This window comes from Schistocerca nitens, chromosome 8 (assembly GCF_023898315.1).
Source record: "Schistocerca nitens isolate TAMUIC-IGC-003100 chromosome 8, iqSchNite1.1, whole genome shotgun sequence".
NCBI lineage: Eukaryota > Metazoa > Arthropoda > Insecta > Orthoptera > Acrididae > Schistocerca > Schistocerca nitens.
The window spans coordinates 182,812,250-182,884,338 of NC_064621.1; the positions used below are offsets into that span (position 1 = coordinate 182,812,250).

The 72,089-nt window shown below is 43.4% G+C and overlaps 4 non-coding genes across 4 annotated transcripts; all 4 read left to right on the plus strand.

The window, feature by feature from the left end:
- Window positions 1-28,597: 28,597 nt before the first annotated feature.
- Trnas-cga (transfer RNA serine (anticodon CGA)) lies at window positions 28,598-28,672 on the plus strand. The gene has a single exon. It is a non-coding gene; the product is annotated as a tRNA-Ser (tRNA).
- Window positions 28,673-35,510: 6,838 nt separating this feature from the next.
- Trnas-cga (transfer RNA serine (anticodon CGA)) lies at window positions 35,511-35,585 on the plus strand. Its single transcript has one exon. It is a non-coding gene; the product is annotated as a tRNA-Ser (tRNA).
- A 1,740-nt stretch (window positions 35,586-37,325) lies between these two features.
- On the plus strand, window positions 37,326-37,400 carry Trnas-cga (transfer RNA serine (anticodon CGA)). Its single transcript has one exon. It is a non-coding gene; the product is annotated as a tRNA-Ser (tRNA).
- Window positions 37,401-39,131: 1,731 nt separating this feature from the next.
- Trnal-caa (transfer RNA leucine (anticodon CAA)) lies at window positions 39,132-39,206 on the plus strand. The gene has a single exon. It is a non-coding gene; the product is annotated as a tRNA-Leu (tRNA).
- Window positions 39,207-72,089: the final 32,883 nt, after the last annotated feature.

The following is a 72,089-nucleotide window of genomic DNA, read 5'->3' on the forward strand; positions in this document are numbered from 1 at the left end:
TGGAACTATGAAAAAATAAACAAAATATACAAACTGAGTAGTCCAAGTGTAACATATCCAACATCTAGGACTATGTAACACGAAGAGCGCCGTGGTCCCGTGGTTAGAGTGAGCAACTGCGGAACGAGAGGTCCTTGGTTCAAGTCCTCCCTCGAGCAAAATTTTTACTTACTTTATTTTCGCAAAGTTACGATTTGACCGTTCATTCATTGACGTCTCTGTTCACTGTAATAAGTTTAGTGTCTGTGTTTTGCGACCGCACCACAAAACCGTGCGATTAGTAGACGAAAGGACGTGCCTCTCCAATAGGAACCGAAAACATTTGATCGCAAATTCATAGGTCAACCGATTCCTCCACAGGAAAACACGTCTGAAATACTCTATACGACACTGGTGACGGCATGTGCGTCACATTACAGGAATATGTTGTATCCATAATGCACACTTGGCGAATGGGTAAAAAGATTCTTCTACCTTGCCCGATTTAGGTTTTCTTGTGGATGTGATAATCACTCCCAAAAAAGTGATGAAAACATTGAGTTTGTCGCATAAACGGCAACAAATGAATGCAACAGTTTCACAGTCGCGCAGTTTTCCCTGTGCTCTGTCAAAACAAACGTTTTTAACGTTTTCAAGTTTTTCCGTGTGTAGACCGTCAAATCCTGCATGTGTCCAAGCAAATCTGAACATGTCCTGGAATTTGGGAGAGCAAAGTTGATCATGTCTGAGTGCATGAACTTTGATAATTGTCTGAAAATAAAAAATTAAAACTCTTCACTCGAGGGAGGGTTGAACCAGGGACCTTCCGTTCCGTAGCTGCTCACGGTAACCACGGGACCACGGTGCTCCTGAGAGAAGAGGTACCTTAATGTGACATATCGTGCACACGGACTACTCAGTTTGTATATTTTGCTTATTTTTTTTCATAGTTCCATACAACTTCTTCCTGTTTTCTCGAATGATCGGTGTTCAGTTTTTCATGGCCTATCCCTGTGCCAACTTATAACTAAATCTGAGGGGGGTGCGATGGGGAGGTTTCCTTGTTAGTGTCGCTTATCGTAGAAACGTACCTACTGTGCATCGTACCTTATCAACTAACTAAAGACCATTTTCTCCCCTTTTTTAATGAATTATTAGTAATGTTTATCTTTAAGCGATAACGCCATTCTCTTGCGCTTTCGTGTATTTAAGAACTAACGCGACACGGCGCCGCAATTGCCAACTGTCTAATCAAACAATAATCAAAAGCATGGGAGAGGGGTCGCACGAATCTCAGACGGGTAGTACCAGCGCGACATGTCCGTTACAATTCGGATAATCACGAATACCTGTCACTGAGGTCCGTATAATGCAGTCTCCACCGTATATTCGAATTTTTAAAATAGTGATGGGACTATTTCTAACAAATAACACGGATCGTAACAAAACGTGCATGTATTTTGTTGCAGGCTTGGCGTTGCAGAAGAGGTGGAAGAATCTCCGAGGCTCTTTTGCGCGTGAGCTACAACGCAGGAAATCTAAGTCAGGATCGGGTGCCACAAGGAAGAGCCAATACATTTACTTTAACCAGACGGTTGTCACCATAAAGGAATCTGAACAAGCTGAGGATCCGCACGAAAATGAAGAAGAAGAGCTGCATCTCGTGCAGTCGCGGTTCCGTTAAGAAGAAATAGAAATAGGAGGAAAGAAGATGACGAAGACCAACTGATTAAGCTACTTAATGCGAGTATTCAGCAAAGAGAATTACGGGAGTGGCAAGCAGAAGAGGATGAAGACAGAATGTTTTTGCTGTCTCTGTTAAACCCCTCTTCGTGGTATTCCCAAGGAAAGAAAAATTGAGACGAAAATAAAAATAATGTGTGTGATAAATGAAGCTCAGTACGGACCACGCTATTTACAGAGTAATGTTCATTGAGGACCCTGGCCAATAGGAAATTATCGTCCTACAGTTTCCTGTCACCCTGTACCTCATGCTCCACTGCAGTGGCAAACTACAAACACAGTAAATTACTATCCGCAACATGCACGTCCAGAACAAAATTACAGTTACGTCTCCAGCTGCAGCAAGTGATGTTAATGGGTCAGAGTCGTCAGACGTTGTTGATTTGTTTTAAGCTTTTTTTTGTAATATTGCTTTGTCTCATTTGTAGTATTGCTTTAAGTTTAATTGTAATATTGTTTCAAGTTTTATTTGTAATATTGAATTTTATTTTGTAATTAAGTACTTTTCGGATTAGAACTGATAAAACGCTTCTATTTATATGTTACAGTTACAACTCAAATTGCAAGTATCACTGCATAAAACAAATAATTAGCTACTGAGTAGACAGGTAGTTAGCTACCTTAATGTCACGAAAATCTTTTCTTCTGGTGAGATGGCTTTCCTTAAAACAGTGTCCTTTTTCTTCAGTTCATCTCGGCTGATCTCCACTAATTCGTCGAATGAACGTACTGACATTCTCACGTAATTAAAAATTTCTTAAATCATTGTATAGTGTATGAAGTAATCCGTTTATATCACGATCAGGAATGAAGGGGTGTACCCAGAAATTCTTCTTTCTCTGCATTCTCTTTCTCTGTCGACGACGCACACAAATAACAGCTACTAGCTCCCCTACGTCCATTTCGACACTGAGCGCAGACTGAGGGAGTCCCCCCTGTGGCGTCCCTGCTGGCAGCCGCACCGGCAGATCGCGTGCTGCCAGCAGAGATGCCGTGGCATCCCTGTGCGGCATGGCCCTAAGTTAACTACGACCTGCTCGCTCGAGGCGCAAGACGACACTATCTTTAGGCGTCAGGCGTCATTTGTCAGGCGTTAGCCGTTAAGCGGTAGGCTTTAGGCCTTCGTGTACTGTGCTTAACTTGAAAACTGAGGGCCGTTTGGGGCTGCACAAAGTGAAAATGCACCTGCTCGGCTGCAGCCTTAGAGTAAGCAGTAGGCTCGTTGCTATCGCAAAACACCGTCACATAGTCCACCGATAAATATTTTCCTTTCAGGGAACTTTGTTTACCCACGTCCTATTTTCTACCTCTAATTCTATTTAACATACATCATCTGTGCTCCTCTTGTGCTCCTCCTGAAGGAAAGATGAAATAATTTTGGAGACATGTTCAATACGACTATCACAGTACCAGCAATCGATTGCTACATGCATTCAGGATCCCCTGCGAGCTCCTCTGTGCATGACAAAATGCCAATCGTCCAGCACGTCAACAGATGTACACAGAAGATCCGGAAAGTGAACTTGCTTCCTGGTGTTCATCTCTCCAGCACACGCAGCGAAGGTGTGGGTGTTATCCAAGAGACCCGTTTGTCTTCTGATTGATCCAGGAAATCCCAATAGGCACGATGCCAACTAGGTTCTCATGTTCTCGGCTTTCGCTGATACCAAGCAGGACCTGCGCACCTGATCTATCTCGCAGGTGGCACCAGCTGGTCGCAGCAGGCATGGCATTGCCATGCTGATTCGTCCGTTCTCCGAATTTATTGCAGCTGTGCATGGTACGGAGGTGCTGCGCTGTGATTGTACTTCGCGACAGTTGCGAAACAAAGGACGCCATAACCACTGATCAGAAGGAAAAAACACATCTCTTTTAGTGAATGAATAGCGTTTTGCACAACATTACGATCACCAGCCATTTCTGGTTCCGTAAACTGCCTTTCTTTGGATTATAAAAATCTGGATTATAAACTTATTTACAGAGTATCTCCTTTTGTCAGACCAATAACTGGAGGTGAACATCTCTCAAACTCCACACAGTTACTACACATGCACTTCATCTGCCTACAATGCGGCTTCTCTATAAACGGATTTTGTGGTGCAGGAGGCTAGATTAGCATCATTAAATGGGTGGTCTCTTGTAACTAATCAGCATCAGATGAGCGAAGTGGAATGGCGTACTTTTACACCGGTAATGGCAGCGAAACAACATATACAGGGTGGTCCATTGATATTGACCGGGCCAAATATCTCACGAAATAAGCATCAAACGAAAAAACTACAAAAAACGAAACTCGTCTAGCTTGAAGGGGGAAACCAGATCGCGCTATGGTTGGCCCGCTAGATGGCGCTGCCATAGGTCAAACGGATATCAACTGCGTTTTTTTAAATAGGAACCCCCATTTTTTTACATATTCGTGTAGTACGCAAAGAAATATGAATCTTTTAGTTGAACCACTTTTTTCGCTTTGTGGCAGATGGCACTGTAATAGTTACAAACGTATATGTACGTGGTATCACGTAACATTCCGCCAGTGCGGACGGTATTTGCTTCGTGATGCATTACCCGCGTTAAAATGGACTGTTTACCAAATGCGGAAAAGGTCGATATCATGTTGATGTATGGCTATTGTGATCAAAATGCCCAACGGGCGTGTGTTATGTATGCTGCTCCGTATCCTGGACGATATCATCCAAGTGTCCGGACCGTTCGCCGGATAGTTACGTTATTTAAGGAAACAGGAAGCGTTCAGCCACATGTGAAACGTCGACCACGACCTGCAACAAATGATAATGCCCAAGTAGGTGTTTAGCTGCTGTCGCGGCTAATCCGCACATCAGTAGCAGAGAAATTGCCCGAGAATCAGGAATCTCAAAAACGTCGGTGCTGAGAATACTACAACAACATCGATTGCACCCGTACCATATTTCTATGCACCAGGAATTGCATGGCGACGACTTTGAGCGTAGTGTACAGTTCTGACACTGCACACAAGAGAAATTGCGGGACAATGACAGATTTTTTGCACACGTTCTATTTAGCGACGAAGCGTCATTCACCAACAGCGGTAACGTAAACCGACATAATATGCACTATTGGGCAACGGAAAATCCACGATGGCTGCGACAAGTGGAACATCAGGGACTTTGTCGGGTTAATGTATGGTGCGGCATTATGGGAGGAAGGATAATTGGCCCCCATTTTATCGATGGCAGTCTAAATGGTGCAATGTATGCTGATTTCCTACGTAATGTTCTACCCATGTTACTACAAGATGTTTCACTGCATGACAGAATGGCGTGCGGTTGAAGCGGTATAGAATAGCATATTTCATGACAGGTGGATTGGTCGTCGAAACACCGTACCATGGCCCGCACGTTTACCGGATCTGACGTCCCCGGAATTCTTTCTGTGGGGAAAGTTTAAGTATATTTCCTATCATGACCCACCGACAACGCTTAACAATATGCGTCAGCGCACTGTCAATGCATTTGCGAACATTACGGAAGGTGAAATACTCGCTGTTGAGAGGAATGTCGTATCACGTATTGCCAAATGCATTGCGGTTGACGGACATCATTTTGAGCATTTATTGCATTAATGTGGTATTTACTGGTAATCACGCTGTAACAGCATGCGTTCACTGAAATGATAAGATCATAAAGATACATGTATCACATTGGAACAACCGAAATAAAATGTTCAAACGTACCTACGTTCTGTATTTTAATTAGAAAACCTACCTGTTACCAACTGTGCGTCTAAAATTGTGAGACGTGTGTTTGTGACTATTACAGCGCCATCCAACACAAAGCGAAAAAAGTGGTCCAACTGAAACATTCATATTTCTTTACGTACTGCACGAATATGCAATAATAATTGGGGGTTCCTATTTAAAAAAACACAGTTGATATCCGCTTGACCTATGGCAGCACCATCTAGCGGGCCAACCATAGCGCCATCTGGTTTCCCCCTTCAAGCTAGACAAGTTTCGTTCCTTGTAGTTTTTTCGTTTGACGCTTATTTCGTGAGATATTGGACCCGGTCATGATCAATGGACCACCCTTTATGTTTACGTGAATGTATATACGTCATTACTAATTGCACAATTGCCTAAGCGTTAATCCAATTGCCGCCATTATCGTTAATAGCTTGGCACCTGAGCCCTGTCTCTGGTACATTATCCAACCTCTAAATATCGTTTGACCTACCTCGCCACGAATGTCTTTGACTTTCTAAGAATTTTAGCAGCAGCTCTATATGAAAGCTTTGGTCCTTTTTGGATGATTTACAGGGAACACTACCGCTTGATATTTCAGATAATTTGCACTCATTTTAAACTGCAACTGCAACTGACAAAACAAAACAGTCAACTGTCGCACTGTTTATCTACACACTGTGCAAAAGAACATTGATTTCAGGTTCGACACCACTACCAGAGATGTCGCTCCGAACGTCGCATATAAAATAATGGTATTTTCCTGTGGCACTTTCCTGTGTGTGTATATGTATGTGTGTGTGTGTCCCATTTATCTTCCTCACCATAAGTAACTGTCCAGTTTCAAATTACAAAATGTTTCAAGCAAATATTCTTTAGGCGTCAGGGTTAATCAATCACCATTATTGCTTTCGTTGCAGCTTTGCTTTTTACGAAGATATGAATAGTAGTATGACTTTTTTAAGTGGCATCCTGTATTTTTTATTCGGTAATTCATTTCCTCTCTTATAGACCTATTCAAAAATGTATCACAGTGTACCATTCACTGAAACACGACGTTATTAATTACATAACACAACATTGAATTAGAGCCAGGGATCAGAAACTCGTCACTTGCTGGAGTTTTCAGAAAAAAAATTAAGACCTAGTAAAAATGTAACACAAAATTGACTGACTCTCCTGGACCATTGCCCAGGAGTAGAACATTAAAAGGTGCTGAAAGTGTTAACCCTATGTACCGATACAATGGTTGACTCGTTGAGTGAAATAATTATTTACTGCTTCCAGTGTCGGCTGCTGAAGAGAATTACAAGCAAGCACGATAAGTTCTTGTATGTCCTCTGGAGTTGTTGGAATATCGAGATAGAAAATGTCTTTAATGCATTCCCAAAGAAAAACGTCCAGAGGATTTAAATCAGGAGACCTAGCAGGCCAAGTAACTGTTCCTCCCAAACCAATCCATTTGGCAGGATACCTTCGGTTCAGAACACGACGTGCACGCAAGGCATTATGTGCTGCAAATCCATCGTGTTGATACAACAGAAGCATTCTGGTTGTTAGTGGTACTTCATCCAGAAGAATAGGAGGTATTCGTCTGCGGAAGCTGGCATACGCTGTACGGTTTAGACTACCATTGATGAAATAAGGGCCAATAATTGTACAACCAAGCATCCTAAATGGTTCAAATGGCTCTGAGCACTATGGGACTTAACATCTTAGGTCATCAGTCCCTTAGAACTTAGAACTACTTAAACCTAACCAACCGAAGGACATCACACACATCCATGCCCGAGGCAGGATTCGAACCTGCGACCGTGGCAGTCCCGCGCTTCCTGACTGCAGCGCCTAGAACCGCACGGCCACCTCGGCCGGCCAAGCATCCCACACCAGACGTTAACTCTCCATTGACGCTGATGTTCCACTTGTCTCAACCATCATGGGTTGACCCTGCACCAATAACGCATGATCCTGGTATTTAACTGTCTTTTGTTTGAGAAAGAAAATTCATCGGTAAATAGGAATTCCTATCTCGTGTTCAAGCTGTCTTGTGGTCACATGTGGATTCACAGCAACGGAGGCGAGAACAGTAACTTCGGCAGCTTCGTCTGTGCTAGTCCTACGACGACTGCGTTCTTGTGGGTTGAAACTTCCCGTTTCCTGCAGCGTCGCAACAAGACGAGAAAACATCCGCCGGGAAGATGGGTTCTTGTCAGGATACCGCTCTCTGTACAGTTCCGCTGCCTGCGTAGCATTTCGCCTACCTTCAACAACAACAATAAAAGAAACTTCATGTCGATGCAGTTTGTAGGAAGGACAGTCTTTACTGTATGCCTACTTTACACAATAGTATTTGAAAGGACTAAACTACTGTATTAAATGTACCCGTACATACGAAAACAGTATTGCATTTACTGTTCCGGTAACTTACATTCCCTATAGATGAGTAGCATTTCTACCTTCTCTTCTTTGGTGTATGTTCCACTCACACAAATCTTCAGCTGACGATGGTTGACGGAATGACGGGTGTGCATTCTACTTACGTTTATATTTGTCCTGTGACAACGTCTGCACGTGGATGTGTTCAATTACCCTGAGTACCTGCACTAAGCGCTGGGGGCGTCATCGTCAGTGTTGTGTTACGTAATTAATAACGTTCTGTTTCAGTGAATGGTACAGTGCTTTTGCTTGAAAGATTTTGTAATTTGCATGTGGACCAACAGTTATTTAGGATGGTCAAGATAAATGGGATATATATATATATATATATATATATATATATATATAAGTGGGTGTGGGTGTGGGTGTGGGTGGGTGTGGGTGTGTAACTCCACCGCCTATCAATGCCCAGTTATTATTCTCTCCTTTTCTGTATATGATATTTACAATTTCAAGTAATGAATAATTTTACATGATTTACGTTTCAGTGAGAATGCAAGTTAGTACTCGAGCTTAACCCATACATTGCACTTTATCTCTTAATACGTATTTTATGAATTTGCAATTTCGTTTTCAAGTTGCAGAAATATTAACATTCATAATATTTTGAAATAAGTGCTACTATCCGGCGTCTAACCATTATGTGGGACTGATTCATAGGTCTGTTATGCGTATGAGTTTTGTCTTTCTGCCTTTCTCCTTCCTCTGCCAAGTCTGGAGTATTCAAGAACTCGATTTTTAATGACGTGGTTAAGACCGTCAGATTGCAGTATTCCGTTCCGCTGATTCATGTTGTGTTTTCATATCGGTGTGCTACTGAGGTCAGCCACAATCCAATTAATTTTTGAAACCGAGCTCCCACCTATCCGTCAATTTACTTTATAGCCGTAACATTGAAGTAATCCTGTTTTAATTTCCTCTTCTGGAGAAGGGTAGCTTATGTTTATAATTGTCAGCAGGACCAGTTTCCTGTGATATCCACCCACTGATACATATTGGACACATTGTGATTTCCTTCTCCATGAGTTCTACCAACGCTAGATCCAGGACTCCATTGTTAGAGATGGCCCATCCTTAACTTTGTACTATGATTCCACTGTCTGGTATATTGTCACCTCGTGTGTACCCATGCTACAGGACTAGCGTCTGCCATCAGTAATCAAAACGTCATCGGTCCCGTGTTAGAATGCCGCCAGCGCTTAAATTTTGAATTAAAATCATCATAATTGGCGGACAAAGACTTCTGGCATAAGAAGTCACCCTTATTCGGCTAATGTCCTTGTCAAAGAGGGTGGAAAGCCGACAGAAGTTCAGGCCACTCTCATGTCCTTGGGGTGGGAAACAGCCCCTAAAAGGTGAAAGAATCAGCTATAATCAACGCCATTAGGATGTAGAGGGCAATCGAAAACACCGCCTTAAAGACACAGAATGTGTAACCACAGAACATGTGGCCTGTATTTCAAAAAGTGTCATGATGATCTCTCCATTGTCAAAAGATTCCGAAAGGCCCCATTCGGACTTCGTAGAGTGAACTGCGAAGTGATAGGTGACTATGAGGAAAAGACGTATCACGGGTAGGGGTGTGAATTGTCGGTCGTTGAAAGTGGTAAGGGGAACTAGAAAACTTGAAATAGGAAGTGCAGGCGCTCAGTGTAGACAAGTGGGTTAAGTAAAGTGAAACAGAAAGAATGCAAGGATTCCTGGTCAGATGGGTACACTATAATATCAACAGCACCGGAAAATTGTATAACGGCAGTAGGATTCGTTATGAATACCAAGGTGGAACGAAGGGTGTGTTACCGTGAACAATTCAGACATAGTATTCTTTTCATCAGAAGCTACAGCAACTAACACCAATAACGACAGTTCACGTATACTCGCTATCGTTGCAAACTGAAGATGAAGAGATAGAGGAAGTATACGAGGATATTGAACGGATAATTCTGTACGCAAAGTGAGATGAAAGTCTAAAAGTCATGGGGGACGGGAATGTGGTTAAAGAGGAAGTAGTGGCAGAAAGGGTTACTGGAGAATATGGATTTGGTAGTAAGAATGAGAGTGGAGAAACTAACTGATTTCGGCAATAAATTTCCGCTAGTAATAGCCAATACTCTAACAAAGTACCTCAAGAGGACGAGGTATACTAGGAAAAGGCCAAGAGGTGCAGGAAAATTTCAGTTACATTATGGCGTGTTGAAGAGATTCCGATGTCAGACACTGCGTTGTAAGGCGTACCTAGGAGCGGACATAGACTCGGATCACAATTTAGTAAAGAGCAGTCTGAAGCTTAAGAGACTAGACAGAAAGAATGAATAGGTAAAGAAGTGGTATATGGAAGTACTAAGGAATAAAGACGTATGTTTGAAGTTGTCTAACGATACAGATATTGCGATAAGGAATAGCTCGGTAGGCTGTTAAGCTGAAGGGGAATGAACATATCTAAAAAGAGTAATGATAGATGTTGGAAACAAAAACAAAAGTACAAGTAAGGTAACTGTGAAGAAACCATGAGTAACAGAAGAAATACTTCACTTGATCGATGAAAGACGGAAGTACAAAAATCTTCAGTGAATTTCAGTATTTCAGAACTACAAGTCATTTATGAGTGAAATAAATAGGAAGTGCAGGGAAGCTAAGGCGAAATGGCTGCATGAAAAACGTGAAGAAATCGAAAAGGAAGTGACTGTTGAAAGATCTGGCTCAGCATATAGATAAGTCAAACTAGCCGTCGGTGAAATTAAAAGGAACAATGGTAACATTAAAAAGTGCAATGAGGACTGCACTGTTAAATTCAGACAGCGAATAGGTGCAAAAAGTACATTGAAGTCTTGGGTAAGACTTGTTTTATGTGACAGAAGAAGACACGTGATTTGATTTGGAGGATAAAGGGGATACAGTATTACAAACAGAATTTAGAAGAGCTTTGTTAGATTTTAGGTCAATTAAGGCAGAAGGGATAGATAACATTTCATCACAACTTTTAAAGTCATTGGGGTAAGTGGGAACGAAACAACTACTCACGTTGGTGTTGAGAATGAATGAGTCTAGCGATATACCATCCGACTTTCGGATATATATCATCCACAAAATTCCGAAGACAACAGCAGGCGGCAAGTGCGAGAATTATCGCTCAGTCATTTAAAGAGCTCATACGTCCAAGCTGCTGAAAGAGTAATATACAGAAGAATGGAAAAGAAAACTGAGAATGTGATAGATGATGATCGGTTTGGATTTAGGAAAGAGGAGGCACCCCTACTCATGTTAGTCACTGCAATGTTCGGTTTAGGTTGACATTCAGATACTAATATTTGCATTATCCCTTTTTCTTCCCGAAAGGCCTTCCACGTATTACACGTGAAAGCACTGCTTATGTCTGAAACAACTGATTCATGCAATCCAAACCTAGCTCCGTAATCATTTTGAACATTTATAACGACCAGTTTCCTAGCATCAGTACACGCTGCTCATAGTCATAAATGCTTAGGAAAATTATCAAATGTCACTACTGTTCTACCTTTAGGTACTGGTCGACAGATGTTAATAGCTACTAACTTTAATGTTTTTGTACGTTGGATAGGATGTAGCTCACTCTTCTTCCATACATTCTTTCTGGCACTACAGACAAGTCTGCAAGTGCTCCTATCCTGTATTTTAAGTTATTGGATTAATAGTACAGGGTGATTCAAAAAGAACACCACAACTTTAGGAATTTAAAACTCTGCAACGACAAAAGGCAGAGCTAAGCACTATCTGTCGGCGAATTAAGGGAGCTATAAAGTTTCATTTAGTTGTACATTTGTTCTCTTGAGGCGCTGTTGACTAGGCGTCAGCGTCAGTTGATGCTAAGATGGCGACCGCTCAACAGAAATCTTTTTGTGTTATTGAGTACGGCAGAAGGGAATCGACGACAGTTGTTCAGCGTGCATTTCGAACGAAGTATGGTGTTAAACCTCCTGATAGGTGGTGTATTAAACGTTGGTATAAACAGTTTACAGAGAATGGGTGTTTGTGCAAAGGGAAAAGTTCTGGACGGCCGAGAACGAGTGATGAAAATGTAGCACGCATCCAGCAAGCATTTGTTCGCAGCCCAGGAAAATCGACTCGCAGAGCTAGCAGAGAGCTGCAAATTCCAAAATCAACTGTATGGAGAGTCCTACGAAAAAGGTTAGTTATGAAACCTTATCGTCTGAAATTGGTTCAAGCACTGTCTGCAGCTGATAAGATTAAAAGAATCGATTTCTGTGATTTTATCCTTGCTCAAATGGAAACAGATGAATCTTTCGTTTCAAAGATTGTGTTTAGTGATGAAGCAACTTTCCACACTAACGGGAAAGTCAACCGTCACAATGTCTGTATATGGGGCACTGAGAATCCGCGGGAAACAACTCAGTATGAACGTGACTCGCCTAAGGTGAACGTTTTCTGTGCCATTTCAGCCAATAAAGTTTTTGGTCCCTTTTTCTTCGAAGGTGCTACTGTAACTGGACCACAGTATCTGGAGATGTTAGAGAATTGGCTGTTCCCTCAGCTCGAACAAGAAGCACAACAATTCATATTTCAGCAGGATGGAGCGCCACCACATTGGCACTTAACTGTCCGTAACTACCTGAACGTCAACTACCCGAGGCGATGGATCGGAAGCCAGGCAGCCCGTGACAGAGCACTTCATCACTGGCCTCCAAGAAGCCCTGATCTTACCCCCTGCGATTTTTTCTTATGGGGGTATGTTAAGGATATGGTGTTTCGGCCACCTCTCCCAGCCACCATTGATGATTTGAAACGAGAAATAACATCAGCTATCCAAACTGTTACGCCTGATATGCTACAGAGAGTGTGGAACGAGTTGGAGTATCGGGTTGATAGTGCTCGTGTGTCTGGAGGGGGCCATATTGAACATCTCTGAACTTGTTTTTGAGTGAAAAAAACCTTTTTAAATACTCTTTGTAATGATGTATAACAGAAGGTTATATTATGTTTCTTTCATTAAATACACATTTTTAAAGTTGTGGTATTCTTTTTGAATCACCCTGTATTAAGCAAGAGTTTTTGCATACTTAACTGCTACAAAGTGGTCCCATGCAATGGAGACGAGTTTATTTCTGACTCAGCAGGTACACAGACACACCAAGTATCAGATTAAGGATATGAAGAATAACACTACATTATGGTTTTTACAGCAAATGCTTCATTTGTGTCATTCTACAGTTCTTCTTTCACTTCTAGTCAAGTGAAATTACGATCAGGCATATGTCCCATATTTTTGCAAATAGTCAAGAAGTACTTCCTGTCAGTCGCACCCTTCATAAAAAACACATGAATGTCACGTATCTGATAGTTAAAATGTGTTTCATTTTGCAGTCCTTCACGTAGTCTCTATAAGTCATCTGCCAATACAATATATTGCCACTGACAAGTACAATCTTGGAATCTGCAAAGATAATGACCAAGTTTACTAGACTTGCATGGAATATTTTCCAACGCAGTAGGGAAATTAAGGCGCTGGTGATCACAATACACATTGGTATGGTGACCATGTAGGTAACGGTTGGATCTCTTCAAGGCCTATACTGCAGCTAATGTGTCAGGTGCAGTTGTGGACTACAATCTCTCATAATTTTTGCGAACACTGATAGCACAACATATAGTACAAACTATCAATTTGGCCGCATCTGAAACAGCCATGCCCTCAGAGAAATATCGGATACATCCTTCATGAGCAAAATCCTGATTTATTTTTTGTTGATACATTACTTTTGCAATATTAAAAGCTTGTTTGATCTTTTCAAAATCTCGTTAGCTTTCCCTGGACCAGCAGAATTCTGCATGCTACTGATGCAGTTGCCAAAGGCTTCATTTTTTAGTATTGATTTGGAATATACCTGTTATAGAAGGGTACAAGCGGAAGAAAATCTTTCAGTAGCTTCCCAGATACAGGAACAAGAAAATTTGTGACATCACTTAATGTTGTCAGGATAATTACACATGGCGTTCTGATTTGTCCAAGATAAGCTGCCTCATTGTATCCCAATTTAGATTTATTTAAGTCAGTTGTGACCCAAGTTTCATCAAAATTTTGTAGGTCTTTCCAGTATATCAAGATGCTGTGTCCAAGTACGTGTAGATATCAATAACTTGTCATCCAATAAAGTGATTTTTGCGTCCACATCTGGTACAAACATACCGTCTGTAAATTAAATGTTAATGGAACACTGTAAAAATACCAATATTGTATCCAGAAAGACCAAGTCCACAGCAGGATTGGTACACTTAAAGCAACTACGAGTGATAGGTATTTACCTATGGCGGGACTATTTATGACTGAGCCATCTCAGCTCACTGAGACCATGTGACAGGCCTTCTGCACCTCTGGTTGTGTACCTAACTCCTGAGCTTCATGGTTCCAAGCTGCTGTCCATATCATCTGCTGGCAGGGTTATTACTTTCATTGGCATGTTGGGCCAAAAATTCCCTTGTCCATGGCAGTGTTAAGGGTGGGAGCGATCAGAGCAACATAATCCTCTGCCAGCGGATGTGCCACCATCTGCACATTGTCTACCCCACAAGGATACACAGGCAAGGGCTGTAGAGGTGGAGGAGGCAGCAGTGCACCCTTGGCAGAGGACTGCCCGCACACCTCCAGGCAGAGGGAAGGCTGTGTTTGCGGGAATGATTCTGTTTCCATGGACATGCAAACCGTGAAACCCTCATGCATGCAGGAGCATTGGAGATAAGGTTCGACTGAGTGGCAGGAGGCACATGGAAAGGGCAAGAGACCTAGCTGGTGGAGAGCCTGGTGTCCAGTGTGGGGGTTGGTGACAGTGATGAGAGTGGCAGCACCATTTGAACTGTGGGCACGGACAGAACTTGGTGCCATGGCGGTTGACGCAGATGTTCCTGACCATGATTACCAACATTTTACATTTTCGCTAGGCTACGACAATCCCTAGTATCCACTGTGGACGTTAGCCACTCATGCATGCCGTGACAAAGGTTTGCAGTACACAGAGGTGCCTATTTAGACAATTAGCACACTACATGTGACACAGGAGGCATAATGGGGTACAACGTCAGCATCCACACAACGGTTCACCCTGTTCATGTTGATAGGTAGAGAGGTGTGACGCATATATCATGAGAAAATTGTTCAAGGCATCCTGAATCAATGACATCTGCAAGGCTTTCCGCATGTGGGTCCTGAAGATGTGAATGCTCACCTCAGCCTCCATGTTGACGGTGGGTTGAGAAGGGACGTTGTTCATATGGTCAATGCCATTGCGGTGATAGAAAGCCTGGAACCGGCTCGATGTAACTTACAGCCTTATTGTTCAACACTAGGGCCGAGATTGGTCCCTCAATACGAAAACTCTCTAAGGATCAAGGACAGTAGCAGGTGTCATGGTGGACCTCATGTTCACCATGAATGGGAAGCTTGAGTGCCGTTCACCATCAGCCTGAAATACCCCAACACAATCGACATGGACATTTCACCATAGGTGGTTAGGACAAGGCCACGAGAAAATCGTGGTTCTATGCACAGGTACGGTATGTACAGCACATCATTTTAAGATCAGCATTAATATTTGGCCAGTAGATACGCTGCCTAGCCAATGCCGCTTCATCCCCGAATGAATGAGCTGGAGGATGCAGTACCTGGCCAGGACCATAATGACAATCAATCACAGTTCCTCTTGGCCAATGTCAAGACACTGAGTATGGCGTTGTGTTGATAGTGCAAGGTCAAGTACTTCTGAAAAGCTGGGATTGCTGTATAAAACATCTGCTGGTCTCCATATATGGACTATTAATAAAGCCGTCGTCATAATAGGGATCACGCCAAGGCTACTTACGGTGGCGTCAGTGGGATTTCGTCCATGGTTGTTTCTAGTTGCTGACCCAACGTAAAACAAACTGTTCCGTAGCAAACAAATTTCACATATGGACCGAGAGGTAGGTGCGACAGTGCCTCTGGGTTGATGTGTTGAGAGGTGGGGTGAAAGTGGATTTCGTAGTGGTACCCTCTTAAGAACAATTCCCAGCAGTGCAGATGTTGCACTATGTTATGCAGTAGGTTAAAACGATGCCCAAACAATGAGATAAGTGGTCCGTCAATAGGCAGAGTTGGCTGCCATCGACATACACATCAAATTTATTCAGCCCAAAAATGATTTCTGTTTGAGAGTAGTCGAGCTGCACAATATTTAAAGTTTCGGAGGCGAAGGCAATTTAGCGCTGTAGACCGTCTGGTAACCTATGGGACAAAACCGCGTGCAACGCCTAACTGGACAGCACCTGTGGCCAGAATCAATGGCTGGCCTGGCGTTCATAGCATCTGATACGGGGACATGTAAAGCCGGACGTTAAGGTGCTAAAAAGACGATTGACAGGCCCCGACCACGATAGTTTGACGTCTCTCTTGCGCAGCTGTTGTATAGTGTGAGCGAACCGCGCCACATGGGAATTACTACAAGTGTTTACAGTTACAAAGGACTTTAAGGGGTTGACACGTCAGCCAAAATTAATAAGGGCCATCATGTTTATGATCATTTCGACTTTTCTGCGTGGAGGCGTAATGCGTTTGTGACAGAATACGCAGCATGTGTCTTACGCTGGGGCACGGAGATTGTATTTTTCCAACTGCGGTGTGAACCATTTTCCAGAAAACGTTTAAAAAGATAATCAATATTCTCGCAAGCTTGAACCATTTCCCTGCAACGTCTATACAGGTAATCCCTATTCTCCAGTGTTCCGTGTACAACGATGTAAGGTGTCAGGCAAATCCAACATCTTCCATGAAAACCCTGACATGATAAGCAAATCCAGCAGTATGTCACACAGCTCCGAATAAATCATGACATTTAATTAACCAAAGTAATACGATTAACGAGTGAGCAAATGGAATACCACAGACTAACACAAGAACGCCTAAATGCATGTCATACCTTCCCACCGTGAAACAGACGCAGTTCCGAGGGGAGAAACGAGAACAGAAGCCGAGAGCAGAATCGTGTTAAGTTACAAGGCCCTACGATAAGGGACGGACACTCACGTCGCCAGACAACCGCCAGGACCATCCCCCAGCCCATTTTAAAAGATAGAGCCTTCCAGAAGAACAGTATAGATCTTACGATAACACTAAAAGGGCCACACCAGCTGCAAGTTTTAGCGTGAGACTTTTTCGCGTCTCTGTTACGTTGCAAACGTTAAAAACATTGCCAAACCACGAAAAGTATAACGTTTCCATTTGATAGACAGAATTTTTGTAGGCGGAGCTTAACATTGAGACCCTGATTGGTCAGATGAAAACACAGCCAGATAGTTTTTTTTAAACCAACTTCGGTAAATTGTAGTAAGGAGAAGTTAGGGAAGAGTTGCTTCCAAGACGGCGAGCTGTATGGAGCTGCGCCGCCCGCTGCCCCCTGCCGCTGTCTAACCAACGACAAGGTAATGAACGCACGCGATGCCGCATAACAGCGCATAAAGCTTTACTCAGAACTGCAGAAGTCTCATCTGTTACACCCCCGTTTTGCGTAATACTAGTGTCGATCGTCAATTAAAGCTCATGGTATTCACATTTACTACGTGAAGTAAAAATCTGAAACGCGATGATTTTTCTGTTGTATAAATATTGAGAAGCCACAGCAGCCACTGTTATTTACGAGATAGATAAGTAATTAAAGATAATTGAGGGTCACTGTAGACCATTTTGATAGTTTTCTCTTTTATGGAACTTAATTTAAACCTAGATTATAGATGTGATATGCCATAGGTCATCCTTCGATCCATTGTAGAACTTGCAAACCCATTCAGGGAATATTCGTTCAAATTTTTGTTGAACGCAGTTGGTTTTTATCATCCTGTATTAAAACATTTCCTTTTATCAATGGTGCAATTTATAAACAATGTTTTGTGAGTAGAAAAAAATAGGAAAGCCTTAAACCCCTTCCACTAAATTTAGTTAGTGTTAAGATTCTTTTACAGGGAGTGCAGTGGAGCTGACTTTGAAATCATTAAGTATTTGGTTATATCATAGCTAGTCTCACTGAACTCTTCTGACCTGTACATGTCATGTGTGGTCTGGCGTCTCCTTACCAGCAACAGGTCACAGGTTCAAACTTGTCAATTCCCTAAAAAACACGCTCAGAGCGTCGTTGCGCGAAAGTGGTAGGGAGACACGACTTAGAACCAACCGACACCACGCAGAATGTTAGAACGACCTTGTAACGGTAATAGTATACAAGTAATTAACACAGTGAGGAATGACTTCAATGATTTGTTCTAAATACTTTTGGAAATTGGCGGTTACACTGTTGTTGTTGTTGTGGTCCTCAGTCCTGAGACTGGTTTGATGCAGCTCTCCATGCTACTCTATCCAGTGCAAACCTCTTCATCTCCCAGTACCTACCGCAACCTACATCCTTCTTAATCTGCTGAGTATATTCAGCTCTTGGTCTCCCTCTACGATTTTTACCCTCCACGCTGCCCTCCAAAACTAAATTGGTGATCCCTTGATGCCTAAACACATGTCCTACCAACCGATCCCTTCTTCTAGTCAAGTAGTGCCGCCAACTTCTCATCTCCCCAATCCTGTTCAATACTTCCTCATTAGTTATGTAATCTACCCATCTAATCTTCAGCATTCTTCTGTAGCACCGCATTTCAAAAGCTCCTATTCTCTTCTTGTCCAAACTATTTATCGTGCATGTTTCACTTCCATACATGGCTACGCTCCATACAAATACTTTCAGAAATGACTTCCTGACACTTAAATCTATACTCGATGTTAACAAATTTCTCTTCCTCAGAAACGCTTCCCTTGCCATTGCCAGTCTACATTTTATATCCTCTCTACTGCGGCCATCATCAGTTATTTTGCTCCCCAAATAGCAAAACTCCTTATCTACTTTAAGTGTCTCATTTCCTGATCTGATTCCCTCAGCATCACCCGACTTAATTCGACTACATTCCATTTTCCTCGAGCTGCTTTTGTTGATGTTCATCTTATACCCTCCTTCCAAGGCACTATCCATTCCGTTCAACTGCTCTTCCAAGTCCTTTGCTGTCTGTGACAGAATTACAATGTCGTCAGCGAACCTCAAAGTTTTTATTTCTTCTCCATGGACTTTAGTACCTACTCCGAAATTTTCTTTTGTTTCCTTCACTGCTTGCTCAATATAAAGATTGAATAACATCTGGGTGAGACTAAAACCCTGTCTCACTCCCTTCCCAACCACTGCTTCCCTTTCATACCCCTCGAGTCTTATAACTGCCATCTGGTTTCTGTACAAATTGTAAATAGCTTTCGCTCCCTGTATTTTACCCTTGCCACCTTCTGATCTTCCCCGAGGTCCGCTTCTACTAGTTTTTCCATTCGTCTGTAAAGAATTCGCGTTAGTATTTTGCAGCCGTGACTTATTAAACTGATAGCTAGGTAATTTTCACATATGTCAACACCTGCTTTCTTTCGGTTACACTAACAATCTGAAAATTCGAGCAACTGTACCTGTATGAGTGAAATGGCTCATTTAAAACTAGCAACTGTCATACGGATAATCGAGGGGTGGTTGGCAATACGCATCCTATAAATCTATCTTTCACTAACAGCGCCCTGCAGCAACTTTAGTCAATAACTCCTCAGTGTAAGACCCCGGTTAGTGTCCGCTGTTGCCGGCCGAAGTGGCCGTGCGGTTAAAGGCGCTGCAGTCTGGAACCGCAGGACCGCTACGGTCGCAGGTTCGAATCTTGCCTCGGGCATGGATGTTTGTGATGTCCTTAGGTTAGTTAGGTTTAACTAGTTCTAAGTTCTAGGGGACTAATGACCTCAGCAGTTGAGTCCCATAGTGCTCAGAGCCATTTTTTTAGTGTCCGCTGTTACACTGGGAATTGATTGTGGACTTAAAATCACCACAAATATATAATGATCAGTTAGATTTCTTGATGACCACCATTGGCATCCTCCATTGATTGATGGGAACCCGGGATACAAAGCCTTGGTCCTGCCTCTGTACGAGTTTCGCCTGAACAGCCTCACGAACCGAGAGCGGAAGTGGCCGCGCTCAGCAAAATTTAAGCACTGCAGAAGGCTTCAGAGAAATGTGAGCCACAAAGTCACAGACACACCCAAAAATGGTTCAAATACCTCTTTGTAAGAAGTGCACATGTGTCAAAATTGAGAACAAGGCACAGTGTCTGACAATAAATCGACCTCACCTTTTAATTCGAACGCAAAAATGGTAAAGGCATGTAATCCAAAAATGTTAGTTGTCGTAAGGGAGTGCACAATAGTTAGGATGCGTTCTATGATGTTTTCCGTAGCCGCTAGCAACGTTACTACAACGGGCAGAATGGCCTGCAGCAGAAAAATCGAACAAGGTCCCAGCCGGACGCAGTGGAAGCAGACCGACCCACCTGTATGTGTCCATTTTGAGTACTGACTTCGTAGCTCAAGTTTCGAGCTGGAATATCACTGACTGGCCGAACGACAAGTCCTAAGGGAGCTATTGTGGCAGTAGGGAAACCACATGCTCCGCAGCCTTAGCTGTTTGGACCAGTTAGTTCTCAATCTACAGCTGATGTTGCGACCAGAGTGGCTCTTGTTGACGCACGATGTCCAGGTGTCCACTTGTGCCACAGGCCAAACTATCGGCCAAACGATGGAGGCAACGCCTTCTGGTAGCCTGATACCGCAATCTGCGTAAGACTGTAATTTTTTTGACATTGCTGAACACCGAAGAGGGAGGGTATTTTTTACGTGCCCGAAATATAGCAGAAAAAAGTCATTGAAACAGAGGACGCAGCAGGATAACTGACAAACTTAAATCTCTGAGAAGACGCTAATGATTTGGATACCCATCAAACTGGGTCAGATTTAGCGGCTGAATTACAAGATGATTCTTCAGAATAATCAGATGGCAGTTGCTTGTGATTACGAGAAGGAACTTGTGAAACTTGAATTTCAGTTGTAAAAGCATGCCAGCTTCTAAAACAGCATCGAAGGACTTAGCATTTATAAAGGACTGGTTAAAGATTTAACCTATTTCAGGCACACAGACACCTACATTTCGAATCAATGAATCTGCATACGTATATTTACAGTTACAAAACGTGATGTTGCACTTATCTGCGAGTCTCTAAAAGGTAACAGCCCAAGCAGTGTGTGGCTGTCATTGTTGTTTGTGACACTGATTAATCTGGATCATGGACGCAGCTGCCCTCATTAGACAACGTGCAAGCCACTCAGACAGGAAACACAACATGTTCTCTCAAGAGTATACAGATACAGTAAGGCTGATGGTGAGATATTCGAACATTTATTGTGAACTGTGCAACAGCTGTAACGTGACGTGTACGATAATGCCTAAAGGTGAATGTATTACAAATACATATATTTCAATTGTTACTTCGTAAAAGCATGTTGCAGGGTTGACTAACAGATGTACATCTGCAAACCTGGTACCGTAGTCAATAATGCAGAGAATGAATAATAATGTACATTTCATGTGCTCTACCCTGGAAACCATTTGGAATATATAGCAGGACGGTATGAAGTTTAAGCGTCCATTGGTGGTTCCAGTCACACAGCCGAAGATTGACCATTCCTCCAGGGACATCTTGTATGTCTTAGCCGTTAAAATTTGTTTTAAATATCTACAAATTAGTTTAATTTTTGTGATAGGCTTCCATCATTTGTCAATAGTCCACATTTATTCCACGATTATGTTTATTTTGTTAAAATATGTTAGTAACAGATTTACCTATTTGGAAAGGACAGCCGCTGTGTGTACGCGTATGATCCTAGTTGTTTTTGCGCCCTCAGAGAAAACAAAAAAAGAAACTACTGTGTAGTGGATGTTCAAAAATGGTAGTGAATTAGGGATATTAGTGAAATACAGAGAGATGGCTCATAATGAATTATTAACCATTCATCATTGAATAACATGTTGAATGCTACTCACTGCGAAAATAGTTCGGTAACAAACAGGACGCACGTCGATAAATTTTCCTGTTGCTCCCATCATCACCGTATACTAGCATGATAGTGGAAAAAACTAACTTCGCTACTTTCAAAATAGTTGCTTTTGTATTAAGCTTAGTTTAATGGTTGGATGAATTTCATCTCTCAAGTCTAATTTCCGGTAAGACTGTAAGAAATGGAGGCTGTATTTAGAAGCTAGAGCACAATTTAGCGAGGTGGTTACGTAATTATAGTTTACTACTATCTACGTCCCGACATCAATACAGATATTGACATGCAGGGCCCACAGTGTGGTATAGGACAGAAAGTTGTAGCATAGGATTGGAGTGTAGTGGGATTCGGGCTGCGTGGTCTTACTTTGACCAACAGTTATGATTAAACCCCAAGTAACTTCCTTGACAGTTACAAAATAGCAATATAACTGAATTTAATGTGTCGCACACTCGTAGTTCCTGGAGGCTTAATATAAGAACAGTAAATTAACTAAAAATTTTTTCTGTGCAATGATAAAATAACTTGAAATGAACACTACCGCAGTAAATCCAAAACTAGGAGTCACAATGAAAACACAAACAGTTCAGAATATACAGCACCCTCGTGGAAAATTCAGTAATCACCAAATTAAAAGAGCCTCCAGGCAGTGCAACATAATACAAACAATAATTCAGGTCAGTATCCTACAATGTTGACTTTCCGTTCGCTTGCAAGTACGCCAAATACGAGATCTACTAACTGCAATTGCAGTCCTCTCTCGAGCAGAATGTACAGTTCTGGTTATACTCACAGTACAGTCATAACAGGTCAGATTAACATAGCTGTCGCTTCGAGAAATCAGCTGCGCGCCCACAGTGCAGTCAAACACTGTATCATCGACACACCACACTTCGCAAACAGTTTCGATACGAAATAACACTGACAACAAGTTACACTCTGTGCGCACCGCTTGCGCCCATTCGCTGCATACTAAACACGGCTCTTATCAGTTCAAGCAAAGAATTTCTACTGGTTATCACTAGAGAACAATGTGCTCCTCTTGTAATACGTACCTTCTGTGAGTGAGTGTCTGCGTATCTGCTGGAATCGCTATCCGGGAAAGGCACCAACCGTGCTCCAGGCCCTTTAGTGTCCACACTTCGCGGAACACCAGATCAGCAGTACGCTTCGTCTTTTTGTCTGTCTACATACTGACTGCCGATCCTACCACGCATCTCCCACTGCGGCCACGGCGATATCTTCGGCCTTCTACGCCGTTCCAGAGGAGGCCGACGCCTTAATTGTAGTACGATGCCGCTCCTCCGTTTGTCAGTCGCTCACCCACAACTGGAGAATGGTTCAAGTGGCTCTGAGCACTATGGGACTCAACTTCTGAGGTCATTAGTAGCCTAGAACTTAGAACTAGTTAAACCTAACTAACCTAAGGACATCACACACATCCATGCCCGAGGCAGGATTCGAACCTGCGACCGTAGCGGTCTCGCGGTTCCAGACTGCAGCGCCTAGAACCGCACGGCCACTTCGGCCGGCACAACTGGAGACAGAGGCTTTCCTTGACGTCACCGCATCTCCAGTTCCTCTGTTCCCACTTCCAAGCAAAGACTGCAGCCATCATACACACCACCACCCATCGCAGCCACGTCCCGCGACTGCTTTTGGCGACGCCCCGTAGGTTTCCCAACCACTGCACGCGGTCACGCAGCTGGCTTCCGGGAGATGTTACCCCGTTGCGAGCCGAGCAGCAGGTGAGTGGTTGAGTGACTCTCGATCATCTCGCTTCGCATCAGCTTGACTCGCCACAGCCGACTATGAGGGCAGAGAGTACAACGTGCAGCAAATTTAAAATTCACGGCGAACAGAAAACCCTTAAAAGCACAATAGCGGTTCTACTTTCTATCCTGCTCCAAATGTCACACTCCGCTAACAAAGTCACTATTAACCCACAATTGGTGAAATGCCATATAAAAAACAAATGATATTCACACTCAGGTATAATGGCAATTAATCAAGTTATTTTCCTAGGAAAGCTTCAAGATTTCAAGACTCGCGCTGTAAGGTCTCGTATTGTTTGTTACTTTTGTGTTTGTGTGGTTGCCTAATGTTGTCAGAGTGGCATTTCCATGCCTACAAACGATTAAGATGACCCTGCCATAGGTAACATACTCTTAGTTCCCTCCATAAACGAAGTATCCTTTGTTCTCTGCCTCGTGATGATTGGGTGTTGTGTGATGTCCTTAGGTTAGTTAGGTTTAAGCAGTTCTAAGTTCTAGGGGACTGATGACCATGGATTTTAAGTCCCATAGTGCTCAGAGCCATTGAACCATTTGAAGTATCCTTTTACTTCGTTTTAGAACATCAACCAACCATTCCCTTCAGGATGTTCCTAGAACGAATCACAGCGTGGGTATCTCAAATTGTTTATTTTAAAACAACACATAGATTGCAGAAGAACGTACAAATATTAAATACACAATATCATATTCTATATTACATGTAATGTTGAGAATGGCAGACTGCATGTTAGACTTTCTTTAGAAGACAAACAGTCCCTTATTAGATGGACTAAAGTTTGCCGATATTGATAGGCGGTGAGGAACAGATTTTCCAAACCATTATTGGCAATTTCAGAAACCGTTCAACGGACAAGCAAAATGAACTCAAGATATTTACTGTGAGTTATTCCCTACCCGCCTAACCGGACTGTGGATACCAGCAACTAAAGTACGGGCTGTAGTTGTTCTGCAGCGATGATGTGCACGTTGGGGCATTGGCCGCCGTTCAGAAGAGGTACGTGGTGTGCCCGCAATCCTCTCCCTACGCGGTGGAAGCAATATGCGTCCGCAAACTCCTACGGGGGAAATTACACCAGTACAAGACAGAACATGTCAAGCTTTCTGTTTGCTGAGTTAGATTCATGTATTCTCCCGTAAAGAAGCTACGGCATAGTCACTCAGGTAAACGGGATAACAATTATGTCAATCAGATACGACTTCACACGATCCCTATGTCGAAAGCAGCACTTCGCAAAATCTAACCTCCAGATTTTCCACTGTGGCTCTCGCCAGAGACTGGGAAGTTCCCTTGATCGATTCCCCAGACGGAAGTGCGTTTCTCAGCGGAGTACCTCGCCCTGTCCTGAACACGCGGCGTCGATGTTTACACCCAGGCGATGAATCCCAGTGGCCATTACAAGAGAATTACCTCCTGCTACATGGGTCATAATCTGCCAGCCAGCCACGTGAAGCGCAGGCTCCTATCAGAAGATTTTCCAGAAGTATACGTATCCACTTGTGCATCCTTATCATTCCGACAACCAAATACCCATCTCTGGTTTCCGCTAGCAGTTTCCATAAGAAGATTCGTCCGAGGTCAGCTCACGACCGTCATTTGTGACAACGCAAATTCTTCGAAACACAACTCTCCCCATACTCTCTTTAATGGATAGCAGCATCTGAGGAATGCGTGGTGCATTCGCTCTTTCTGTCACTGTTCAGCTCTGATTAACTCCCAGATATGTAGGACTACAGAAACTGTTAGTAAGTGGAGCCAGTCAGTATCAGCCAATGAATATAAGTCTTAAAGAATATTTAATGTGTAAAATCGTAACTTATTTGTCATTCGCTTTAATAAATCGGAGTACAATTTTTTTATTGTTTTCACAGCGGTCCAGTCAATGCTGATCACCTTTTCCGTTTTTTCTATTGGTTATCAATTCATTCGTAAACTGTGACTTCCATCTTGCAGGAAACTTCCCGTTTGTCACGATCGAAACTTTTAATATACTGTATGTTCTCTTCCCTACACTGTTGGTGTCTGGTCGGTTCCCTCACACATCTTTATCAGTGGTGAAACAATGCTACAGGGTGTTTCAAAAATGACCGGTATATTTGAAACGGCAATAAAAACTAAACGAGCAGCGATAGAAATACACCGTTTGTTGCAATATGCTTGGGACAACAGTGCATTTTCAGGCAGACAAACTTTCGAAATTACAGTAGTTACAATTTTCAACAACAGATGGCGCTGCGGTCTGGGAAACTCTATACTACGATATTTTCCACATATCCCCCATGCGTAGCAATAATATGGCGTAGTCTCTGAATGAAATTACCCGAAACCTTTGACAACGTGTCTGGCGGAATGGCTTCACATGCAGATGAGATGTACTGCTTCAGCTGTTCAATTGTTTCTGGATTCTGGCGGTACACCTGGTCTTTCAAGTGTCCCCACAGAAAGAAGTCACAGGGGTTCATGTCTGGCGAATAGGGAGGCCAATCCACGCCGCCTCCTGTATGTTTCGGATAGCCCAAAGCAATCATACGATCATCGAAATATTCATTCAGGAAATTAAAGACGTCGGCCGTGCGATGTGGCCGGGCACCATCTTGCATAAACCACGAGGTGTTTGCAGTGTCGTCTAAGGCAGTTTGTACCGCCACAAATTCACGAAGAATGTCCAGATAGCGTGATGCAGTAATCGTTTCGGATCTGAAAAATGGCCAATGATTCCTTTGGAAGACATGGCGGCCCAGACCAGTACTTTTTGAGGATGCAGGGACGATGGGACTGCAACATGGGGCTTTTCGGTTCCCCATATGCGCCAGTTCTGTTTATTGACGAAGCCGTCCAGGTAAAAATAAGCTTCGTCAGTAAACCAAATGCTGCCCACATGCATATCGCCGTCATCAATCCTGTGCACTATATCGTTAGCGAATGTCTCTCGTGCAGCAATGGTAGCGGCGCTGACGGGTTGCCGCGTTTGAATTTTGTATGGATAGAGGTGTAAACTCTGGCGCATGAGACGATACGTGGACGTTGGCGTCATTTGGACCGCAGCTGCAACACGGCGAACGGAAACCCGAGGCCGCTGTTGGATCACCTGCTGCACTAGCTGCGCGTTGCCCTCTGTGGTTGCCGTACGCAGTCGCCCTACCTTTCCAGCACGTTCATCCGTCACGTTCCCAGTCCGTTGAAATTTTGCAAACAGATCCTTTATTGTATCGCTTTTCGGTCCTTTGGTTACATTAAACCTCCGTTGAAAACTTCGTCTTGTTGCAACAACACTGTGTTCTAGGCGGTGGAATTCCAACACCAGAAAAATCCTCTGTTCTAAGGAATAAACCATGTTGTCTACAGCACACTTGCACGTTGTGAACAGCACACGCTTACAGCAGAAAGACGACGTACAGAATGGCGCACCCACAGACTGCGTTGTCTTCTATATCTTTCACATCACTTGCAGCGCCATCTGTTGTTGAAAATTGTAACTACTGTAATTTCGAAAGTTTGTCCGCCTGAAAATGTACTGTTGTCCCAAGCATATTGCAACAAACGGTGTATTTCTATCGCTGCTCGTTTAGTTTTTATTGCCGTTTCAAATATACCGGTCATTTTTGAAACACCCTGTATATTCCGCATGTTCTAAATTTTTCATCACTACCTGCGGTTTTTAGAATGCCGTTAACGTCAGTCACCTTTGAAGTAAGTACGAATGCGTCTGAAGACTGTTGTCTAAATGTTTAATACGACGGACATAATTCACAAATCATCAAAATCTGATGCACCCCCATGGCCTGTAAATGGTCTGAACGAAAATACCGCATTTTTACTCAAAATTCTTATAGGTCAACCAGAAAGTAGGTTTGACACGAGTGTTTTGATTCCACTTTGGCCACTATTTATAGTAGTCTATGTTATCGGGATGTGCGCGACACGGAAGACAAAACCACGAGATTAATTGTTGCCACCCAATGAAGAGCAATAAGAATGTGACAGAACTTAATCGACGAAGTATATAATATTTGGTGAGTTTACTTATTAACAGTTCGTACTGTCGGCACCTTAGGAGCGGTGGCTTACAGTGTAGTGCACCAGACTCCGGGCGCACATGGGTTGCCCTCCCAAGGCCTGTTAGTGATTCTCCAGCAGAAGGAGGTTCATACTCATTGGTCTGAAGACGACCACAGTAGTGGTCGAAACTGGTCACCGTAATAAACAAGTTGTGATCAAGATTGTTTTCGATAGTAAATATTTATAACACATTGCTCACTGTCACTCCATAATGTATTCAAAACTAAACTCTAATGTTCACTCATGACGTCTTTCTTCTATAACTTTGCCTGTACGAATACTGCCTGTACGAATACAGAATCTACACTATGATAGGTCTGGTGAAGAATTATATGAAATGTTCAAATTTTCCAACTGAGGCCAACATACTGAGAACTTCTGTTAATTCAGTTTGTTCATGTTTGTGTTTTACGTATCTGCCAAATGAAGCTTTATTACATAAATTGGCCAAGAGCGGTTCTAGGCGCTTCAGTCTGGAACCGCGCGACCGCTACGGTCGCAGGTTCGAATCCTGCCTCCGGCATGGATGTGTGTGATGTCCTTAGGTTAGTTAGATGTAAGTAGTTCGCCTTTCTAGCGGACTGATGACCTCAGATGTTGTCCCATAGTGCCCAGAGCCATTTGAACCATTTGGGCGTTAATACGTACTTTCAAACTCTTCATCATTTTTTCATTCAGTGCATTCATATGTTGCTAGCAAGATGTTTGCCTCTTGCGAGAGAAATTAAACTTCGAGAATGAGCAGCAAAGCAAAACTATTTCGTTTTTGAGCACAGAAAATGTGCATCACGGAAGATGCTTTCAGCTCTCCTGCGAATCTTGCAGAACTAGAGCTTCTGTGAAGTTTGGAAGGTAGGAGACGAGATACATTCAGAAGTAAAGCTGTGAGGACCGGGCGTGAGTCGTGCTTCGGTAGCTCAGTTGGTAGAGCACTTGCCCCCGAAAGGCAAAGGTCCCGAGTTCGAGTCTCGGTCGGGCACACAGTTTCAATCTGCCAGGAAGTTTCATATCAGCGCACACTCCGCTGCAGAGTGAAAATCTCATTCTGGAAACATCCCCCAGGCTGTGGCTACTGTGGCTAAGCCGTGTCTCCGCAATATCCTTTCTTTCAGGAGTGCTAGTTCTGCAAGATTCGCAGGAGAGCTTCTGTAAAGTTTGGAAGGTAGGAGACGAGATACTGGCAGAAGTAAAGCTGTGAGGACCGGGCGTGAGTCGTGCTTCGGTAGCTCAGTTGGTAGAGCACTGGCCCGCGAAAGGCAAAGGTCCCGAGTTCGAGTCTCGGTCGGGCACACAGTTTTAATCTGCCAGGAAGTTTCATATCAGCGCACACTCCGCTGCAGAGTGAAAATCTCATTCTGGAAACATCCCCCAGGCTGTGGCTAAGCCGTGTCTCCGCAATATCCTATCCTTCAGGAGTGCTAGTTCTGCAAGATTCGCAGGAGAGCTTCTGTAAAGTTTGGAAGGTAAAGTTGGCCTTTGGCTGTGCTGCGGTGAGGACGCGCTGTTTGTGTTCCTGCCGCGGAGCGAGCGCTTGTGTTGTTTACATCGTACTCGGCCGTTTCGCGCGTGCCGTACTCAGCATATAGATCAGCATGGCGCACCAATACAGAAAATCGACGCTCAAATTTACGTTCCGCAACGAATTTGCACGGCCCAAAGCACTCGAAGTCGAACGATTTCTACGAGAAGAAGTTAAAATCCCGGCGACCGACATTCTCGGCATTCACTTGTCCATTGTGAGTAGTATCGTATATGTCAAGATCATCAACGACGCAACATGTGAACGGATCCTTCGGGACACGAAACAGAGCCTCCGTTTCTGCCATGCTGATGGCAATGTGGGGACTGTACACGTCGATTATTCTGGCATGGGACTTCGCACGATCAGAATTTTCGAACTTCCTTTCGAATTACCGGCGGAGGACGTCGTGACAGCGCTGCGCCCCTACGGCACGGTCCATGATCATATTGCGGAAAAATGGACGCAATTCCAGACATATCCTGTGCTGAATGGAGTCCGCCAGGTCCGAATAGAACTTAAAAGACATGTAACTTCATATCTGACTATCGGTGGCTGCCGTGCCATCGTCATCTACGATGGGCAACCAAAGACCTGCTCTGGTTGTGGGAAGGAGGGACACCTTAGATCAGAATGTCTCCAACGTCGAATCACGCAACTGCCGCCGGCTGACGCAGACCCGCCATCGCAGCCGACGCTGCTTCCCGTGACTTATGCAGCAGCCCTCACGACAGCTACCACTTCACCACGACAGCCGACATCCACTGTTGGGTCGCGGCTCCATCCTCCAATACAGGGCGATGACGACACACCCGTTCCACAAGCTCCGGATTCAATTCCGATGCCGCCGCCCCCGTCGACGGATAACAACACACATGACGATAGCATGGCCGTAGACTCGCTTATTGTGCCTACAGCTGCCTTTGTGCCGGAACGTCGGGAATCTTTGCCGTCGTCTGACACAGAAGGACACTCCAGGAAGCAACGTTCCCCGAAGCGGCGGAAGCGGAGGCGTAGAGCAACTTCCGAACGGGATGCGACGCAGCCTCCAGAGGACGAAGACTCCACCTTCAATGACGACGCTACCACAGAGGCAGCCGCCATTTGCTGCAGTGTGGCACCACCGAACGGAACTGAGGACAAACCACTTATACCTACAGTGGCAACATGCCGATATGCAGGACAGATGCTGCCCACCACCTTCTGGAGTGCAAGCACCCATGCCGAGTCCTGTGGACGCTAGGGAAGCAGATCTTGCATTGAGTTCCCCGACGTGGGCGGATGACCGCGACGACGACGAAACCATGCAAGTTACGCCAACAGGGCCCACGCCATTGGCGCCGGCTCTCTAGAAAGGACGGCAGGTGAGGTTTGTGGGGATGCGGAGGTGTCAATAGAGTCAGAAGCGCCATAGGCAATTCCAGTCTTCATGGATAACTTAACACCTGCGGTTCGGCAACAAGCATATCGTATCGCCACGCTTAACCTCAACACGATACGAACGGCAGTGAAGATCCAGTTGTTGCGTGAGATGCTTCGTTCTTCGGATGTTGACATTGCCCTGTTGCAAGAAGTGTATATAGCGGCCCTCCCCGTTTTCTACGGTTACGTGACACATATGTCACCGGCGGACCGGAATGGCAGCGGTACGGCAATCCTAGTGCGCGACGGAATTGCCATCGAAGAAGTGACTTACCTTCCGTCAGGAAGGGGGCTGGCGATCACAGCACTGGGCACACGCATCATTAACATCTACGCTCCATCAGGAACTGACCAACGCCGCGAACGATCGCTGTTCTACTCGGAGGATATCGCCCCCCTCTTCATCAGCCGCTACGATCAATATATCTTCGGCGGCGACTTTAACTGTGTGCTCCACCCCAAAGACCAAGTCCCACGCTTCTCGACTTGTCAAGAACTTCGGCTCCTGGTTCGTGATCTGCTTCTCACTGACACGTGGGAGACAGTGCACGGTGATCGTCCCGGGCCGACATACCTTACTAGTCACTCGGCCAGTCGCCTCGACCGCATTTATGTCTCACGAGCTCTAGCGCCGGGAGTATTGGACGCCGAACGTTGGCCGCTTGCCTTCTCCGATCATAGCGCTTTCATATGCACACTCACTCTACAACAGCAGCGAATATGGCGCAGCCGAGGACCCTGGAAGCTGAATGTGGCACATCTTCAAGACCCGGAATGCCGTCGAATTATCGCCAACACATGGCTGGATTGCGAACGTCGTCTTCCCCGATATCCTTCGACTCTAGCATGGTTGGTGGACTGTGCAAAACCAGCGTTTCGGCGTGTGCTAACTCAATTCGGTAAAGATATCGCAGCTTGGCATCGTCACACATTGGACTTTTATTACACGATGCTTCGCGAACTCGACGGCCAACCACCATCTCCAAACCGACAAATGGCAAGCCGCCGAATTAAAGGTCAAATATTGTCTCTTACGAGGAAACGTTTGGAGGGGGGCGTCGTGCGATCGCGACGTCACGACCGAGCGGAAGGAGAAAACCCGTCTATGCATCACATCGTGCTCGACAGCCGCCGACGCCGACAGCAGCTGTTCACGGACCTCGTATTGCCGGGTGGTAGGGTCGTACTGACTCAGGCCGCGGTTACAGAAGCCATTGCAGATCACTATCGCCAGTTTTACGACGAGGTGAATACAGAGGAAGAGGAAGCGGACGATCACGACATACTGCAGCACGTGTCGCACACCCTCGACAATGCAGCAGCGGCGACGCTGTTAGGTGGAATTACACGGGACGACATCGAGGACGCGCTTAACACGGGAGCACTCAACAAATCTCCCGGGCCAGACGGACTGCCGCTCGAGTTTTATCGGACTTTCCGCGATCTAATGATGCCCCGATGGATCAGCATGTACCAAGAACTGATGACCCCCGGTTCCCACGTGCCACCTGCATTCGTGGAAGGTCTCCTTATACCGATACACAAGCCTTCCAGAGGTCGGACGGTCGAGGACTACAGGCCCATTACAATGCTCAACTCGGACTATAAACTCTTCGCCCGACTACTCGCCAGCCGCATAAAGCAGGTTCTGCCCCTACTCCTGTCAATGGAGCAAACGACACAGGGCGGAGTGACCAACATGCAAACGGCAACCAGCGAATGCAGGGATTTAATAGCCGTCGCCACATCCTGTCGCCTTCGAGCCGCTCTGATCTCCATTGATTTCGACCACGCCTTCGACAGAGTTCGCCACAAGTTCCTTCTCTCCGTTATGGCCCGTATGGGCTTCCCGCCTGACTTTCTCGACATCTTTCAGCGCCTTTTCCGTGGAGCTGCATCCCGTGTACTGGTGAATGGACGGATTGCGGGTCCCTTTCCGATACGACGGTCAGTTCGCCAAGGATGCCCACTCTCCATGATCCTTTACGCGATCGCACTCGAACCACTTGTCGGAGGGTTGAAAAACAGGCTCTCGGGAATGTCATTGAGGGATCACACCTTTCACTGCAGGATATATGCCGATAACCTTCTATTACTTGTCCGATCTGGTGACGAGGTACGATCGGTGATACAATGGATCATTCGCTATGGATTGGCAGCGGGCAGCCTCATGAATGTGGCCAAGTCGGCAGCGATGCCGATTGGGAGAGGTCTACAGGAGGACGCTTTAGCCCCACTCCCACTAGTTCACAAGATCCGGTTCCTGGGCATAACATTTACACAGGATGTGCGCCGCACGGCTGCAATGAACTATGCACGATTACTACAGGCCATACGCACAGAAATTCGCCGGAACTTACTTCGGCGGATGGACCTCCTACAGCGTGTGGAATACCTCAACCTTCACGTGGCGACTAAGATGATCCACATGGCCCAGGTCCTAGCGATATCGACAGCGATAGCACACAGACTGCAAGCAGCGTTTGGATATTACCTTACCGCCGGACACCTATTCAAAGTCCGCTACGAAACACTCACCCTCCCTCCGCGTGATGGCGGACTGGGACTTATAAATGTACGAGCAAGATCTACAGCGTTATACTTGTGCACAATGATGAAATTGTGGACCCACAAAGATGCTTCCCTTACGGGACGTCTGTTAGAGGAATTGCTGCCGGCGTCTCTTCTGCCACCTGTCACGGTTGCGCACATTACACCTTCACTCTCGCACCTCTCGGCATTTATTCTTGAATATAGTTACGCGCACCCAGACCTTCCCAACACTCGCACTCCCAAGGCGAGAGACGTTTACAGACTGCTGCTAAGGTCCATACCTCGGAATGTGATTGAGAGGAAGAGCCCTACGACCCTATGGCCGGCGGTGTGGAGAGCGGTCCAGAAGCCGTTCCACCCCACGCGGGTACGAGCCGCGTGGTACCAGGTGGTGAACGGGAAGGTTGTAACACGACAACGGCTGCACGCTATTGGGATGACGGATTCCCCCCTTTGCCCACGTTGCCACCTCGTGGATACTGACGAACACCGTTTAACATGTGGATCGGCGTTAGAGGTATGGCTGCTAGTGCAGAAGATCCTCGCCTGCTACTTACGTATCGCGCCTCGCACAATTGAGCCACGGCTCCTCCTTTGTCCAGAGGATACTTATTTCCCACCTGCGAAGACTCACGCTCTCACATGGTTTAAAGGCATGTCCATATACTACCTCTTTGGCGATGATGAGAAGATGGTGCTTGATTACTGGCAATTTCTCCAGGACAGTCATAGCACACTTGAGTGTACACCCCGATACCGACAGCCATTTGCGAACTATTTGCGCAGTGTCTTCGACAACCCCCCTCACAGTTGGGGAGTACCGGGCAGACGATGACCGCCGACATGGGGCTCCACACGCCGCGAAATGTTGTAACAATTTGGAACATGGAATCTGTACGCCGAGGGGCCATGCACATGGAATGGCGTGCGGGATTTGGTTACATTTTTCTTTCGTTATTATCTATCTTCACACTATTAGATCAATTTCTTTTTCATAGTTTAGAAGGAACTCTTGTTCTGTTGTTGCTACGGCTGTAATTTTCTAATTTTGTTTGTTGTAACTGAAAGACGCCTTTTGTCCATGTATATATATATAAAAGGTTGGCAGCGGAAAAAAAACAACAAGTTGGTAGAGCACTTACCAAAAAAAAATAATAATAAAAAAAAGGTGTTTAGGGCTCGGATTCTTACAACAGAGGTCTCGTGTTCGATTCCACCTCTAGCACTTTTTTCTTCTGTTTCATTTAAAAAAAAAAGAAAAAAATAAAATAAAAAAACAAAAAAGCGGTAAAAAAAAGATGGATAGAGCGTCTGCCATGTAAGCAGGAGATCCCGGGTTCGAGTCCCGGTCGAGGCACACATTTTCAACATGTCCCCAATGAAGTACATTAACGCCTGTTTGCAGCTAAAACTCTAAATATAAGGAAAAAAAAAAGTTGGTAGAGCACTTTCCCGCGAAAGGCAAAGGTCCCGAGTTCGAGTCTCGGTCGGGCACACAGTTTTAATCTGCCAGGAAGTTTCATATCAGCGCACACTCCGCTGCAGAGTGAAAATATCATTCTGGAAACATCCCCCAGGCTGTGGCTAAGCCGTGTCTCCGCAATATCCTTTCTTTCAGGAGTGCTAGTTCTGCAAGATTCGCAGGAGAGCTTCTGTAAAGTTTGGAAGGTAGGGGACGAGATACTGGCAGAAGTAAAAGATATGAGGACCGGGCGTGAGTCGTGCTTCGGTAGCTCAGTTGGTAGAGCACTTGCCCGCGAAAGGCAAAGGTCCCGAGTTCGAGTCTCGGTCGGGCACACAGTTTTAATCTGCCAGGAAGTTTCATATCAGCGTACACTCCGCTGCAGAGTGAAAATATCATTCTGGAAACATCCCCCAGGCTGTGGCTAAGCCGTGTCTCCGCAATATCCTTTCTTTCAGGAGTGCTATTTCTGCAAGATTCGCAGGAGAGCTTCTGTAAAGTTTGGAAGGTAGGAGACGAGATACTGGCAGAAGTAAAGCTGTGAGGACCGGGCGTGAGTCGTGCTTCGGTAGCTCAGTTGGTAGAGCACTTGCCCGCGAAAGGCAAAGGTCCCGAGTTCGAGTCTCGGTCGGGCACACAGTTTTAATCTGCCAGGAAGTTTCATATCAGCGCACACTCCGCTGCAGAGTGAAAATCTCATTCTGGAAACATCCCCCAGGCTGTGGCTAAGCCGTGTCTCCGCAATATCCTTTCTTTCAGGAGTGCTAGTTCTGCAAGATTCGCAGGACAGCTTCTGTAAAGTTTGGAAGGTAGGAGACGAGATACTGGCAGAAGTAAAGCTGTGAGGACCGGGCGTGAGTCGTGCTTCGGTAGCTCAGTTGGTAGAGCACTTGCCTCCGAAAGGCAAAGGTCCCGAGTTCGAGTCTCGGTCGGGCATACAGTTTTAATCTGCCAGGAATTTTCATATAAGCGCACACTCCGCTGCAGAGTGAAAATCTCATTCTGGAAACATCCCCCAGGCTGTGGCTAAGCCGTGTCTCCGCAATATCCTTTCTTTCAGGAGTGCTAGTTCTGCAAGATTCGCAGGAGAGCTTCTGTAAAGTTTGGAAGGTAGGAGACGAGATACTGGCAGAAGTAAAGCTGTGAGGACCGGGCGTGAGTCGTGCTTCGGTAGCTCAGTTGGTAGAGCACTTGCGCGCGAAAGGCAAAGGTCCCGAGTTCGAGTCTCGGTCGGGCACACAGTTTTAATCTGCCAGGAAGTTTCATATCAGCGCACACTCCGATGCAGAGTGAAAATCTCATTCTGGAAACATCCCCCAGGCTGTGGCTAAGCCGTGTCTCCGCAATATCCTTTCTTTCAGGAGTGCTAGTTCTGCAAGATTCGCAGGAGAGCTTCTGTAAAGTTTGGAAGGTAGGAGACGAGATACTGGCAGAAGTAAAGCTGTGAGGACCGGGCGTGAGTCGTGCTTCGGTAGCTCAGTTGGTAGAACACTTGCCCGCGAAAGGCAAAGGTCCCGAGTTCGAGTCTCGGTCGGGCACATAGTTTTAATCTGCCAGGAAGTTTCATATCAGCGCACACTCCGCTGCAGAGTGAAAATCTCATTCTGGAAACATCCCCCAGGCTGTGGCTAAGCCGTGTCTCCGCAATATCCTTTCTTTCAGGAGTGCTAGTTCTGCAAGATTCGCAGGAGAGCTTCTGTAAAGTTTGGAAGGTAGGAGACGAGATACTGCCAGAAGTAAAGCAGTGAGGACCGGGCGTGAGTCGTGCTTCGGTAGCTCAGTTGGTAGAGCACTTGCCCGCGAAAGGCAAAGGTCCCGATTTCGAGTCTCGGTCGGGCATACAGTTTTAATCTGCCAGGAATTTTCATATAAGCGCACACTCCGCTGCAGAGTGAAAATCTCATTCTGGAAACATCCCCCAGGCTGTGGCTAAGCCGTGTCTCCGCAATATCCTTTCTTTCAGGAGTGCTAGTTCTGCAAGATTCGCAGGAGAGCTTCTGTAAAGTCTGGAAGGTAGGAGACGAGATACTGGCAGAAGTAAAGCTGTGAGGACCGGGCGTGAGTCGTGCTTCGGTAGCTCAGTTGGTAGAGCACTTGCCCACGAAAGGCAAAGGTCCCGAGTTCGAGTCTCGGTCGGGCACACAGTTTCAATCTGCCAGGAAGTTTCATATCAGCGCACACTCCGCTGCAGAGTGAAAATCTCATTCTGGAAACATCCCCCAGGCTGTGGCTACTGTGGCTAAGCCGTGTCTCCGCAATATCCTTTCTTTCAGGAGTGCTAGTTCTGCAAGATTCGCAGGAGAGCTTCTGTAAAGTTTGGAAGGTAGGAGACGAGATACTGGCAGAAGTAAAGCTGTGAGGACCGGGCGTGAGTCGTGCTTCGGTAGCTCAGTTGGTAGAGCACTTGCCCGCGAAAGGCAAAGGTCCCGAGTTCGAGTCTCGGTCGGGCACACAGTTTTAATCTGCCAGGAAGTTTCATATCAGCGCACACTCCGCTGCAGAGTGAAAATCTCATTCTGGAAACATACCCCAGGCTGTGGCTAAGCCGTGTCTCCGCAATATCCTTTCTTTCAGGAGTGCTAGTTCTGCAAGATTCGCAGGAGAGCTTCTGTAAAGTTTGGAAGGTAGGAGACGAGATACTGGCAGAAGTAAAGCAGTGAGGACCGGGCGTGAGTCGTGCTTCGGTAGCTCAGTTGGTAGAGCACTTGCCCGCGAAAGGCAAAGGCCCCGAGTTCGAGTCTCGGTCGGGCATACAGTTTTAATCTGCCAGGAAGTTTCATATAAGCGCACACTCCGCTGCAGAGTGAAAATCTCATTCTGGAAACATCCCCCAGGCTGTGGCTAAGCCGTGTCTCCGCAATATCCTTTCTTTCAGGAGTGCTAGTTCTGCAAGATTCGCAGGAAAGCTTCTGTAAAGTTTGGAAGGTAGGAGACGAGATACTGGCAGAAGTAAAGCTGTGAGGACCGGGCGTGAGTCGTGCTTCGGTAGCTCAGTTGGTAGAGCACTTGCGCGCGAAAGGCAAAGGTCCCGAGTTCGAGTCTCGGTCGGGCACACAGTTTTAATCTGCCAGGAAGTTTCATATCAGCGCACACACCGATGCAGAGTGAAAATCTCATTCTGGAAACATCCCCCAGGCTGTGGCTAAGCCGTGTCTCCGCAATATCCTTTCTTTCAGGAGTGCTAGTTCTGCAAGATTCGCAAGAGAGCTTCTGTAAAGTTTGGAAGGTAGGAGACGAGATACTGGCAGAAGTAAAGCTGTGAGGACCGGGCGTGAGTCGTGCTTCGGTAGCTCAGTTGGTAGAGCACTTTCCCGCGAAAGGCAAAGGTCCCGAGTTCGAGTCTCGGTCGGGCATACAGTTTTAATCTGCCAGCAATTTTCATATAAGCGCACACTCCGCTGCAGAGTGAAAATCTCATTCTGGAAACATCCCCCAGGCTGTGGCTAAGCCGTGTCTCCGCAATATCCTTTCATTCAGGAGTGCTAGTTCTGCAAGATTCGCAGGAGAGCTTCTGTAAAGTTTGGAAGGTAGGAGACGAGATACTGGCAGCAGTAAAAGCTGTGAGGACCGGGCGTGAGTCGTGCTTCGGTAGCTCAGTTGGTGGAGCACTTGCCCGCGAAAGGCAAAGGTCCCGAGTTCGAGTCTCGGTCGGGTACACAGTTTTATACTGCCAGGAAGTTTCATATCAGCGCACACTCCGCTGCAGAGTGAAAATCTCATTCTGGAAACATCCCCCAGGCTGTGGCTAAGCCGTGTCTCCGCAATATCCTTTCTTTCAGGAGTGCTAGTTCTGCAAGATTCGCAGGAGAGCTTCTGTAAAGTTTGGAAGGTAGGAGACGAGATACTGGCAGAAGTAAAGCTGTGAGGACCGGGCGTGAGTCGTGCTTCGGTAGCTCAGTGGGGAGAGCACTTGCCCGTGAAAGGCAAAGGTCCCGAGTTCGAGTCTCGGTCGGGCACACAGTTTTAATCTGCCAGGAAGTTTCATATCAGCGCACACTCCGCTGCAGAGTGAAAATCTCATTCTGGAAACATCCCCCAGGCTGTGGCTAAGCCGTGTCTCCGCAATATCCTTTCTTTCAGGAGTGCTAGTTCTGCAAGATTCGCAGGAGAGCTTCTGTAAAGTTTGGAAGGTAGGAGACGAGATACTGGCAGAAGTAAAGCTGTGAGGACCGGGCCTGAGTCGTTCTTCGGTAGCTCAGTTGGTAGAGCACTTGCGCGCGAAAGGCAAAGGTCCCGAGTTCGAGTCTCGGTCGGGCACCAGTTTTAATCTGCCAGGAAGTTTCATATCAGCGCACGCTCCGCTGCAGAGTGAAAATCTTATTCTGGAAACATCCCCCAGGCTGTGGCTAAGCCGTGTCTCCGCAATATCCTTTCTTTCAGGAGTGCTAGTTCTGCAAGATTCGCAGGAGAGCTTCTGTAAAGTTTGGAAGGTAGGAGACGAGATACTGGCAGAAGTAAAGCTGTGAGGACCGGGCGTGAGTCGTGCTTCGGTAGCTCAGTTGGTAGAGCACTTGCCCGCAAAAGGCAAAGGTCCCGAGTTCGAGTCTCGGTCGGGCACACAGTTTTAATCTGCCAGGAAGTTTCATAGCAGCGCACACTCCGCTGCAGAGTGAAAATCTCATTCTGGAAACATCCCCCAGGCTGTGGCTAAGCCGTGTCTCCGCAATATCCTTTCTTTCAGGAGTGCTAGTTCTGCAAGATTCGCAGGAGAGCTTCTGTAAAGTTTGGAAGGTAGGAGACGAGATACTGGCAGAAGTAAAGCTGTGAGGACCGGGCGTGAGTCGTGCTTCGGTAGCTCAGTTGGTAGAGCACTTGCCCGCGAAAGGCAAAGGTCCGGAGTTCGAGTCTCGGTCGGGCACATAGTTTTAATCTGCCAGGAAGTTTCATATCAGCGCACACTCCGCTGCAGAGTGAAAATCTCATTCTGGAAACATCCCCCAGGCTGTGGCTAAGCCGTGTCTCCGCAATATCCTTTCTTTCAGGAGTGCTAGTTCTGCAAGACTCGCAGGAGAGCTTCTGTGAAGTTTGGAAGGTAGGAGACGAGATACTGGCAGAAGTAAAGCTGTGAGGACCGGGCGTGAGTCGTGCTTCGGTAGCTCAGTTGGTAGAGCACTTGCCCGCGAAAGGCAAAGGTCCCGAGTTCGAGTCTCGGTCGGGCACACAGTTTTAATCTGCCAGGAAGTTTCATATCAGCGCACACTCCGCTGCAGAGTGAAAATCTCATTCTGGAAACATCCCCCAGGCTATGGCTGAGCCGTGTCTCCGCAATATCCTTTCTTTCAGGAGTGCTAGTTCTGCAAGATTCGCAGGAGAGCTTCTGTAAAGTTTGGAAGGTAGGAGACGAGATACTGGCAGACGTAAAGCTGTGAGGACCGGGCGTGAGTCGTGCTTCGGTAGCTCAGTTTGTAGAGCACTTGCCCACGAAAGGAAAAGGTCCCGAGTTCGAGTCTCGGTCGGGCACACTGTTTTAATCTGCCAGGAAGTTTCAACACTCTGTTTATTCATTTTGTTATGCACATCGTTTTCCTATTCCTATAATGTTGTTTTCCATTGTGATTTTCTGAATAGAAAAATGACTCAAATGGCTGTGTCCACTATGGGACTTAACAGCTGAGGTCATTAGTCCCCTAGAACGTAGAACTACTTAAACCCAACTGACCTAAGGACATCACACACATCCATGCCCGAGGCAGAATTCGAGTCTGCGACCGTAGTGGTCATACGGTTTTACGGTGAAGCGCCTAGAACCGCTCGGCCACAACGGCCGGCTTCTGAATAGACCAGCTATAGTTTAGAGTTACGTGTTTCTGGTATGTTTTGGTGCCAACCTACTTACTAGTGAGTTCATTAAAAGATCCACCAGTAGTCGTGGACGCTTTAGAGGTTGGTATGAAGTCTTCTCCTGAAACTTCCTGGCAGATTAAAACTGTGTGTTGGACCGAGACTCGACCTCGGGACCTTTGCCTTTCGCGGGCAAGTGCTCTACCAACTGAGCCACCCAAGCACGACTCACGCCCCGTCCTCACAGCTTTAATTCCGCCAGTACCTCGTCTCCTCTCTGTCAGGGATGAGTCGATTGACCATTAGCGGCTGCCATCTATTTTTCGTCACTTTTCTTCCGGAAGGCTCAGATCATGGACGGACTCGGCACAGGTCTCCGTCAAGCTGTCTGACAAATTTCAAAAGGATGATGTATATTACAGTTAAACTTAATAATCCATTCTTTTTCAGCACCATCGTAGTCAGGGTTTAGTTACGACCACGATTTTTAATCATTTTACAAATAAATTCAATAATTAGGTCTTATATTTGTAATGAGAGCGTGGTGTTCATTTCAGCCCAGTCATGCGAAGTAAATCCTGCGGTGCCTTCAGCACATTTGATGTTTACGGAGATTTTTTCTCAGTTCTCTTGGAAGTATTCATTTTAGTTAACTGGTTTGCTGAGTGTTTAATGATATTTCCTTGTAGAATAAGCATTACCCTATTGTTTCAGTCAGCTATGTGCTCGAACCGCCGTGAAAAAGAGTAGTGAATCTCAAACTCAATTTTCAGTTTAGGCTTCCTCGAGTAAAGTGTGAAATATTTAAGTAAGCTTTTGTGTGAAATTATTTGATTTTATTTCTGATTTGTTCCGATGGTCATTGCCTACTTACTTTCGTTTGTGTAGTATTGCATGGGGAAGCCATCATATGGATCCTAAATTAGTTATAAACATGATCCGCGTGTGCAGCGAGTGAAATTTTTTATTAATCCAAGAACGATCCACTTGGTGAATACACGTTTCATCCATTGACTTCCAACTTCCCACGAGGAGTTGGTTACACAATCATTAAGCTATAGGTTGCCTTTTCCAGTTGCACACATTTATTTTTGAAATTCCACACTGAACAATAAATTAAAATGCAACACATTATTAATGGAGGAATAAACAACTGTGTACATAATAGTGTTTTCAGTGCGTTACAATTTAGCAAATCACCATTAAATACAGATACAGGTAATGTTATAAAAAAAAAAAGGACATGCCACTGTGATCATGGCTAAAGGCCTTACACGCCAAGAATGGTAATAAATTAAGAATGTTTAAGAACTCGCTGCAATTACAACTTACAGGTACTGAAATATTAAAAAGTAAGTGGCCACAAACACAGCAGAAGATATTACACGCCAGGAATGGCAATAAATAAGGTGTTAATGATTATTGCTAAAATACAAATATCGAATAATATTTTTAAAAGCTAATGACCACAATCACGGCTCAAGGCCTGACACGCCAGGAATGGAAATTATATAAAAATTTAGTAACCTGCTGTAAAACAGCAAATACAAGCAAAGGTTAATTAAAAGAAACAAGCAACTGACCACCAAATGGGTGAAATAAGGTGATGGTAGACTTGTAACACAACCGTTACACTGCTATATTTATTCCAGAAGGCGACTGTAACTATTAACTAGACGTACATAACCTTTAATTTAGACATTACAAGGCATGGTAATAAAGAATACAGCAATAAAACACAAGGACCAGTCACAGATAGTGCTCCAGGAAACGTCCTCTCAGAAGGTCCTGCAGCAAACACTTTCGCGAGCAGTGAGATAGGCAGCCAAGAGTTGCATTCACTTCATAGGATGGTAACCCAGACAAGTGGCAGACTAACGAATGACTAATGATAGTCTTGCTGAAGCTACCTGACGTCCAGTAAACCAAATGCAAGAATGGAACAACATGCCAAACCGGGAACCGGCGGACTGCACTACGCCCCCAGAATACTGTGCTTAGAGCGCCCGGAACGAGAAAGGAATCACTACCACCAGAGTAGGAGAATCACAAACGGCTACAATCAAGAAAGCTACACGCCTTACCGGACAGCAGCGGCAAGGCAAGGAAACGTACACTGCTGTTCTAGGCGCTACAGTCCGGAGCCGAGCGACCGCTGCGGTCGCAGGTTTGAATCCTGCCTCGGGCATAGATGTGTGTGATGTCCTTAGGTTAGTTAGGTTTAATTAGTTCTAAGTTCTAGGCGACTGATGACCTGAGAAGTTAGAGAAGTTAAGTCGCATAGTGCTCAGAGCCATTTGAACAACTTTTGAACTTTAAATGATGGAGGGGACCCTCATTTTAATGGCGTTGAATTGTTTCCCGATCTGCTGGTGGAGAAGTATCAGTTCCAAAATCAAAACTGCATATTGTTTAATACACTGGTCTTCAGTACAGAACTCAAACTAAAGATATTCGTAAGCGGAAATACCCGAACTAGAATAAATGAACAGACCGGATAACATTTATTAAATCAACTCAGCACGGAAACGTCAAGGCCCTCAGAAATCTAAATGTGTCAAAAAATATGTGATAGTTACACCCTTATTTGTTGAATAGATTCATTGAATCTAGTGAAAATACGGCTGCAGTAGATAATGCCACCAATACGCTTGGTCGTTTCAGCCCCTCAGCTCTCCTTCTCTTCCCAGAAAGTGAGGACTGAAAAGAACACATTGAAGAGTTACGTTTTGAGACGTCCTCCTAAACCCACAGGACAGGACAAGTAGTAGGAACTGTGGAAGGGGGCCAGAATGAGCGGCTGTTAGCTACACTCCAAACATAACACTTTATTTAGTTGTCCAAACTTTACAGCGCAACTTCTAAGCTTGGCTATCGACAGAAAACGTCTTTAATTCTAAAACGGTAGAAGCTTCATGAATTAAATACAACTGCTATATTTTTTTTCTTGAGACGGAAGGCTCTGGGCTTTATCCTTGAATAGTATTTAAGGGCAAGCGATGTAAGACTTGACTAGTCGGATAGATTAAGTTTTTAAAAGCGGCTGAAGGTCCATAAATTTAAAACAACATAACTACAATACCCTTTCAATAGACAGAATGCCCAAGCTTTATGACCAATAAGAAACCTTATTTCAAACGGCAGAAGGCCTTCGTTTAAAAAGAACTGCAACCAATTTTCCAAGGCAGCAGGCCCAAAACTTTTAACCTTAAATAGTATTTAAACCCAAGTGATGAAAGAGTTGATAAGTAGGAATCCCAAATTTTAAAGCGGCTAAAGGCCCATCATTTTAGGAACAGCAGAACTACAGTAATTTTTAAATTGGCAGAAGGCCCACAGCTTTATCTTGAAAGAATGTAATACTTGTTAAATAGAAACCTTAACGCGACTGAAGGGCGATACTCTTAAAAACAATACAATAAACTTTCAACAGGCAGAAGGCCCAAATTTTATCTTGCCTAATTGAGAAAACCTTACTTTCAAAACGGCTGAAGGCCTTTGTTTTTAAAAACACAATTACAAGCATACAAATTCCAACCATCGGCTGTGAGCCATTAAAAATACACAGTTAAAAGCTAATAACACAGTATAGGCAACGTCGCTCAGAAATTTCCAAAGGGATCGATCTGTCCTTGAAATCTAAATGTTCGCTTAGGTGAGACAAGAAGTCGGCCGAACTATACTCGATCCGCGGGCAACACAACCAAGAAACAGTCAGGGACCCATCGACAAGACGACTTGCTAACCACCAACCTGTATACGAGAATTCCAAAGCCAAAACTTTACAGACATAGCCGCCCACAACGAAAAATACATGAAGCTGTGAAAAACTACACACCATGTTGGACAACGACAACAGGTGGGGAAAGGACACTGCCTAAACATACGTCAGCGACCAGGGCAGGTAACCGGAACATTAGAGGCCACAAGTCATAAAATTCCGCTGGTGCACTTGAATTTCAAACCGACTAATACAGTTAATTCCAACACACGGCGGCTAAATCTTCACCAACTCGAACACTCGCTGTTGCTCCCAGGAATACCGCCGACAGCGAACGACCAACCAAGGGGACAAGGTCAACAGACGTGGCTTCGTTAATTAAATCACCACTCATCTTTCATATCCTGGGTCGGTGAGCAACGAACCTCGTAGCACTGGGAACAGCCCCCACACCCTCTGACACTGCATAGGGTCCGACAGCGGGCCCGGCCGACAGCGCCGCGCGAACGCTTGCTTGCTGACCCGCTCCAACCGACCGACTCACTGCCAGTATGCCGACAACATTTAAAGCAAGTTGTCAGTGGAAATGACACGAACTACACATACAGATTGACAAACACTTTCACGGAGACCTGAACGATACTCAGCAGTGGCTGTGCAATCACGAAGACAAGTCGGGCGTCGATACAAACACGTAGCCAACCCATGAACGATCGGCGAGCCAATTCGCATCGTCGAGTAGGACGACTGACCGACGATCCACGAAGACTGTCCCCGGCTCAAGTGGTGCGTGGCAGCAACGGTCGGGCAAGCCATAGACATCCAGGCCTCACTGCTGCTCCAGCCCGACTGAACTAGTGCCTCATTCCAACTCGACGACATGTAGGTCCGAACTGCCCTCGTGGCACATTCCAACTGACTCCACGACAGACGACAAGCGGGATGTAACAGCAGTGCAGCAAAGATAAGACGTAAGATAGGCAATGCTGCTGCCGCCGACGGGCAGGCAAAGCGTCAGCTCAGTGACAACAGCAATTGAAACTAAAATAACGAGGTGGCAACAGAAAGAAAACAGGATGTAAAATAAGAGATGGCACGAGCGCGAACAACCACGGCTCACGTTTAGTATGTGGTTCGGGTGTCGTCTGCGCGGCTCTCGACTGTTGGACTTTTCCAGGTTTGTGTATTACACATGGCAGGGTTATTATATGGTATGTCTTGATGATTTAGGAGCAGTACAGAACACTGTGCATGTGATTACGGAAGGGACGTAGTTTGTGGAACAAAAGTGAATATTTAGTAGAGACTAAGGAGCAGTTGCTGCGTCTCAGTCAATGAGAAATAAGACTAGCCACAGAACTACTGGCATCCGGAATTTACTTGTATGTGCGAATGATACACTGAGAGTCATCATCGAAATAGTTGGAAAACGCCTGTTACGTCCTTTTGAAGGAAAAAAAATCAGTAACATGTACAAAACGTCGCTGCGTATTGCTGATTACATTAACAACATTACGATCTATAATCTGTCGTATTTTCTGATAACCTGTTACAGTACTGAACTCGTATTTTAAACGTAATACACTGACCATAAGGGTTCTCTCGGATGTTCGGCCGAGATGTTGATTCTAATCTTCTGCACTATGAAACACGGAGTCATTTTCATCAAGTGCTGTGAGGTGTGTAATAAAGTGTAATCGTTGCGTGGACTCAAAGCAGACCAAATTTAGTTATAGAATATATGCGGGAGATTTAGCTCGAATCGCCCTCTCTGTTTATTGATTGGATAGCCACTAAATTGCTATTTATTTATTTAATGGGATAATAATAATTATTAAACGGTGGCAATTTTATTTAAGCACTGTTTTTACTCTTTCGATTGTTGCGAGTCAGTGATACTGCAATATTGCTCGCTTTGGAGAATACACATTTTATAAGAATTATTTGGTCCAGGAAACACTTTTGCGATCACGGTTGCGATTTAGACGGTATTCGCGTAATTGTACTGATTAAAAGTTATAGTTTCCGAAGGACGCAGGTTCGATTAAAGCTGTGTGCACTTTTGCGCGTATAATGAAAATATTCATAACACGTCGCGTAACAAAAAGAAACATGCGAATCACAACCGTGATCAAACGAAGAAAATATATGATAACAAATGTTATTCGCTGTTATTCAGGACAGGCTCAGATTAGACCTTGCAATTTTTAGTTATAGGAAATCACAAGACGTTACACTTTAGAGATATTTGTTTTGAATAACTTGTATTTACGTTCTCTCTCTCTCCTTTTTACAGCCTTTATACCTTCACATCGATTAACGAACTTTTCCTTCTCTACCGACCAGTACGAGAACAAAATTCAGACTTTAACAAAATGTCTTACATCGAATTATTACATGCTTAACCCTTAACAATCATATATAGTTTCGTAGTACAAACAATACTAATTTATTCCGTGCACTAGAAAGTCTTTGATACACTGAGCACAGAAATGAAAATTATAAAATTATAATTACATTTTTAATATCATGAATACTTCTTTAAATCATGAAAATAAGATTTGACATCGTCGTAATATTAATTTTCATCGTTGTAGCACTACAAGCTGGCTATCGGGAATATACAGGTTGGTCAGAAACAGTATAAAAATCCCCGTGCTGAAAACCAATTATTAAGAAATAAATTCGATACGACCAGCCGTTTCCGAGTTAATGTGCATTGAAGTGAAGCAATCAGGTCGTTGCGCGAAAAAATTTAAGCTGCCCACCAGAGTCTGTGTCGGTAAACGTGTTCTTCGTATGAATTCGTAAAATCGAACAAGAAAGCGATACAAAAATGGGATAAGCGACGGTAATAACGATCGAACCAGACCCAAAGGCTGAACAGTCTCGTGCAATATAATGTACGCTACGTGTGGGTAACCGGCAGCCGGCGATCAGGATCCAGCCCGCGACAGATGACAGTCCGGTCAGCGGACGATATCCGCGGGGGAGTCCAATGCGACGACACCGTACTCCACCCGCGACGCATTTTTCGGGTATTCCTACCAACGTTCGGCTAGGCTCGGCACGGGTTTTCAGCTCATAATGCAGACCAGCGAAAGTTTTGCTTAAAGACTTGGCCATACGGAACGCAAACTGGTAGCGCATCTCAGGCCACGGCGGATGTCCGGTATTTGGAAGGCGAGGGTCGCCATACGGGCAACTGGCTGTTGCTGCGTCAGCTGTCGCTGTGGAAGTGGCCGACACCTCATTAGCTCCTTGCATGTGTAGCGCGGTACAGAGCTGCCTCAAACCTTTGCTGCAGCACAGGAGTCAAATGCGCACGTTATTTACAGCCTACGTCTGTCCTACACATTGATAGAGCGCAAACACTTGTAGTAAGCAACAATACCACTGAAATCACCGGCTGCTCGCGAAATGTGTCGACTTTAGAACCGGTAGCTGGGCAAACTAGTCCACTGTTGTCAGTTTTCGCATTATGTTCTGTGCTAGTTGTTTCTTAATTTCGTGCAAGAGTCTCTGTGTGTAGAGTTTATTCACAAAATGTCTGGGATTAAGAAGACGAAAGCAGATGCTGATTGTAACCAGTTCCAGGAGAAATGGACTGAAGGGTTGCTTCTTCCCGACGTACAAAAATAAACCTCCAGAATGAGATTTTCACTCTGCAGCGGAGTGTGCGCTGATATGAAACTTCCTGGCAGATTAAAACCGTGTGCCCGACCGAGACTCGAACTCGGGACCTTTGCATTTCGCGGGCATGTGCTCTACCAACTGAGCTACCGAAGCACGACTCACGCCGGGACTCACAGAGGTACTGGCAGAAGTAAAGCTGTGAGTCCCGGCGTGAGTCGTGCTTCGGTAGCTCAGTTGGTAGAGCACATGCCCGCGAAATGCAAAGGTCCCGAGTTCGAGTCTCGGTCGGGCACACGGTTTTAATCTGCCAGGAAGTTTCATATCAGCGCACACTCCGCTGCAGAGTGAAAATCTCATTCTGGAAACATCGCCCAGGCTGTGGCTAAGTCATGTCCCCGCAATATCCTTTCTTTCAGGAGTGCTAGTTCTGCATGGTTCGCAGGAGAGCTTCTGTAAGGTTTGGAAGGTAGGAGACGAGGTACTGGCAGAAGTAGAGCTGTGAGTCCCGGCGTGAGTCGTGCTTCGGTAGCTCAGTTGGTAAAGCACTTGCCCGCGAAAGGCAAAGGTCCCGAGTTCGAGTCTCGGTCGGGCACACGGCTTTAATCTGCCAGGAAGTTTCAAAAATAAACCTGTTTGCTTGATGTGTAGTGAATCATTATCTGTTGTGAATGAATATAACATGAATAGGCACTTTTGTATAAAGGGCACTGTTCAACAACAGCTTACAAAGCAACTGCGGAAAGACAAAATTATTTCTCAATTTAAAGTTTGGACAAGTAACAACAAATGTTTGCCCAACCGGGGACACAGTTCTACAGTTTCGTTAAAACTAGTTATATGGTGAGCAGAAACATTGCCAAGACATTGTCTTTTTCTGAAGGTGAAATCGTTAAGGACTGACTCTTGAACATTACAGACGGACTATGTCCTGATACATAAAAGTGTCACAACAAATAAGTTTGTCATGACGAACAGAGGGTGGACAAACTGAGATGATGGCTGTTGACATTAAAAGAATTTTGAGTGATCGTGCTGCCACAATCGAAGCATTTTCCGTTGCTATGAAGAAGAGCATTGATTCCTCAGAGACAGCATAAATAGCGATATTTGTTCATGATGCAGATTGGGACTTCATAGTAACGGAAAAATTATTAGCATTACAGTCAATAAAATGAACCATTACTGGTGAAGATTTTTCCACAGAGTTTAAAAAATCATTGAAACTTTCAAACTGCAGTGGAGCACCTGCGATGGTCGGTTCACGAAAAGGTTTTATTGCCATTTTAAACAAAACATCTTCTGAATTAAATATTGACATTGAAATTTTAACAGCTGTTCACTGGACACTGCAGTGCACCAACAAAATTTGTGGACTAAATCAATTAAAATGAAACACGTCGTGGACGTCGTTACCATGAGCATCAATATCATTGAGTCCCACGCATTAAATCACCGCCAACGCAAACGGTATTTGGACTATCTGTGCTTCTAACATGAAGCCTATCATTGTGAAATGAGATGAATGAGTAAGGGAAAAACGCTAAAACGTTTTTACGATCTTCGACAACAAATAGCAGATTTTATGGCTGTTGGCTGAAATAAACGATCCTTTATGGCTTTGTGATATAGCATTTCTGGTTGACTTCACAGCTGATTCAAATGAGTCAAATTACCAGCTTCAAAGAAAGGGCAGTTAATTCACGAATTATACAGCAACCTGAAAGCATTTCACACAAAAATGCGCTTTTGGAAAATGCAGATGAGAGCTGAAAACTGCTACCACTTTCATAGTAAAAATGTTGATTACGCTACATATGTTGATGAGCTGAAATAATTATTGGTGCAATGTACCACAAGGTCTTCTGATTTAAGGAACGCAGACGGTTCGTAACCCAATAACATGTGATGTTGAAACGGCATCAGAAAACCTTCAAATGGAACTTACTGGACGCGAAGATTTTTCTTTCAAGTCTAAATTTGAAGAAGTAAACCTGGTCGAATTTTAAAAAACTTATTTGACCAAAGAGAAATATCCGCAACTAACATCATCTGCAACAAGGAAAACTTGTCTTTTTAGAAGCACATGTAAGTGCGAACAATTTTCCCTCATGAAAACAAATAACTGCTACACACAAGGTTAACGGACAGCAACCTGGAAAATCGTAAGACTCGCTATCAGTGACGTAAATACAGATCAAAATTATGTGTTAAAAATTCAAACTCAGTGCTCACTTACGCATTACAGGCGCTGCTATTGCGTCACATGAGTACTGTCTTCTTATTGATTGTACACTCTGTAATACCTCTGCAGTCACTGATGTGAGCAGTTTCGGTATTTTCTTCAAGTGTAAACAACACGCGATGTTCAAAAATGGTTCAATTGGCTCTGAGCACTATGGGACTTAACTTCTAAGGTCATTAGTCGCCTAGAACTTTTTTTTTTTTGGTCATCAGTCTACTGACAGGTTTGATGCGGCGCGCCACGAATTCCTTTCCTGTGCTAACCTCTTCATCTCAGAGTAGCATTTGCAACCTACGTCCTCTATTATTTGCTTGACGTATTCCAATCTCTGTCTTCCTCTACAGTTTTTGCCCTCTACAGCTCCCTCTAGTACCATGGAAGTCATTCCCTCATGTCTTAGCAGATGTCCTATCATCTTGTCCCTTCTCCTTGTCAGTGTTTTCCACATATTCCTCTCCTCTCCGATTCTGCGTAGAACCTCCTCATTCCTTACCTTATCAGTCCACCTAATTTTCAACATTCGTCTATAGCACCACATCTCAAATGCTTCGATTCTCTTCTGTTCCGGTTTTCCCACAGTCCATGTTTCACTACCATACAATGCTGTACTCCAGACGTACATCCTCAGAAATTTCTTCCTCAAATTAAGGCCGGTATTTGATATTAGTAGACTTCTCTTGGCCAGAAATGCCTTTTTTGCCATAGCGAGTCTGCTTTTGATGTCCTCCTTGCTCCGTCCGTCATTGGTTATTTTACTGCCTAGGTAGGCAGAATTCCTTAACTTCATTGACCTCGTGACCTTCAATCCTGATGTTATGTTTCTCTCTGTTCTCATTTCTACTACTTCTCATTACTTCGTCTTTCTCCGATTTACTCTCAAACCATACTGTGTACTCATTAGACTGTTCATTCCGTTCAGCAGATCATTTAATTCTTCTTCACTTTCACTCAGGATAGCAATGTCATCAGCGAATCGTATCATTGATATCCTTTCACCTTGTATTTTAATTCCACTCCTGAACCTTTCTTTTATTTCCATCATTGCTTTCTCGATGTACAGATTGAAGAGTAGGGGCGAAAGGCTACAGCCTTGTCTTACACACTTCTTAATACGAGCACTTCGTTTTTGATCGTCCACTCTTATTATTCCCTTTTGGTTGTTGTACATATTGTATATGACCCGTCTCTCCCTATAGCTTACCCCTATTTTTTCAGAATCTCGAACAGCTTGCAACATTTTATATTGTCGAACGCTTTTTCCAGGTCGACAAATCCTATGAAAGTGTCTTGATTTTTCTTTAGCCTTGCTTCCATTATTAGGCGTAACGTCAGAATTGCCTCTCTCGTCCCTTTACTTTTCCTAAAGCCAAACTGATCGTCACCTAGCGCATTCTCAATTTTCTTTTCCATTCTTCTGTATACTATTCTTGTAAGCAGCTTCGATGCATGAGGTGTTGAGCTGATTGTGCGATAATTCTCGCACTTGTCAGCTCTTGCCGTCTTCGGAATTGTGTGGATGATGCTTTTCCGAAAGTCAGATGGTATGTCGCTAGACTCATATATTCTACACACCAACGTGAATGGTCGTTTTGTTGCCACTTCCCCCAATGATTTTAGAAATTCTGATGTAATATCTATCCCTTCTGCCTTATTTGACCGTAAGTCCTCCAAAGCTCTTTTAAATTCCGATTCTAATACTGGATCACCTATCTCTTCTAAATCGACTCCTGTTTCTTCTTCTATCACATCAGACAAATCCTCACCCTCATAGTGACTTTCAACGTATTCTTTCCACCTATCTGCTCTCTCCTCTGCATTTAACAGTGGAATTCCCGTTGCACTCTTAAAGTTGTCACCGTTGCTTTTAATGTCACCAAAGGTTGTTTTGACTTTCCTGTATGCTGAGTCTGTCTTTCCGACAATCATATCTTTTTCGATGTCTTCACATTTTTCCTGCAGCCATTTCGCCTTAGCTCCCCTGCACTTCCTATTTATTTCATTCCTCAGCGACTTGTATATCTGTATTCCTGATTTTCCCGGAACGTGTTTGAACTTCCTCCTTTCATCAATCAACTGATGTATTTCTTCTGTTACCCATGGTTTCTTCGCAGCTACCTTCTTTGTACCTATGTTTTCCTTCCCAACTTCTGTGATGGCCCTTTTTAGAGATGTCCATTCCTCCTCAACTGTACTGCCTACTGCGCTATTCCTTATTGCTGTATCTATAGCGTTAGAGAACTTCAAACGTATCTCGTCATTCCTTAGGACTTCCGTATCCCACTTCTTTGCGTATTGATTCTTCCTGACTAATGTCTTAAACTTCAGCCTACTCTTCATCACTACTATATCGTGGTCTGAGTCTATATCTGCTCCTGGGTACGCCTTACAATCCGGTATCTGATTTCGGAATCTCTGTCTGACCATGATGTAAGCTAATTGAATTCTTTCCGTATCTCCCGGCCTTTTCCAAGTATACCTCCTCCTCTTGTGATTCTTGAACAGGGTATTCGCTATTACTAGCTGAAACTTGTTACAGAACTCAATTAGACTTTCTCCTCTTTCATTCCTCGTCCCAAGCCCATATTCTCCTGTAACCTTTTCTTCTTCCCCTACAACTGCATTCCAGTCGCCCATGACTACTACATTTTCTTCCCCCTTTACATACTGCATTACCCTTTCAATATCCTCATACTCTTTCTCTATCTGTTCATCTTCAGCTTGCGACGTCGGCATGTATACCTGAACTATCGTTGTCGGTGTTGGTCTGCTGTCGATTCTGATTAGAACAACCCGGTCACTGAACTGTTCGCAGTAACACACCCTCTGCCCTACCTTCCCATTCATAACGAATCCTACACCTGTTATACCATTTTCTGCTGCTGTTGATATTACCCGATACTCATCTGACCAGAAATCCTTGTCTTCCTTCCACTTCACTGACCCCTACTATATCTAGATTGAGCCTTTGCATTTCCCTTTTCAGGTTTTCTCGTTTCCCTACCACGTTCAAGCTTCTGACATTCCAAGCCCCGACTCGTAGAACGTTATCCTTTCGTTGATTATTCAATCATTTTCTCATGGCAACCTCCCCCTTGGCAGTCCCCTCCCGGAGATCCGAATTTGGGACTATTCCGGAATCTTTTGCCAATGGAGAGATCATCATGACACTTCTTCAATTACAGACCACATGTCCTGTGGATACACATTAGGTGTCTTTAATGCATCGTCATGCCATTGATCATTGCTGATTCTTCCGCCTTTAGGGGCAATTTCCCACCCCTAGGACAAGAGAGTGCCCTGAAACTCTATCCGCTCCTCCGCTCTCTTTGACAAGGCCGTTGGCAGAATGAGGCTGACCTCTTATGCCGGAAGTCTTCCGCCACCAATGCTGATTATTTATCAAAATCTAGGCAGTGGCGGGGATCGAACCCGGGACCGAATTCGTTTTGATTATGATTCAAAGACGCTACCCCTAGACCACGGGAACTACTACCCGGACTAAGAACTACTTAAACCTAACTAAACGTAAAGAAGTCACACTCATCCATGGCCGAGGCAGGATTCCAACCTGCGACCGTAGCGGTCGCGCGGTTCCAGACTGTAGCGCCTAGAGCCTCTCGGCTGGTCAACATGCGATGTGTGCGTACCATTAGCAATAATACAAATTTCACATGACGGTCAGGAGATCCTCACATGTTCGATACTACTATCATTACGTCATTACAATGACCGACTGCGGGCGTTACGGTTAATACTAGAAAAATCGGGGTCAATGGCCTTGCCGCAGTGGTAACAAAGGTGCCCGTCCGGTCACCGAAGTTAAGCGCTATCGGGCTGGGCTATCACTTGGATGGGTGACCATCCAGTCTGCCGAGTGCTGTTGGCAAGCGGAGTGCAGTCAGCCCTTGTGAGGCAAACTGAGGAGCTGCTTGGTTGGGAAGTAGGGGCTCAGGTCTCGTTAACTGACTTACGGCCGGGAGGGCGGTATGCTGACCACATGCCCCTCCATATCCGCATCCGGTGACTCCTGTAAACTGAGGATGACACGGCGGCCGGTCGGTACAGTTGGGGCCTTCGTGGTCTGTTCGGGAAGAGTTTAGTATTTTAGAAATATCGAGGAACAGTACTGATGCCATCCAAAATATTCTAAGTATTACCAACATGTATTGAGCTTGTGAGGACAATTATGATCAGTTTGAAAAATCCCCATCCTGTTCACATGTTTACAGATCTTTCTCCAATAAACATTAGAAACTATCCTTGTCTGTTGTGGAAGTATCAGGACGCTACAGTCGTTGAAACTATGGGTAATTTAAAATGAATTCGCTGCAACCAGATGCTTTTAAAGGCTTTTATTTCTCCGTGATGACATTTCAAGATGCCTGGCATCCCATCATTACGTAATTTCATTTATTTACATGTCTTGAGCATAGTTTCTTGACTAACGGTGTTGCAAAATTTCCGATGGAAGTTTTAAGTCAGCTTTTACAAAAAGTCATAGATAAAGGTACGGTTTTTACGGTGCGCGATAAATGGAAACGTGAAGACCTGGTGAATACAATCTTACATTCAACACTGCTATTTTCGAGTCACAGTTTGTTGGCATGGCTTCTTGGGAAACGGATGTCATTCATATCGGTCCGTTACTCCGTAAACATTAATGTCACAGAAGCATTTTGACTTTATGTTTTACGAGCACTGCTGTCACGTTATGTGAAAATCCGGCCCGCGAGCAGAAATACGTATGTGAATCATGCCCGCGGGTCACCAAAGGTTGCCCATGCTTGATCTATACTATGAGAACAACTACCACTAACTTTATCTGGTGGGATGCTTGAATTTGCGTGTGCAACAGCCCGATTGTCTAATTCCAATGCTGATTAATTAGGAAACGGAGGAACGTATCTGACTTTTCTTCCTGAACCGTCATCTAACAGCGCTGTGTGCCCTGAACCACCCTCACAGACTTTTCAGACTGTGTCTGCCCAGCCTGTAATTCAGCTATATACTACTTAATTTTCTGCTAGATTTCCACCAAGCTTCTCCTTATTCCTTTTTTTTGTCGTCAGCCTTCTGACTGGTTTGATGCGACCTGTCACGAATCCCTTGTTCTACCATTCTTTTTCATCACAGAGAAGCAATAGCAACCAACGTTCTCAATTATTTGCTGTGTCTATTCCTGTCTCTGTCCTTCTCTGTAGCTTTTATCCTTTACAGATCCCTCTAGAACCATCGAAGTTATCTCTTGAAACCGTAACGGATGTCCCATCATCCTGAGACTTCTTCTTATCGATGTTATCTATATGGTCATTTCCTCGCCGATTCTACGGAGAACGCCTTCGATACTTACCTTATCAGTCCACTTGATTTTACCCATTCCTCTGTAGCACTACATCTCAAAGGCTTCGACTCCGTTTTGGTGCAATTTTGCCACAGACCATGTCCCACTCCCAAACAATGCTGAACCTCCAACTGTACTTCTGAAATGTATTCCTGACATTAAGGTCTGTGTTAGATACTAATAGATTTCCTGTGGCCAGAGATGCCCTTTTAGCCAGTGCTGGTCTGCTTTCTATGTCCTACTTGCTTCGTCCGTTATGGTTTATTTTGCCGCCTAGATAGGAGAATCCCTTAACGTCGTTCGCCTCGTGATCCCAAATTCTGATGTTAATGTTCTCGCTGTTCTCATTTCTGAAACCTTTCTTTACCTACCCTCAATCCATTTTCTACACCCATTAGACTGTTCACTCGCTGAAAACATCCGGTAATTCTTCAACATTTTCACTACGGGTATCAGTGTCATCAGCATTGATATCCCTTTACCCTGATCTTTAATCCCACTCCTGAACCATTCTCTTATTTCATCATTGCTTCTTTGATGTGTAGATTGAACAAGAGGGATGGAAGACTACACCCAAGCCGAGCACTTCATTCTTGGTCCTCTAGACTTATTCTTGTCTAATGGTTGTTGTACATATTCTACATAACCTGTCCTCCCCTACTGGTTGCCCCTATTTATCTCTGATTTTCGGACATTTTTTCATCAATTTGCATACTCCAAAGCTTCTTCAAGGTCGACAAACCCAATGTAAGTGTCTCCAGTTTTCCTCAGTCTTGCTTCCTTTATCACTTCCAGCGTCGTAACTGACTCTTTGGTGCCATTACACTTCAAAATGCCAAACTGATCGTCATATAACAGTCCTTCAATTTTCTTTTCCATTATTCTGCACATTATTCTTGTCAGCACCTTACATGCATCAGCTGTTAAGCTCGTTGTGCGATAACTGTGGCACTTGTCGCGTCTTGCTATCTTTGCATCTGTTGTTGTTGTGGTCTTCAGTCCTGAGACTGCTTTGATGCAGCTCTCCATGCTACTCAATCCTGTGCAAGCTTCATCATCTCCCAGTAACTGCTGCAACCTACATTCTTCCGAATCTGCTTAGTGCATTCATCTCTTAGTCTCCCTCTACGATTTTTACCGTCCACGCTGGTGATCCCATGATGCCTCAGAACATGTCCTACCAACCGATCCCTTCTTCTAGTCAGGTTGTGCCATAAAGTTTTCTCCCCAATCCTATTCAATATCGCCTCATTAGTTATGTGATCTACCCATCTAATCTTCAGCATTTTTCTGTAGCACGACATTTCAAAAGCTTCAATTCTCTTCTTGTCCAAACTAATTATTGTCCATGTTTCACTTCCATACATGGCTACACTCCATACAAATACTTTCAGAAACGACTTCCTGACACTTAAATCTATACTCGATGTTAACAAATTTCTCTTCTTCAGAAACCTTTTCCTTGCCATTGGTAGTCTACATTTTATATCCTCTCTACTTCGAATATCATCAGTTATTTTGCTCCCAAAAGAGCAAAACTCCGTAACTACTTTAAGTGACTCACTTCCTAATCTAATTCCCTGAGCATCACCCAACTTAATTCGACTACATTCCATCATCCTCGTTTTGCTTTTGTTGATGTTCATCTTGTTCCTCCTTTCAAGACAATATCCGTTCCGTTCAACTGCTCTTCCAAGTCCTTTGCTGTCTCTGACAGAATTACAATATCATCTCCGAACATCAAAGTTTTTATTTCTTCGCCATGGATTTTAATACCAACTCCAAATTTTTCTTTTTTTCCTTCACTGCTTGTTCAATCTACAGATTGAATAACATCGGGGAAAGGCTACAACCCTGTCTCACTCCCTTCCCAACCACTGCTTCCCTTTCGTGTCTTTCTACTCTTATAACTGCCATCTGGTTTCTGTACAAATTGTAAATAGCCTTTCGCTCCCTATATTTTACCCCTGCCACCATCAGAATTTGAAAGAGAGTATTTCAGTCAACATTGTCAAAAGCTTTCTCTAAGTCTACAAATCCTAGAAACGTAGGTTTGCCTTTCCTTAATCTAGCTTCTAAGATAAGTCGTAAGGTCAGTATTGCTTCACGTGTTGCAATATTTCTATGGAATCCAAACTGATCTTCACCGAGGTTTGTTTCTACTAGTTTTTCCATTCGCCTTTAAAGAATTCGCGTTAGTATTTTGCAGCCGTGACTTATGAAACTGATAGTTCGGTAATTTTTGCATCTGTCAACACCTACTTTCTTCGGGATTGGAAGTATTATATTCTTCTTGAAGTCTGACGGTATTTCGACTGTCTCATATATCTTGCTCACCAGATGGTAGAGTTTTGTCAGGACTGGTTCTCTCAAGGCCGTCAGTAGTTCTTATGGAATGTTGTCTACTCCCGGGGCCTTGTTTCGACTCAGGTCTTTCAGTGCTCTATCAAACTCTTCACGCAGTATCGTATCTCCCATTTCATCTCCATCTACATCCTCTTCCATTTCCATAATATTGTCCTCAAGAACATCGCCCTTGTATAGACCCTCTATATACTCCCTCCACCTTTCTGCTTTCCCTTCTTTGCTTAGAACGGGGTTTCCATCTGAGCTCTTGATATTCATACAAGTGGTTCTCTATTCTCCAAAGGTCTACTTAATTTTCCTGTAGGCAGTATCCATCTTACCCCTGGTGAGATAAGCCTGTACATCCTTACATTTGTCCTCTAGCCATCCCTGCTTAGCCATTTTGCACTTCCTGTCGATCTCATTTTTGAGACATTTGTATTCCTTTTTGCCTGCTTCATTTACTGCATTTTTATATTTTCTCCTTTCATAAATTAAGTTCAATATCTCTTCTGTTACCCAAGGATTTCAAGTATCCCTCGTCCTCTTACCTACTTTATCCTCTGCTGTCTTCACTACCACATCCCTCACAGCTACCCATTTTCTTTCCACTGTATTTCTTTCCCCCATTCCGGTCAATTGTTTTCCTATGCTCTGCCTCAAACTCTGTACAACCTCTGGTTTTGTCAGTTTATCCAGTTCCCATCTTCTTAAATTCCCACCTTTTTGCAGTTTCTTCAGTTTTAATCTACAGTTCATAACCAATAAAGTGTGGTGAGAGTCCACATGTGCCCCAGGAAATGTATTAAAATTTAAAACCTGGTTGCTGCATCTCTGTCTTACCATTATATAATCTATCTGAAATCTGTCAGTATCTCCAGGCTTCTTTCATGTATACAACCTTCTTTTATGATTCATGAACCAATTGTTCGCTATGATTAAGTTATGCTCTGTGCAAAATTGTACCAGGCGGCTTCCTCTTTTATTTATTGCTCCCAATCCATATTCACCTACTACTTTTCCTTCTCTACCATTTCCTACTACCGAATTCCAGTCACCCATGACTATTAAATATTCGTCTCCCTTCACTATCAGAATAACTTCTTTCATTTCGTCATACATTTCTTCAATTTCTTCGTCATTTTGTATGGCAAAAACTTCTACTACTGTAGTAATTGTGGGCTTCTTGTCTATCTTGGCCACAGTAATGCGTTCACTATGCTATTTGTAGTAGCTTACCCGCACTCCTGTATTTCTATTCATTATTAAACCGACTCCTGCATTACCCCTATTTGACTTTGTATTTATAACCCTGCATTCACCTGACCAAAAGTCTTGTTCCTCCTGCCACCGAACTTCACTATTTCCCACTATATCTAACTTTAACCTGTCCATTTCCCTTTTTAAATTTTCTAACCTACCTGCCCGATTAAGGGATCTGACATTCCACGCTCCGATCCGTAGAACGCCAGTTTTCTTTCTCCTGATAACGACGTCCTCTTGAGTAGTCCCCGCCCGGAGATCAGAATGGGGGACTATTTTACCTCCGGAATATTTTACCCAAGAGGACGCCATCATCATTTAAGCATACAGTAAAACTGCATGCACTCGGGAAAATTTACGGCTGTAGTTTCCCCTTGCTTTCAGCCGTTCGTGATACCAGCACAGCAAGGCCGTTTTGGTAAGTGTTACAAGGCCAGATCAGTCAATCATCCAGACTGTTGCCCCTGCAACTACTGAAAAAGCTGCTGCCCCTCTTCAGGAACCACACGTTTGTCTGGCCTCTCAACAGATACCCCTACGGTACGGCTATTTGTATCGCTGAGGCACGCAAGCCTCCCCACCAACGGCAAGGTCCATGGTTCTTGGGGGGGGGATCTTTGCAAATATGTAAATGGTGTTTCTCGGAAAGTCTGATTGAATATCGTCAGTCTCATGCATTGTACACATCAACGTGATTAGTCGTTTTGTTGCCACTTTCCCCAACGATTATAGAAATTCCGATGGAATGCTGTCCATCTCCTTCCTCTTATTTGATCTTAAGTCGTCCAAGGCTCATTTAAATTCTATTATTATTTATTAGTTCTCTTATCTCCTTCCTGTCGACTCCTGTTTCTGGTTCTAACACGTATTCAGGCAAGTATTACCGTCGTAGAGGACTTCATCGTACTCGTTCCACCTAACCGCTCTCTCCTCTGCATTTAACAGTGCAGTTCCCTTGCCCTCTTAATGTTAACGCCCTTGCTTTGAATTTCATAGCATATTGTTCTGTATTTCCTGTGTGCTGAGTCCATCCTTCCAACAATCGTTTATTTTACGATTTCTTCACATTTTTCGAACAGGTTACTCGTCTAAGCTCTCCTGCGTTTCTTATCTGTTTCGTTCCTAAGGGACTTGTATTTCTGTATTCTGATTGTCCCTGAACATTTTTGTACTTCCTTCTTCAGTAGATCAGTTGAAGTATTTCTTCCGTCATCCATTGTTTCATCGCAGTTACCTTTCTTGTACCTAGGGTTTTCTTTCTAGCTTCTGTGTGCTTAGCAAGCCGATATATACCCGACACGAGTTGTTTACGACATGTGGTGGGAAGAGCGTCGAGGCAACAAGATGCCGCGGTCAGCCTCTCGGAGAAGACAGCCTCTGCTCTGCGCTACCGGCACTCCGGGCTTCCACGCAGTCGTATCCAATTGCTGCAGCAGCTCAGGGCTCGGTGGATGCGAGTAGCCAGTTTGCTGAGCTGCTGCTGGATTTCTGCGGTATGGAAGCCAGATACCGTACCGTCTGTGCTTCCAGTCACTCTGTGTCTGTCTACGGAACTACGGACACGTTACCCGATACACATTTCACCGACTGGGAATATTAGATTCATTAGTAATGGCATACAGCCACAGAGAGGGATTTTCCTTGATTGAGGCCCGTAGAGGAAGACTGAATTACTAAATACTCAGTTCTTTCAAGATTTGGTGATCGGCACACTGTGAGTGAAGTAATCTTTTAGGGCGTCGGCTAAATGAAAAAGCAGAACACTTGGAAAGCTGCTAGTTAACAAAAAGATTGTCACACATACGCAGATGTTCACACAAGAAGATCATAACATTTTTCTGAATTAGTTGTATGTATCAAAAAGTTCTCAGAAGAAGACAAATTGTTCTATTTAATCATTTTGATCCTATTTACAGGTTTTTACACAAGGCAACAGTGGGATACTACAATGTTCTCACATAATGTAAGTCTTAGAGTATTCAGGCAATCAGACTCATAGTCATCGGCAGAAGATGTTACCCACAAACTCTTCACACTTCCTTTCCAATATACGTAGTTTCCTAGTAGCCCACCTATCTATGACTGTATACAGGTTATTAAAATGTCTGGCATACCAAAGAACCCTTATCTGGCCTAAAACTTGGCTAATAAGTTCTTTCGGTTTTTCTCCTTTGTTGAGATAGAGGCTGTATTATTTACAATAAATTTCACACCGCCAGAAATATTTTCTGAGACAATAGCTAATACACCAATCCGTGTAACACACTTGTGCATGATTTTCTTGATATCACATGACAGAAATCGCACTAAATATGTTTGAATTTAGGTAGCTTCATCCAGACTGTGATGTTACATCTAAATGTGACTTCACTCGACAACTTAGAATGTCAGTATATATGCTGTGCCAACAATCGAAATATTTCAATGGTAGTGGTTTACAGGAAAAGTGCCTTCTGCATGCTGCACGTATATTTTTCACAATATTTATAATTAATTTGGGTTTCATCTTTTAAAGAAGGCGCCTTCAGTAGATATCGTTGTCACAAAATAATTAAAAATGTTATATTTGGCGCAACACCCGGCTGCCAATAAAAACTTCGTTTAGGCGTTTCAGGCTAATGAAATAATATAGAGTTCTTACTGTTTTTAGCCTCTACATTTTGTGCAACTTTTCAAGTACATGTTGTTGTTGTTGTGGTCTTCAGTCCTGAGACTGGTTTGATGCAGCTCTCCACGCTACTCCATCCTGTGCAAGTTTCTCCATCTCCCAGTACCTACTGCAACCTACATCATTCTGAATCTGCTTAGTGTATTAAAAAAAAAAGTGGTTCAAATAGCTCTGAGCACTATGGGACTCAACTGCTGAGGTCATTAGTCCCCTAGAACTTAGAACTAGTTAAACCTAACTAACCTAAGGACATCACAAACATCCATGCCCGAGGCAGGATTCGAACCTGCGACCGTAGCGGTCTTGCGGTTCCAGACTGCAGCGCCTTTAACCGCACGGCCACTTCGGCCGGCGCTTAGTGTATTCATCTCTTGGTCTCCCTCTACGATTTTTACTCTCCACGCTGCCTTCCAATACTAAATTGGTAATCCCTTGATGCCTCGGAACATGTCCTACGAACCGATCCCTTCTTCTAGTCAAGTTGTGCCACAAACTTCTCTTCTACACAATCCTATTCAATACTTCCTCATTAGTTATGTGATCTACCAATCTAATCTTCAGCATTCTTCTGTAGCACCACATTTCGAAAGCTTCTATTCTCTTCTTGTCCAAACTATTTATCGTCCTCCTTTCAAGACACTATCCATTCCGTTCAACTGCTCTTCCAAGTCCTTTGCGGTCTCTGACAGAATTACAATGTCATCGACGAACCTCAATGTTTTTATTTCTTCTCCATGGATTTTAATACCTATTCCGAATTTTTCTTTTGTATCCTTCACTGCTTGCTCAGTATAGAGATTGAATAACATCGGGGAGAGGCTACAGTCAGAGTATATAGTCAGAGTGAATTGTCTTCACATCATTTATGTACACGAAATGAATTAAGCCTTTGCAGACGATACAAAAGAAAGACAAGAGTCCTAAGACAGAGTCTTGCAGGACTACACGATGATTAATTGATTATTCTTGTTTCTCAATACCCTTTCTTATATCAAGAAGAACGTGAAAAATTCTTTGGTTGGAAATTCATTGCTAAAATTCAATAAATAAATATATAGATCGCCTAGTACACCCCTTTCATTATTTCTAACATACAATGAGATTTTTAACAATGCAATTAATGATGACCTCATGTGTAAATTAGCACCTACAGTATCCATTGTCGAATATACTTTGCCTCGCAAATTCTTCATTAACTCTGGCTACAGCTATGAAAGAGAACCAGCATACGGATTATCGTAGGCTCTTGGTGACGACCACGAACATGCCCAAAAACTAAAATTCAACATTTGCTAAAACTAATCTTATACTAAAACTCACCATATCGAAGTAGCATTAAAAACAGAACCAAAATTTCTTAAGGGGCTCCGGAACGCCCTTACTTGCAATGTTAAAATAACGCTTATAAATTACATCTTTCCTCACAAAGTATTTGAGGTAGGAAGTTGAACTTTTTACAGATTATTTATTGGAATATGGGCTACAACTTAACACAGGGATTTTACAAAAATTTAGTTTAGTTATTAAAGATGTTTTTTTTCAATTGTAATGAAAATTCACAACATTTTTATGCAATTTTTTATTTATATATTCAAAAATATACAGTTTTTTGGAAAAAGGCTGTGTTAAATTATGCAGAAGGTACTGTGTAACATTTATTTAAAGTTTGAAACAAATATGTTTGGAAGATCCTTAGAAAACATGTAATTAGTATGAGAAAATAAAAGTTTTGGGAATCGAGCGACAAAGATTAGATTAACTTTTTAGTGCATTCCAGGTCCATAGGATGGATTATCTTCATCCTCTGCAAACTCCTCCTCCAGCTTCCTCTTGTTCCTCCTCCTGTTTACTCTTGCTTGTATTTCTAGACTCTTTACAGCCCTGTCTGCAGCCAGAAGGCGTTCCTTGTCTAAAGCAAGCATCGCTCGTACCATGTTAGAACCTATCTTCATTCACATATTTCTAAATACCTTTGCCTTTCCAACATTTCTCCTTTTCTTAAAAGCCTTCAGAGGATTTCTAATAACTTTACTTTTACTCATTATTATACTTCAACAAAACAGAGACTCAAGAAACAGAATTAATTACGAATATTTTCGAGATAACGACAGAGTAAATAAACATGAAACAATCGACAATCACACCAGCGATATATATTGAACCATCACAGGTTAGCCACAACACATACTTTATCTCACATCACTAAAATGTACCTGATGAACACGGACGTTAATAATAACACCATTTGACAGCAGTTTAACAGCGCCACAGTGGATCACGCCCATGTAGGACACATTTCAAAAAAAATTTAAAAATAGTTGTAGTCTTCGGAATTGAATAAATTATATATCTATTAAAAAGTAATAGTCTGCAGATTCAGAAAACGCAAAAAAGTAAAAATTGAACTTTTCATGATTTTGAGCCTTTCCGGAGCCCCTTAAGCAAAAATGACACGACAGAGTGCACAAACATCATACCGAGTCTGACTCCTTTTTCTCAACAGTCTTCTACACATTCATCAGTTTCTAGTTTCAGCCCACTTCACGTATGCTTCTCTGAAAATTTTCGACGTGATCCGGCCATCATTTCTGTTAAAGATCCTAATCCGCGCAATAATAATTCAGAAGAGGACGTCCATGTCGTTTGGTAGATTTGTTGCATCTTCCAAATCTCTACAAGTTGCTCTGTCATGTCCACTACATTTCTTAGGTCCCATGGTGTTACAGAACGTGGAATTGGGTATGCTTATGGGTGGTGCTCAAAGAATAAAATAATACTAAATAACAGTGGGCAAAATAGGATTCTTAATGCTGCAATACCTCTCCCAACACCGCCCCACAATAAGTATCCGACGTATAGGAAACCAGCCAGTAGAAATATCAGCATGAAATTATTCATTTACCTCTTGAATAAACGATTTATGATTTTTAACAGAATGAGTGAACGGCCTTTGTAAATCACACTCAGCAGCAAAATTGCTCTTTCTTACAATTATTATCTTCAAACTCCTATTGTGTATTGTAATGGGTTTTCATTATTACTAGCGGCACGAGGTAGCCGCGCGGTTGTAAGCGCCTTGTCACGATCCGCGCGGCCTCTCCCGTCGGAGTTTCGAGTCCTCCTACGGGCATGGATGTGTGTGTGTTGTCCGTAGCGTAAGCTAGTTTAAGTTAGATTATGTAGTGTGAAAGCTTAGGGACCGATGACCTCAGTAGTTTGGTCCCATAAGAGCTTACCACAAATTTCCAAATTTTTTTCATTATTTCTAATGAGGATAGTTAGGTTTAGGCAGCCTTGAGAGGTCACACAAAATATATTCAGACGAGGATATATACCGAGTTGTGGTTTTCTTTATGCAGTAGTGGACAGTGTGGCGAATTTTGTGAGACAAGCATTTATTTTTACGTTTATAGTAGCGTTTTGTGAAACCGACGTTGTTACTGAAATGAAACTACATACCTTTTCTGTGACACTAGATATAGCCTTCGCAGGTGACTTTAACAAAATAAGATGGCGAGATCTTGAGCCAACAATACCAGCGCCACAGACCATCGATCTGCCGTAGGGGCAGTGGTATCACATACGTTAGCCTTGCTTTCGCCAATGCAAGGTTCATGTGTTTATTTGTCGTATTATCACATTAACACTTGGTAGTGAGACATTCTTTCGGTATTGCTGGCGGTATTTTCACAGGCTGTGAAAGTTTCTATCAGAGTAATCTTTAGTTATGAGTTTGTACAGGCTGTAGCTAGTATATTCGCAGGTATTTTTGTTGCTGACTAAAGATTACATCAGTATTTTCGTCATTTGCGGTCTCATAATTATATCTATTAGAAGTATCATGTTTTTAGATTTAGACGTCCGGAAGAACAGACACCACGTATTCATATAACTGATTCTCCTAGATGGGCAATGGAACCACCTTCTTCAGTGTGGATGCACACGTATATCCGACCTTCTGCGTGAATCTCAGAGCAGAGTAGCCTAATACGTTGATTAGTATTTACTATGATAAATTGAATTCTTATACAGGGTGGTCCATTGATAATGACCGGGCCAAATATCTCGCGAAATAAGCATCAACCGGTCGAGGTTGACGTTTCACATGTGGCTAAACGCGTCCTGTTTCCTTAAATAACGTAACTATCCGGCGAATGGTGCGGACGCTTGGATGATGTCGTCCAGGATACCGAGCACCATATATAGCACACGCCCGTTGGGCATTTTGATCACAATAGCCATACATCAACACGATATCGACCTATTCCGCAATTGGTAAACGGTCAATTTTAACATGGGTAACGTATCACGAAGCAAATACCGTCAGCACTGGTGGAATGTTACGTGATACCACGCACTTATACGTTTGTGACTATTACAGCGCCATCTGTCACAAAGCGAAAAAAGTGGTCCAACTAAAATATTCATATTTATTTACATACTACACGAATATGTAATAAAAATGGGGGTTCCGATTTTAAAAAAAACGCAGTTGATATCCGTTTCACCTATGGAATTGCCATCTAGCGGGCCAACCATAGCGCCATCTGGTTTTCCCCTTCAAGCTAGACAAGTTTTGTTCTTTGTAGTTTTTTCGTTTGACGCTTATTTCGTGAGATATTTGACACAGTCACGATCAATGGACCACCCTGTATAATGATGGGCTCTGTTGCAATGCATTTTAAGAATCAGTATTATGAAACGACAGCTTAATTCTCATGTTCTTTTTTCAACATTTTGTACGATCATGTTCATATACAGGGTGGCGCACGTAATGTGTTACCAATTGTTTCTTTCAAGATTTGTGACGCATATTAGATATCCCGCCGGGATCTCTACAGCAGTACCAGCAGAGCATGGAAAAACAAATGAGTTACGAAATGACGTGTAATTCACGACACTGCCGCTAGGAGACTAGTAAACAGCAATGGCTTACAATGGAAGACTGACGACACAGCAACGAACGGCAATTGTGTTACTTTTTCCTGATACGAAAAGCCTTGTTGTGACTCAGAGGCGTTTTCGACAACAGTTTAACACACGATGGGTCCCTTGCAAGAAGACCATCCACAGGTTGTACGATAAATTTGTACAGGAAGGAACAGTATTGGAAGTGAAGCGACCTCGGCCTAAGCATGTTTGTTCGCAGGAGAATATTGAAGCGGTACGAGTTGCTGTAAAGAGAAGTCCAGGGAAATCGTGTAGGAAGGCAGCAGTGCAACTGGGAATATCCAAACGCTCCATTAAACACATTCTTATAATTGACCTCCATATGTACCCATACAAGATGACCTGTGCACAGAAGCTCACTGAAGAACACAAACAGGAGAGACTACTGTTTGCTCTGTGGGCGGAGGATACGGAAGAAACTCTCAACAACGTTTGGTTTTCAGAAGAGGCGCGTTTTCATTTAGACGGTGTGGTTAACAAACAAAATGTACGCTTTTGGGCCACTGAAAACCCACAAGTGCTTCATGAACGACAACATTATGCTCCGAGGATTACAGTGTGGGCAGCAATTTCCAGTTACGGAATTGTTGGACCCTTTTTCTTTGAAGAAATTGTGAACAGCGAGCGTTATTTGAGCATGCTTCGCTATAGCTTCATTCCACAGCTGCTTGCTGCTGCCCTGCCCTTCAACACGCAGTGGTTCATGCAAGATGGAGCAAGGTCACATACTGCAGACACTGTGTTGGAGTTTTTGCTCGATCATTTCGACATGCGGATAAATTTCACTCAGGTTTCCAGGTCGCTTCAATGACGGACAAAATTGGCCCCCCATAAGTCCAGACCTCAATCCATGTGACTTTTTTCTTTGGGGGGTACCTAAAGGAAAAAATTTTCCCGAAACTTCCACGTGATTTAATGGAGCTCAGAAGACTTATTCCTCAAGCTTGCAGTGAAATTACGGAAGACATGTGCCTTAGGGTAAACACTAACTTCAGTGTGCGATTGAAGGAAGTTAGGAGACGAAATGGTGGACATATTGAGCATGTGCTGAGTTAGAACAAATCTCCATGGACGGATCTTCATTGTAGTACATGTTCCTTTCAGATTGTATTGACAATAAAGTTTATATTCAAAAAGAAAATGGTAACACATTTCGTGCACCGCCCTGTAGTATTTACGTTCCGGCAGTTATAATACTCAAGGATTATAATGATGTACAGATACATTTTGTAATGTTTATTTATTAATTTAACCTGTCAGTATTAGCGCCATAAGGCCTTCTCATGCAACGGACAAGGTTTTCACTCATACAGCATCTCTTTTTTTTACGTAATAGTACCTAAGAAATAACAATTTCAATATGAGAAATAATGTTAAAATAATATATCTCATAACAATTTCAATATGAGAAATAATAAAATGGTTCAAATGGCTCTGAGCACTATGGGACTCAACTGCTCAGGTCATTAGTCCCCTAGAACTTAGAACTAGTTAAACCTAACTAACCTAAGGACATCACACACATCCATGCCCGAGGCAGGATTCGAACCTGCGACCGTAGCGGTCTCACGGTTCCAGACTGCAGCGCCAGAACCGCGCGGCCACTTCGGCCGGCCACCGAGAAATAATATTAAAATAATATATCTGGAGTGGTAATTTGAGTAAACAGGACTAAATGTCAACTAATACAATATTACACATACTGCCCAGCTGTTGCGACTAACACTAATAATAATAATAATAATAAGATGAATAAAAGTAATAATAGTGACAATAATAACCGTAACGATAGTGACAGACATAAAAAGACTTTATACGTGTTCAAAACAGATGCAGTGATTTCTGGGGAGGGAAACTTGAGGGGACAGCATTAGCTAAGAATATTTTGGAAATGAAAGGTGTGGTTGGAAGGAGGAATGTAGAAGCTTATCAAGGACAATGGTAATCCATATTGCTGCTTTAGTAGCTATGTCATTAAGTGTGTTCTGGAGCTCGAGATGTTATTCAGTTTTCTGCCGTAATGTGAGAGATTATTCCAGTCAGATTCCAGCTATTGAGAAAGCGTTCGATAAAGTGGCTGAACGAAGCAGTGGGACATAAAAGATTTCCCTGTGAATGGAAGAGGTGTTTCTGTATGTTGTTCAGACAAGAGCATTAAGGGCGAGGAGAGATATCAGGACTCTGTTCGCTGATAAGACAACAGAAGGGACAGAGGGTACGGATATCTCGACAACTGTCGGCACATAGCCAGGATAGCTGTCTATACAATGGCGAAATATGGTGAAAGTGTCGAACACCACAGATATAACGAACACAAACGTTCATATCCAGTTCTAGGTGCCGTGAATTTCGCTGAGAAAGGCCTTCCTAGATAACATAGCTGAAATCAATAACTGTTAATATTGATACTACCTCTCTAATTATTTTTATTGAACACTGACCTACGGAATTTTCCCTGACAAAGACAACTCAGACCTACCCTAGACATTTATTGCCCACAATATACAACCCCAACGCCATCTGACTGCTGTACATTGATGACATGACTTACAATAATTAACACAAAAGAATGGCCCTGAAAGGCAAGAAATTCGAGCAATAATACAAATCCAAAAAACCTGAAATTAAATAAATATGAAAGTACCTCCAACTCTGTTAATTGCTTAAACGCATTTCAGTCATGCATCCAAACAGTGAAACCCCATTCTTTTTCATAAGTCAGGTACCTCACAGAAGATCTACGTAAGATGAACTACAGCGAATACGGCAAGTAGCAATTACAGCCAGCTCAATAAAAAAGATTCTGACTACTACAGACTCTAAATATTAGGAGGTATATGGTTAGAGAAAGAAAGGTTTTGTTGAAGATTGAACAATGTTGGTCCATCATATTTCGGGCTTGCAGCCGGATCACGTTGACATCTTGGCACGATATTTCGGCTAACAAACATGCAGACATCTTCAGGTGAATTACTTTTGAATACATTATGGGCACAGCAGTGATCAATGTCTTATTAATAATTACAATTAAAAACAGTCTTGATCACGATTTATTTAACAAGGTGACCGGTTTCAACCACTACTGTGGTCATCTTCAGACCTATAAGTTGTATACAAAGCTCTAATTAGAGGGCTACATACATTAAACAAAATACATAAAGTTATAAAGCTATAAAACGTTGAATTACCATTGAGTAGGAACCTCTTTCTGTTGAAGAATCACTACTGGAGAAACCAGTGCACATCTTACTATATATAGTGGAGGCTCCACCCACTTCTGACTGCATGATGTCATTATCAACCAATGAGTTATAAGTCGAATTACAATTTATAATTTCTTAGTTAAAAGAACATTGTCAAGAATTACAAATAAATACACACTAAACTTCGCTTACTAAACAGATATTGTCAATTAAGAAGCGTTAAAAATATTTAAATATGTAGGAAAATGAACTTCGGTTTGGCAGTACATGGGTTGCCCTCTCAAGGCCTGTCAGTGAACTATTTGGAACCACTGGTTGCTATGGTGACGTTAGACGCCGTTGCAAAGATGAAGCAGCAGGCTTTTTTCACTGAAGTTATTGTGAAGTCGATAGTCGAACTAGTGGTTTCCATGGTGAGGACAAACGCCAGTGCAAAGATGTGGCAGCAGGCCTCTTTCCAACGAAGTTGTTGCGAATTAGAATGGCAAAGACTGTGGCGTCAGTCGATGTATTATTGAGTAGCAACTTCTCTATATCGAAACGAAAAGAGTAAGCTACATAATCTGTAGCTGACATGTATACTACATGCTGTCCAAATACGATACAAAGTAGTTGTCCATATATATGAAATATTATCTATGAAGTTGATATGTAGATTACATGTGCTTTTTTAAGGCATTGCTATTACTCAAGTTATATGCCAGTCATATAAGCAAATAAAAATGAAAGAATTTCAAATTATAAAATTATGAGCCAGGGTCAAAAATAAAACGATGTGAATTAGCAATATGCAGTCTAAAAGCATAAAAGCAAAATTCTAAAACAGATAGTCAATCATAAAATAATGTTTGGTAAAAGACAATTACAATGTAAAGATAAAATATTTGCTAAAAGTCTTTATAAAGGACAGAAGAGTAAACTTTCTAAATCAGATCATCGAAAAGCTCAAAGAAATGTTTGTCTTTGAACTGAAGTTGTTCGTTTAAAACAGATAATGGATTACTTTTGTGAAGTGAAAAAATTTCAATTTCTTCTAAGGTATTTAGCAGTGGTCCTTTTGGCACAGTATGTAATATTTTCAAATTGCTAGAAATGCAACCCTCAGAATGATTGTATCCATCAAGATGTTGACCAAATATTGATTTGATACGTGCTGTACCAGTAGTATGTTCTTTGAAACGTGTTAAAAAGTTATGGCCAGTTTGGCCAATATACTGTTTCTCACAGTCATTACATATTATTTTACAGACGCCTGACTTTTGGTATCTATTTGAGTCTCCAATTGTGTGTTTCAGTTTCATCTGTAGGGGGTTAGTAGTTTTAAATGCTATTGTCACGCTTGTGTTCTTAAATAATTTATTTATTTTATCTGAGATAGGTCCCATGTATGTCATTTGTGTAAATCTCATCTTGGAATTTATAACAGCATCATTTTTTTCTTGTAATTTTTGATATAACAGATCAACCTGAAGGGAATTATAATTGTTAGCAACTGCTATCTGTTTTAATGTATCAATTTCCTTTTGGATTGCATCATGTTGGAGAGGTAATTTCAGTATCCTATGTATCATAGTTTTAAAAAATGCCATTTTGTATCTTAATGGATGGCATGATGTAGCATTTATTATTACGTCGGTTGATGTGGGTTTTCTATAAATAGAAATATTATGTTTTCCATTCTGATTTGTAATTGTGAGGTGAAGGAAATTAATACTATTGTTACTTTCGTGTTCTACTGTAAATACAAGTTTTGGATGTAAATTATTTAAGTTGTTAGCAAAAGCGTCAATTTCTTCCTTAGAGCCGTTATACAATAGCAGTGTGTCGTCAACATATCTTTTGTAGTATATAATTTTATTTGTTATTTCTGGATTATTTTTGAAAAATTGGATTTCAACGTAGTTGACGAAGATATCTGCTATAGTGCTAGCCAGGGAATTCCCCATTGCAAGTCCATTTTCCTGTATGTATATTTTATTATTAAATGAAAAATAATTAAAATCTAGAGTAATTCTTAACAGTTCGATGAATTCTACTATTTCTTTGGGGCTCATGATTTTGTGATGCGTTAAGTTATCATTAATGATAGAGATAGTCTCTTGAATAGATATATTCGTGTAAAGATTTATGATGTCCAACGATGCGAACCTTGCGTTTTTTGGAATATCCACATCATAAATTAACTTAGTTAATTCGAAACTGTTTTTAATACTATAATTTTCTTCATAAACATAGAAGGATTTTAAGATTTGATTGAGCTTTTTGTTCAGGTTATAAGAGGGACTGGTGG